Source organism: Mangifera indica, chromosome 9 (genome assembly GCF_011075055.1).
Source record: "Mangifera indica cultivar Alphonso chromosome 9, CATAS_Mindica_2.1, whole genome shotgun sequence".
NCBI lineage: Eukaryota > Viridiplantae > Streptophyta > Magnoliopsida > Sapindales > Anacardiaceae > Mangifera > Mangifera indica.
This window is the reverse complement of record NC_058145.1, coordinates 11360435-11421382: the sequence shown is the minus strand read 5'-3', so window position 1 is coordinate 11421382 and position 60948 is coordinate 11360435. Positions and strand designations below refer to the sequence as shown.

The following is a 60948-nucleotide window of genomic DNA, read 5'->3' as shown; positions in this document are numbered from 1 at the left end:
AGCATCATCTGAATGGACAAAGATGAAACGTCTTCGACTGCCCGAAGAGATGAAGATGAATCATCATTGTCTCTTTGTCACCGCCAACGATGTCTCCCGAGCAAGAAAAGAAGATGGGTGGGAAATGTTAGCTATCGGCCAAAACAAAGAAAAAGAAAAAAAACCCCAGGGGGAAAAATATAACTTTTCAAATTTAGGTTTAGAGTGAAATTATTAGTTTTTAAAATTAAGAAGTAAAAATGAGATAAAATTTTGTTTTTTTTAATATTATTGGTTAAACAACAATTATACCTTTAAATTTAATAGATTTTGTTAACTTTAATAGTTGATAAATCAGTGTTTAAGTTTTTAAAACTTAACGGGTGAGAGTTTGAGAATGAATTAAACCTTGGGTGAAAATAAGTCTTCCGGCCTTTATATAAGTCATCATTTAATTTTACAATCTAATTTTTAGTATTCAATGTTAGTTTATATTTTAGTACTGATGATAATTATTTTTCACTTACATCCACTGTAACGAATCCGTCAAAGTAGCATGAAAACTCACAATGGGGTACATTTCCATGTTTTAGAAACATTTTTGTTTCTAAAACTCTTCGAAACTTGTTTAAAATGTTTCGGGTCATTTTGAAATTTTTGAAAAATTTTGAAACGTGTTTTTTTTAAAAGAAAAATCGTGAAATCGATTAAATACACATTTTTTATATTTTCAGACTTGAAATATCTTTAAATCTCATATTGAATTCATCTTCTCTCCGACATATTATATAGATTGGTGTGTATTATTGTTTTTTTTTTTAAATATTTACATGTGTTTGTCTAAGAACAATTTACAATAGTATCTATGATTATATTTTATAGTATTCTTTCTCTTCATTTTTTTTTATTATATATTTTTATATTATATAAGTTTATGTATTTTTGTTATAAAAAATTTGGTATTTATAAAAAAAAACTCTTATATTTTTTATATTTATAAGTTTTCTCACGTTTCTATTTCCTATATTTTTTAAAAAATACGTTTCCACGTTTTTATGTTTTCACATTTTTCCGTTTCTATTTCTGTGCTACATAGAAATCCGTTGTAAAAAATTATTATTTACACATTATTTGCTGTAAATTCTTCGTTATAATCTTGTTAAAATAAGGCTCTTAAGACTTTCTCAATCATATCAAATCATGTGTGTGCTCTAATCTTGTTTGTTTATATTAGCCACAAGAACCCCAAAACAAGGTTGGGTTAAATCCAGTTTACTGCTGTTATTCAATGGAAGAACCAGTAAATTTTTTTGAAGGCCAAGTGTTAAGTTTATATGTCTCACATTAATTTGATTACAACTAGGGGTGTGAGAAAAACAGTCCAAACAGTAAAATCGCACTGAATCGTTCAAAATTTACGATTTGATTTGGTTCTATAATTTAGTTTAAAGCTTAAACCATCGAAAAAAATGGGTTACAGTTTAGTTTGCCGTTTGAATGAAAATAAAACTGCACCAAACTGTAACTTTTTTTTCTAATTTATTTAACAAAATGTCATCGTTTTGTTATTTTCGCAGACGTCTCTATTGCTCTTCTACAATCTAGAGGCTCAGAAATTAACTTCACTCCTTGACGACGATGATGTAGCCTTCATCGAAGTGCTGACGATGACGCAGGCAACTGGTGAACAAGCACTGGAATTGATGACAGAACGAAATAGAGGAATTTAACAGGTAATGAAACATATAGAGATTAAGAAAAAGATGGATGCAATTCTTCAAGAAATAAAGCAGAAGGAAGAAGAACAATAACAAACGGAAGAACTTGACCAAACTCTGTTTGTCAAGAAGCGGAAAACTAATGATGAATGCAAGCTTTTTCAAATGTTCAAGAAATAGCAATTTGTTATCCTATAAAAAGTTTTCAATCTTTTTATAGGATAATGGATCTATTATTGCATAGGGTAAAAAGCTTAGAATAATGTTAACTAATGCTTCAATTTTTGTTTCTCGGAGTACGAGGGAGGGGACAACTCGTGCTATCTTTGGTGTGAAGAGAATGAGAGAACTTGAAAGTAAAGTATTCCAGAGTGCAGCAAAGAGAAAATTTTCTCACGGGGAAGCGGATGAAAAAGCGATAGAACTAAGGTTGGATTCGAAGAAAAAACTAGAATCTGAGTTTGATATATACAAACTCAAATTCAAATTTAAACTAAAATATATTTAAAAATCAATTACGAGTTTGACATATAAAACCCGAGTTCGAGCTAAAATCTATTTAAAAAAATTTGTAAACTACACTGCATAAATCACAAGTGAATCATATTCGAACAAACGAGTTTAATGAATCTGAGTTAAGTTTAACTTGTCTATATGAATCTAAACAGAACAGAAACTCTTGATCTATAAAGCAAGTTAAACACGAGCCAAGCTGAACCACCTTCCTTGAAACAAATTTCACCTTACTTAAACTCACTTTGATTCGAATCCAATCCTATACAAAACTATGCTGTCTGTTGGACAAATATCTAAGGGATTCTAACTAGCACCCTCTTAAAATCATTGGGGTAAGGCGTGCTTTGTTAATTATTTTTAAGCCACCCAACTATTTTGATTCTATTTAAGAAGGAAAAAAGTGTATACAAAAACCATTGCTCAGCAATGAATTCACCTGATTCATTCTCCCTCATTACAAACTTTTTAACCCATTGAATTCACCTCTCATGTTACCAGATCCATCACGACTTTGCCCTCTTACCCTTAAATACTTAATCCATGCTTGGAAGTTTAACGTGAGAAAAAATGTAAGAAACCGACACACCATCGAGAGAATATGAAACTATAAATCAGTTGGAATGAAATAAATAAACCAAAATTGGAGCATTGGCATTTGTTTCCAATGTATAAATAAATCACACGACTAAAAAACCCAGTAGAATTAATATCTAACTAAACCAGAATCCTTATACCAGACTCGATAGAACGCAGTTCTACTTCTCCAACTTTCTTCCAAACACCCCCTATCATCAAATGGCCCTTGACACCTTCAAATGACGAAGCTTCTTCGTTGTTCATTTCACAATCTTCTACAGTTGCTTTCATCTTCTTGACACTTGAGTTATCTAACATCTGAATATTAATGCTAGATTCTCTCTTGCTGCTACATTGGCTCAGATCCCACCTCTCTTTCCTTTCTGATAGATCGGGTTCACTTTGTTTGTTATTGTAGCAGTCAAGACTAGGAAGATAACCGGACGAACCAAGATCCTGAGGCAACATACCAATTGGGCATGGGTTCCATGATTTTGCCACAGCCCATCTATTCAAAGTTTCTGCTTTACAATCACCTGTGTTAACAACTTTGCTCTGCATCCTGTGACGTTTAACCAACTCAAGCTTCTTAGCTGCTTGATGGATAAAGTCCTCATGCTGGAGAACAAGCTTCTTGGAACTTAAGTCAGAAGAGTTTTCTTCATTAAAACCTATATGTGGTGAATATATCGTGGAGAGCTTGTTGAGTTTATCTAGTAATTTGGTATTTCCAAGCAGCTTTGCAAGCTGCAGGGCTGAATCCATAAGCTTCTCGTTGCCAGGAGCCACTAGAAGACATTTTTGCAGGAGCTTCATTTGAACTCCGTTTGACATATTTTTCCCTAATGCAGAGACTTTGACTTCAGCTGCAGTATCTGTGCCCTGAAGAGGCTTTAGTCTCCTTAGAAGTCCAACCAGCCAAGCAAACAGATAAGAAAGGTGTTCTTCTCGATGAGTCTCTGTTCTATATTCTGATGATGTCTGATTTTGTTGCCCTACAAAAAAATTCACTAAGTACTAGAAAAATAAATATTTATATTACCTAAAACTTGGAAAGCAAATAAAAAAGAAAGCTCACACTAAAGGATAGTTGGGGATTACCAGACTCATATTTTTTGGCTCCTTCATTTCCAATCATATTGAGAACTGTATGAAGGAGGGTCAGAAGTAATTCTGGCTCCTTATGCAAGAATCTAATTAACACAGGCTTCCAATCATTGAAAGCCATGTGCATATTTTGGCCAGCATGGGAATTGTTTTGAAACTCCAAATTTAAGGAATCTAAAGCATTCAGCAATAACTCCAGCAACACAGATACCATTTCTGATGAGAACGAAGAGTATAACTGGACAAGAGTTTTCAAGCACCTGGTCACTTTCTTCTTATAACCTGAAATTATAAGTGCATAAATCAGAATATATATTCTTATGTTCGGAGATTGAAGTGTATAACTATTGCAAACTTGAAGATTCTAAACATTGTATTTCATTCAGAACTACATTATTCAAAAGAAATGGAGTAGTTCTTATAACAAAACAAAAATAAAAAAAGGACAATCTACTCAGAAACATTCAAATCAAACATTATATAGTCAAAATTGCTAGATGTATACGGGAAAGCCCATAATTATGAATTGGTGTCAAAGTTTTCTCCCTTGGCTTAGATTTTATCTCATTTTGATATTCATATTTTGATATTGATCAAATAAAGGTAATCAAAATAAACGGCTAACCTCCAGATTTGGATGAATGGAGCTTGCCAACCACAACTGAGACAAACTTATTACGGCCACAAAGCCGTTCAGAAAATTTGCCACCTATTAAAATTTTTAAAGACTATAAATTAAAAGAAACAAACATATGTAAATACATATACATTTAGGGGAGAGAGACTAAGAACATGCAATTGCCTAACACTCAGTAGAATTTTTAAAAGAAAATATTGCGATATAAAACCAAAGATGCAGAAAAAGCTTTTCTAAAAATAAGATCAATGCCACATCATTGGTTTGGTTAGAGAAAAAGCATTATCTTAGGTAGCAAAGAAACAAACCTATCACCAACACAATCTGAAAATCATCACTTTGCAAAAGAATAAATGTCCTAGGCAGTTAAGTCATTGTTATATAAAATAATAGTTCTATTAAGTTTTAGTCACTGCAGGTATTTGCTTAATTACTGTTTAACAGGAATGGCCTCACCTGAGACAGAGTTTAACAACTCAGTATGATTGGGCAAGGGAGAGTACCAATTATTGTCAACAATCAAATAGTAACAGTAGAACTGGGAGACAACCATGGTGAGCAAGGAAGGATATCTATTACATTGTTAACACATGAACATAGAAAATGTTCCAGTGCATAGGACAAAACAGTATTTTAAAATGAATGTATTGGCTCTAGCATTATGAATTCTTTAATGGAATCTAGTGGGTCCAAACAATTGAGTCAATAATTAATATTTTGGGTATCACAGAAAAACATATACTTCTGTAAAATTGTTAGACCAAAGATCAAATTTCTCTCAGGAATTTAATGGTAACCTTCCTGCCTTGTGAACCTAAAGGCAAAATATTAAAAGATTAGAACTTTTTTTCAGATTGGATGCATAACAAGCACAGCAGATATGGATATAAAATCAAAGCTATGTTAGACATATGCAATAATAGCAGAAAAAAGAATGCAATATTGCAAAATCTATGGGAAAAGAAGTTGACCAAAACATAAAAGAAATTTCAAAGAGGCAAGTTCTCTTTTGACTGGCAAAGAATTTATAAGGAAAGTTCATACATACGTTTTACTTTGACTAATGATGAACCAACTTGGCTGTTCTCCTTAGATTTTAAGCAGAAAGCCAATTCCTGGAATTTTGACTTAATATCTCTTCGCATGTCAGCAGTTGTATCTCTTTGAAATGGAATCTGCTTTTTTTGAGGCTCCCAGTAATATGCTTTCAACCAATCCAATGCCTGAAACATCAGATATGACTGTTTAACTTAACAAGCTTTTAATTAGCACCACATTATTAAAGATATACAGAGGAATAAAGGACTATTACCAAAGTTATGTATGCAATAACGTATGTTACATACAAACAAAATTATCATGAATTTAAAATTAAAATTTTCTACAACATTAATTAATTGAATCTTAAACAGTTTTGCCTGATATTTTGGTCACAAAACAGAGCATACTATTTTGATCTGAAAAAACAATATCAGGCCCAAGTCTTTATCCAAGCATAAATGATATAAAAGAGACATCCTCTAATCAAGCAAAGAAATTCCATACATCCAACTCGCACCATTTTCTCGAAGACAAATGTATTATACTTCATGTTTGTAGTGAAACCAAATTAAATTAGTAAGTGTAGCCTATCTCTTGAATAAAGGTTTTTGGAAAAGAAAAGGAAGAGACAAATATAAGGATAAACAAAATTCCATATCTGTTGCAAGCCCACATTCAATGGAACAAGTTTTGTTTAATACCAAGCAAACTTTAGCAAAGAAGAATAACCCAATACATGTCAACAAAGCGAGCATTATACTAGAAAGATAACTTATAAAAAACAAAGTATACCTTGTTTGAGCAATCCCGAACTACTTGCAGTGCAGGAAGATCACGATGAGAACCCTCTATATTAGCAGGCAAAGAGGAGAAATACAAATATTATGAAAAGAAAATCTCTTAAACCAATAAAATATAAGAACTAACAATAAAATTGACTGCATAACTACATAAAAGACAACCATAGTTTTGTGGCTGACAACTAGTACTATCACAATGCTTCCATATATGAGACTTTACAAGATATCAAACGATTAAATCCCATATTCAGCACATAAGCATGAGAAAAGGTGTAAAATTGCAACCTACTCCATGGTTTAGTCCAAAGCATTAGAAAATAAATTGTGAAAGAGACAACTAATGAGCAAATAAGAGAAACATTTTGTAATAAGTTGAAACCACTTACCATGACGAACATCAATTAGTTTACGAGGGATACCAATAGCAGCAGCAGCTTCAGCAATTGAAAACTCTGATTTTCTTCGTGTCTTCTCAACAACACAATTCACAAGCCTTCAGCAATTAAAAGTGTGTAAGTTTAATGTTCTCTGATGTGACACTAACAACAATACACTTAAAGGCAATCAGACCAAAGAAAAGAAAATCTTAAGCACTAATAAAGTGAACTTTGAATTGCCAATCAGAATCATGATAATAAAAGTTTAAGTCCAATGCATCACCTTATCCCAAAAAGAAAAAACCTCCTCCCCAGTGACATGAAAAAATTACTTAATTTCATTCCACCCATAACATCCTTAAAATTGTCCTGCTACCTCTATATTGAACCATTTCCTATAAATTACATTTAGGAGTAATGGTTAGTCAATGTGGTACTGGAGAGAATTGATCATGAGAGTTTTCAGACACTTCAATCAACATCAGTGTCACATATGTCCAGATCAATGTATACGAGAATTAACTTATTCTCAAAATTAGATGTGATCATAAGCATAAATGAACTTGTCAGAGTATAAATATTAATTTTAGATCCCTTTTATATAAATGTAAGCTTTTAGACCAATGAGCACTCAAATAATTTGTCACAAGAAAAAAATGGCTGATACATATCAGTTATGAATGTTGGAATACGAAAAACTCAAACAAACTAATTCCTGATATTGGAAGGACCAAAAATAATGAGAAAAATATGTACCACCATAAGAGCAACAAAACTACAGAACAGAAAAGGACTATGTTGATAATATATTACAAGGAATGAAAAAAATGAAGAAGGAATGAATAAAATGAAGCAATCTAACCTCAAGATTGACATGCAATATAGCATGGCCAGCAATTGCTCTGACTTCAAAACATCAGGTGATTGTTCCTCTTTATCTCTACGATCAAACAAAGATATATATAATTTAATAAAGCCTCAACTCATAGATTTTTTGTAATTTAATACAAATTTTATAATTTATTTATTAGGATATAAAAATGCATACTAGAGCTATCACGATTCCTACTATAGTTATATTTTCTTATTGTGAGACATTTTCTTTTGAATTACATCTATCTTTTACGTAAAGTTTGAGATGTTGCACAATTGATAAAGAAAATAAATGTTTCTTTTGACAAATCCAAACATAAACTCAAAAGAAATTGTCTTCATAAAAACAATGTAATAATAATTAATAAAATATACAAAATAATTTTGATTTATAAATCTTCATTTGCATAAAACAATACTACTAAGATCTTGGATTAAAGGGATTACCTGTAATAAGGATCTCTCTGTTGAATCTCAATGATTGAAGCTGTGACATCAATAACAACAGGTAGGCATCCTCTGCTTTTCCATGTAGATATCTAAAACCCATAAAGATTTAAATTCATTCATTATTCACTGGAAACAAACCAACAAAATTTTCCAAAAAGCATGGTTTAACTTACTCTATTGACAGCAGAGGCAACCTTATCTGCAGAAGACGAGAAGAGGGATTCTCTGATGAAATCCCACTCGTCCCAACTCAACCATGGCACCAACTTGTAGCTGTTTGATGACGATGATGATAAATTCTCATCATCAACAGTCATCATGTGTTCCTCGAAGCCCAGCATTGACTCCACAGAACGTCCAAACAGCCTAAACCAAAACCCTAGTTATGCTTCGCATTTCATACGTTTAAACTAGAATATTAACTTACTATTATTATAAAACATATTTCATTACAAGTCTAAAGGTAAACTGAAGAAAACTAAATATATTATAAATTTAAATCATATGAACAATTAATTTTTCATAATAAAAATAACATGCCAATGTTAACCGTTTGCCTATCAGTTCCACCAAGAAAACAAATTAGCAACCTTTTTCTTGAAATTTCTGAGCGCAAGCAAGACAGAGATATCGCGGTGATTCACCGCGGGGCAGAAAAAGGCGTGGATTGGACGGTGGCACAGCTGCGTGAAGTGTCTCCGGTTCGAGGCAGTGGCTTTGAAGCAAGTTTGGCGGCAGATAGGTTAATTTTTAACCTTTCGAGGTCACGCTACATTCCGCCCAACGTTACCTCTCTCCGTCAATCAGGATTTTAAATGATAAAATACCGATTTTACCCTTACAAATAAAAACCTGTAATAATCATTAAACTATTTCTGGGAATTGAAATCCTGAATGCAAATAATAATCACATCAAAAAAGGCCAATTTAAAAAAAAAAACACTATTTCCCACCCAAAACTTTGATGAAATGACAATTTTCTATCTTAAGTTTGCCCATCAATCATCTACTTCTGCAAATAAAAACTTATTCATTTCATTTAAAAATTGTCATTTTTAGTGAAATTATGAAGAGTAATATTATATATATATATATATTTTTTATATATATATATATATATACAAATAATATATATATATTTTGTATATATATATATATATACAAAAATTGTCATTTTGTATATATATATATACAAATAATATCTCATTAGATAAGGTAATATCTAATTACATGATAACATATTATTCGTATATTTAAATTATACATAAAATATATATATATATATATATATATATATATATATATATATATATAATTTTATTAAATTAAAAGACTATTCTAAACACTTAATTATCAATTTATCTTTTTTCGTTTAAGTTACGTAAATACTTTTTTTTTTTCTATTTTGACTGGGAAAACATGTGAAAGTCTATCAATTTATTACACTACAACAAAAAATTTTAAACCAACAGAGTGAAAAAACATCACGAACATTATAAGTTATCGTTGTAACATAGTTAATCAAAACAAAAACCCACGTTACAAAGTCTCTTATCATACTCTTATCTGTAAGTGTTTTTTCAATCCTTCATTTATCCGATAAGAAACATGATAACATTATGTGAATATTAAAACTTTTGTATAATGAATTTGCACAAGTCGAAATTTCAATGAATCTTGGTACATCTGTAATTATAATGAATGACCATTATAACTATAAAAGAAATAAATATAATATTACAAATTAGAGGTATAAATTATATATTACAAACTATTTTGTATATAATAATATTTTAAAAATATATGAAGGTTTGAAAAGATTTCAAGAATTAACTAAAAGTTAAATTATCATTTTAAAAATATTTGAATATTACCATAAGATAAATAGTTTTTATTTTTTTTCAAATTAATAGATGATATTATTTTATCTTTATTTTGTTAATTTTTTAATAGAATTTAATTTTAGATAAATTAGTATAATTTATACTGGTGAGGGATAAAAAGGTATTTTTAAACTTAAATATTAAATAAAAAAGTGTTATTTACTTTTATTTTAAATTAGAATAAAAACTTTTTAAAATCAAACTTAAAAGCTATTAGATTATTATACCTAATTTTTATATTATTTATTATATTATTACTATTTATAAAAATTATCACTTTTAATAAAAAATTACTAAGTTTCTTTACATAATCTAAACAAAGGCTCCTGAGGGGCATTATTGATAATTTTCAAATTGCACTACATCGAGCTTTAAAATATTCAATAGCAAATCAAGTCAAATCCTTCAACTCACAACTCAGAAGAAATAGAATGGCCACAATCAGTCTCCGCAAGGCCAACACCCGTCTCCCACCCGAAGTGAACCGCGTTCTCTACGTTCGTAATCTCCCCTTCAACATCTCCTCTGAAGAGATGTATGATATCTTTGGCAAATACGGCGCCATTCGGCAGATACGCATCGGCACCAACAAGGATACAAGGGGCACGGCATTCGTTGTCTACGAAGATATCTACGACGCCAAAACCGCCGTCGACCACTTGTCGGGCTTCAACGTCGCCAACAGGTACTTGATTGTTCTTTATTACCAACAGGCTAAGATGAGCAAGAAATTCGATCAGAAGAAGAAGGAGGACGAGATTGCTAAGATGCAGGAGAAGTATGGAGTTTCTACTAAAGATAAGTGATGGGCATTGGATGTTTATGCTAATTTTTTTAAAATTAGGTTATGGGTCTCAAAAGATGCATGGATATTGTTGTATGAGAACTAAAAATGGTTTTATGATAAACTTTTTTGTTAGATTTTGTGAATATGAAATTTTGTTCGTGTTAATTTTCGGATTGTTTTATGTGGGATGCTATGATAATTCAGTAAAGATTATCCTTTTTTTGTTTGGAAATTTGGGTTTGTGAAGGTTTGACACTGGGATTGGGGGAATGTTGTGTTTTTTTTTTTTGAATTTTTGTTGAGAACAATAGAATTGCCTTGGTTTTGGTGTCAACATGGCTCACAAAATTGAGTGGTTTTAGGATTTTTTATTGGTTATTGAATACCCAAAGTTGAAGATTTCTTGTGGTTCTTCTTCATGGTGCTGCAATGCAGAGTATTAACTTGGGGTGATATTCTTTTGGGTGATTTGGGTTGTTCTGTTATGCAATTTAGTTCTGCTGAAAATTTTACTGGGCAATGCAGCAGTAGTTGTCACCTTTTCTTAGGTGCCTTAGGCTTCAAGATGTGTAATTTTAGGGGTATTTGCCCTCGATGAAGTTTTGTGTTTTTTCTTTTACATCATTCTTTTCCCTGATTGATGCTAATAGACAAGTTACTAGAAATTTAGTGGCTAAGAATTACAAATGAGTGATAATGGTTGTTTGCAACGAATAAAATTCTTTGGAAAAAAATTTTTGGTTATCATTTGAAATTTGTTGTAGAATCCTGCTTTCTGATTTTCATGGAAAGACATTGTTAAAATTGCTTATCATACGGTGAATGTATGACATTGTTGATGAACATCAAATTCTTCACTAGATACCATCAAGTTTAGTCATAGCTGCTAAAGAGGCAGTGGCTCTTTGAAATTGATACTTTGATACTTGACCAATCTTTTTGGCTTATCTTCTTTTTCCTCAAATACTATATGATTAGATTTTTTTTCTAAGCTTTAATTTCTTATATTAGAGGTTACTTGATATGGTATAAGAGTGATATTGACTTCTTGCACTTGAGTTTTACCATTCTAGAAGGCAAATTTAACAGACAGTATTGGTTTTTGTGTGGATTCACACTTGTGTTTGTATGTGCATGAACCTAGTTGTCTTTTCCATTATTTGACCATATATGTGAGATTCATTTTAGATTGACTGAAAGGTATTGCGAATTGATCCTACCATTCTATTAGGTATATATAGTATAAGTGTTGGTTAAAACTTGCTTTTGTGTGTTATTGAATCTGTGTTAAGTAGTCCTGGCCACGGTTCATGAATCGGCGATTTTGGTTCGAAATCACCAGTTTACGGTTCAAAAAAATAAGAATCCTGAACCGAAACCGTAATAGGACGATTTGTAATCGATTTGGAACCGACGGTTTCGGTTCATAACCACGGTTCGAAACTGATGGTTCCGATTCATGACCCCAGTTCGAAACCGATATTGAACCGTCAATTCTAATACACGATCTTGATTTAATTTTTAAATTATTAATTACAATAATTAAAAATTAAAAGAAAGACTTGGACTTAATTTTTCAATTAAGTTTCCTATATATCTTCTTACGATTTAGAAGAATCAAAGCCTACGTAGTTTTCTTACTTTTACATATCCGATAGCCGATAGTATCCCTTTGCGTTATCATTCACTCTGCTATTTTGACTATTATTTTCCGATCGAACTATCCGTAGTTAAATCAATAAATTCTTCATTGAAGTCCACTTTTATATCTTGTTGGCGTAATTTGGCTCTTGTCTAATTGTCCACTCATACTTAGGTTTTAATAGATTCAGGAGCCTAACTCGATCGCCTCTTATCCAATATATTACTCTCTTGACTAAAAGTTTGTTTTACTGCGACAGTTGATATTGGTGTTGCCAGGACTTGTTTAGCAATAACTGCTAATATTGGAAAAGTTGATGCATGTCGACTTCACCATTCCAGAACTGGAAAGTCTTTATCTATATTGCTATCACCAAACTCAAAAATAGTAATTAAATAAATATCAAGCTCTGAGGTGGAGCTAAATGTTCTTTTTGGTCTTTTGCCCCTTTGTATTATAATACGATCACCATAACTCATATTTTGGATTGATGATGGGATAATAGGTGGTAGAGAGGAAAAAGAGCTACCTTGTTTACCATAAATTAATGAATATTCAACATAAATTTCTTTAATTAAATTTATAATATTAGTTATAGTTAATAAAATATTAATTTCATCCTCACACTCTAATTGTAAACATTCATAATATAATATTAAATAATTTGTAACACCATCTAATTTAAATCTAAGATCAAAAAAACAAACAACAAGAAAAATTTTTGGAATTGTTTTATAGTAAGTTAACCATTTTTTTTTTCTCATTAAAACAATAGCTTCTGCAAGAATAACATATTGTTTGGCTTCTTGTAAAGCCCCAAAATATTAACGGTTTCATTTAAAAACAAATGAGAAGTAGGATAATAAACCTCACTTAAAATATAAGTTGCATTATTAAAATTTCTTAATACATTTAAAATTGTTTTACAAATATCCTAATGTTAAAGATATAATGTAACTTGTGACACATATTGTGAAATAAATGAGCACAATAAATCCTTATAATCAAAAGACTCGTTGAGTAATTCATATGTTGAATTCCAACGAGTCAACACATCTTTAGAAAATTTTTTTTGTCTTCTATTATGTTGTTTACAAAATTTACCCCATTCTTTCATAGTTTAGAGATGTTTCCATAAAAATGAAATTGCTGTTTTTATTAGACTAATATAATTATTAATACAATTTAAATCATCCTGTACATATAAATTTAATACATGATATATATATCTAATATGAAAAAATATACTACCTAAATTAGGTTTACTAATTTTAATTAAATTAGTTATTAAGGTCGTATTTGAACGTGTATTATCAAATGAAATTGAAAAAATTTTATAAACTAATTTATATTATTCTAATATTCCTTTAATTATTCTATAAATATTATCGGTCGTATGTTGGTCATCAAACACCTTAAATAGTAAAATTCATTTTTGTATTTGAAAATTGTTATCTATCCAATGATAAGTTATACTCATATAAAAGTGAACTTGTCAATAGTCATTCCAAATATCATTACATATAGATACACGTCCATCAAAATTTGTAAAAAGTTGAATTAATTCTTTTTTTGTTTTTTATATACACTAAATAATGTTCTTTTTAATGTGTTTCTTGGAATAGTTTTATGTACAGGATTTAATACAGTTTTATAATAATTATTAAAAATTAAATTTTCACCAAAACTAAATGTTAAATGATCTATTGTTACCATTTTTGTAAATTCTTCCTTAATTTTATTATCATTATAAATAAATAAAGATTTATGTATTGAATCATACTCGGTTATTTGTGTTTTGTCTCGACTTTGTCCAATTTTTTCTTGATGTTTCAACTCCAAGTGTCTTTTGAACATCTCGTATCTACCTTTTTATTTGAATTTATAATTTTTCTTACAATAACTGTAAACAACTTCAAAATTACCATTTTTTTTGTATTTTCTTAAAATGAATCTTGAAAATATCGGAGGTAGAAATTTTTTGAGAGTGTTGTTCCATCTCCACCTATTAATGTTGTTGTTGCTGCTCCACCTCTACATAAAGATTTTCACTTTTTTGTGTTGAAAAATCATCTATAAATTGATTTTCATTCACATTTGATATATGTATATATTGACCAAATCTCCTATTATCAGAAGAATTTTTACTATTTGTCATTTTTTGATAATAAATAAATTTAATTATATAAATAAATTATATGATTAATTATGGAAGATAATAATAAATAATAAATAAAATTAATTATAAAAATAAATTCTATAATTAATTATGAATTGTATAATAAAAATATAAATTGGAATTAATAAAAAATAAAGAAAGAATTTAATTAAATTTAAGATGATTTGATTGAAAGATTGAGAGAACATTAAAAATTGAAAGAATGAGAATGAGAGTAAATGAGAGAGTTTGAAGGATTTAGTGGGAGAGTTGAAAAATTGAACGAATATATATAGGAAAAATTTAAGAGAAAAAATTTTTAAAAATGGGGGGTCAAAATGAAATTAAGAATTTTTGCAGGTTGGTCCCCTACAAAAATTTTGTCCCCTGTAAAAAATTTTGAAATATGCAGGGGACCAACGGTCCCTACAAAAGATTTTGAAATATGCATATTTGTAGGGAACCGTTGGTTCCTTCTTTTTTTAATTTAAAAAAATTCAAAAAAAATAAAATTATCAGTTTAGAAGATTTAAACCGTCGGTTTATAAATCAGATGTGAACTGACGGTTTTACGGTTTAAAATTAGATTAACTGAAACCGAATCGTCAAAATCTAGTTTCAGTTTCGATTCAATCCGGTTTCGATTTCGATTTTATCCGGATAAGTTTCGATCCGATTCATGGGTCAAACCGGCCTGCGGCCATGTCTAATAGGTGGAGATGAAACAACACTTCAAAAAAATTCCTATCTTCAATATATTCAAGATTCATTTCAAGAAAATACAAAAAGAATATGGTAATTTTGAAGTTGTTTGCAATTATTGCAAACAAATTTATAAATTCAAACAAGGAGATGGATACGAAACGTTTAAAAGACACTTGGAGTCGAAACATTCAGAAAAAATAGGGCAAAGTCGAGGCCAAACATAAATAATTTGGTATGGTTCTACACATAAATCTTTATTTATTTATAGTGATAATTAAAGTAAGGAAAAATTTGTAAAAATTGTAGTAATAGATCATTTAACATTTACTTTTGGTGAAAATTTAAGCTTTAATAATTATTGTAAAACTGCATTAAATTTTGCACATAAAACTATTTCAAAAAATACATTAAAAAGAACATTATTTAGTCTCTATAAAAAACAAAAAAGAGAATTAATTCAATTTTTTACAAATTTTGATGGATGTGTATTTATATGTAGTAATATTTGCAGTGACCATTGACAAGTTTACTCTTATATGGATATAACTTATCATTGGAAAGATGATATTTTTCAATTACAGAAAAGAATTTTAGCATTTACGGTATTTGGTGACCGACATACGACCGATAATATTTATAGAATAATTAAAGGAATATTAGAAGAATATAAATTAGTTTATAAAATTTTTTCAATTTCATTTGATAATACACGTTCAAATACTACCTCAATAACTGATTTAATTAAAATTTGTCAACCCAATATAGGTGGTAGATTTTTTTATATTAGATGTGCATGTCATGTATTAAATTTATGTGTACAGGATGGTTTAAATTGTCGTAATAATTATATTAGTCCAATAAAAATAGCAATTTCATTTTTATGGACACATCCCCAAACTATGAAAGGATGAGGTAAATTTTGTAAACAACATAATAAAAGACCAAAAAGATTTTCAAAAGATGTGTTGACTCGTTGGAATTCAATATATGAATTATTCAACGAGTCTTTTGATTATAGGGGTTTATTGTGTTCATTTATTTCATAATATGTGTCATAAATTACATTATATCCCCAATATTGGATATTTGTAAAACAATTTTAAATGTATTAAGAAATTTTAATAATGCAACTTATATTTTAAATGAGGTTTATTATCCTAGTTCTCATTTGTTTTTAAATGAAGTCGTCAATATTATTGGGTCTATATAGGAAACCGAATAAGATGTTATTCTTGAAGAAGTTATTATTTTAATGAAAAAAATGGTTAACTTACTTTAAAACAATTCCAGAAATTTTTCTTATTGCTTGTTTTTTTTATCCTAGGTTTAAATTAGATAGTGTTACGGATTATTTGACATTATATTATGAATGTTTGCAATTAGATTGTGAGGATGAAGTTAATATTCTATTAACTATAACTAACATTATGAATTTAATTAAAAAAATTTATGTTAAATATTCATTAATTTATGGTAACCAGGGTGGTTCTTTTTCCTTTTTATTACTTATTTCCCTATCATCAATCCAAAATATGAGTTATAGTGATCGTATTATGATGCAAATGAGCAAAAGACCAAGAAGAATATTTGACTCTACCTTGGAGCTTGATATTTATTTAACTAATATTTTTGAGTTTGGTGACAACAATATAGGTAAAAACTTTCCAGTTCTGGAATGGTAGAGTCGACATGCATAAACCTTTCCAACATTAGTAGCTATTGTTAAACAAGTTCTGACAGCATCAGTATCAATTGTCGCAATAGAACAAACTTTTAGTTAAGGGAGCAATATATTGGATGAGAGACGATAAAGTTTGACTCTCGAATTTATTGAAGCCCAAATATGCGTGGATGATTGGACAAGAGCTGAATTACGCCAACAAGATATAAAAGCAGACTTAAATAAAGAATCGCTTGATTTAATTACGGATTGTGCAATAACGGAAAATAATAGTCAAGATAACGGAGATGAATGATAAGGTAAAGGGATACTGTCGGCTATTAGATATGCACAGATAAGAGAACTACATAGACTTTGATTCTTCTAAACCCCAAGAAGATACGTAGAAAGCTTAATTGAAAAATTAAGTCCAAACGTTTCTTTTAATTTTTAATTATTGTAATTAATAATTTAAAAATTAAATCAAAATCGTGTATTAAAATTGACGGTTCAATATCGGTTATGAATAGGAATCGTCGATTTCAAACCGGTTACAAATTGTCCTATTATGGTTTCACTTTAGGGTTCTTATTTTTTTGAACCGTGAACTGGTGGTTTCAAACCGAAATCATCGATTCATGAACCGTGGCCAAGACTACCACCTGTTGTTGATGTTGTTGTTGCTGCTCGACCTCTACATAGTGATTTTCACTTTCTTGTGTTGAAAAATCATCTATAAATTGATTTTCATTCACATTTGATATATGTGAATATTGACTAAATCTCTTATTACTAGAAGAATTTTCACTACTTGTCATTTTTTGATAATAAATAAATTATATGATTAATTATGAAAAATAATAAATAAAATTAATTGTAGGAATAAATTCTATAATTAATTATGAATTGTATAATAAAAATATAAATTGAAATTAATAAAAAATAAAGAAAGAATTTAATTAAATTTGATTGAAAGAGTGAGAGAGTATTAAGAATTGAAAGAATGAAAGAGTGAAAGAGTTTGAAGGATTTAGTGGGAGAGTTGAGAGATTGAATAGATATATATAAAAAAAATTTAAAAGAAAAAATCTTAAAAAATGGGGGGTCAAAACGAAATTTAGAATTTTTGCAAGGGACCACGGTCACCTGCAAAATGTGATCCCCTGCAGAAAATTTTGAAATATGCAACCCCTGCACAAAATTTTGAATCCCTGCAAAAGATTTTGAAATATGTAGGGACCAGTTCCCTACATATTTGCAAGAAACCAACATTTCCCTGCATATTTGGTTCCCTGCACATTTGTAGGGGATCGTTGGTTTTTTTTTTTTAATTTAAAAAAATAAAAAAATTGAACAAAAATAAAATTATTGGTTTATAAATCAGATGTGAATCGACGGTTTTACGGTTTAAAATTAGATAAATTGGAATCGAATCATCAAAATTCGATTTCAATTTCGATTCCAATTCAATCTGATTTCGATTTTTTTGATTCCGATATCAGTTTTATCTGGGTTGGTTTCAATCTGATTCACAAGGCAAATCGCTGCGTGGCCATTATTCCACCATATATGTGAGGGAACATTTTAAGTTGAAGGACAATTTTATAATAATTTAAGCTTTTGGGTTAATGCCCATTCAACATATCATGATGGTATCAATAATTTTGGATTGTGAAGTTTGAACGTTGGATGTAGAGGTCTGTCTCCGATAGATTGATCACGGGTTAGAATCATCATAGTGTGCCTATCATTATCATGCATGGTTTACCATATTTTGCTTGTTTGAGGGTCATCCGTGGTATAGTGATATGGCTCTCTTTCCGAGATGATTTTCAGAGAGGTGTGCTTTTTCACACAACAGGACAAAAATCAATTATTTTTCTTCATGTAAGAATGTAAAGGCAGAAAAACATTAGAAGAAAGAGTTAAGAAAAAAAAAAAATAATAATAATAAATACAACCTAATTGCAACAACAGATAATCATCCGGCTATAATTAGAAGTAGTAAATACTAATAAAATATATTCCCAAGTTTTGTCAATCATTCTTCTTCTTGTTCCCGATCTGATAATTAATTCCAAAAAATTAAAAAAAACCCAAAAAAGAAAATATTAGTTATTCAAAAAATTTAAAGCATAAAGAAACTCATCGCTTTTGAAGCACCGATATGAAGGACCACATTTTTTAACTACTTCGTTGAAAACAAAACGGCTCATTTTCCTTTCCAAATTTCTCAATTAAACCACAACAAACCAAACAGTCAATCAAAAATAATTTTTGCCCAAGCCTCAGGTTAGGGCAAATTTATACGTATTTATAATATGTTTGATTAAAATAATATTTTATTATAAAAATAAAAAATATCATATAAAAATATATTTTAAAATATAAATTATTGTTATTATATTCGATAAAAATTTGTTAATATATATAATTATTATGATTAGTTGGAGATAATAAAAAAATATTATTTTATTTATATAAATTTAAAGTAAGAATATTTTAATCTTAAAAAAATTAATAAATAAGGTTACAATTGTAATAAAAATCAAGATTATTAAAGCTAATAATCAGATTAGTTTTTATATTATCTATTATATTATTATTGGTAATGTAAGATTATCGAAATCTTTTATTACTTAATAAACCAAATAAGATAATACAAATAATAAAAAATATATTATGAGAATAATCTTTGATTTCTATAAACTAAACCCCTCTTGAGGGTTGAAGATAATATATTCATCCATCTTTTTAATTAATGGTCTTATCTAAACATGTCAAGAGGGTTGGATCAGCTTGAAAGGGCCTAACACACATTGTAGTAGCTTGTGGGTTGACCCATGGGTTATACGAGCTGCGAAGTTCGGCTTGGCATGATACTGTACACAATTTTTTCAAAAATTTATTAATTATTTATTATTATATAGAGAATTGAATAATTTATATGAAAAAACAAAAAGTATTCATTAATGTTATGAAAAATTAAAAAGTAATAATAAATTTATTATTAATTTTATAGGAAAATCGAGACATAATATGAGAAATCTAAATTTGTTAATTATTTGTCATTACTCAGACGAGAAAAACTACAAAATTAGTATATGAAATCCAAAAAATATAATAAAAAATAATTAAAAAATAGAAAAAACATAATTAACAGACTAGCTTGCCAAAAGCCCACGTGCCTACCCATTAAAGGTAAGACCCGATACAATACAACTCGTTATAGCACTAGCCATGTAGTAAACCTATATATTTTTGTTGACTGATCTAACACAAAAACCCAACTCTATATAGGTCTTGAGTCCAATATAATATGAGAGAACAGTAGATTACTATAGTCGGTCCCATCTGACTAGACACGACATACTGTCAAGTCTAATCTATATCTTTTTTAATATTTAATTGGCCAAAAGACTTATTCTCACCCAAAATATGTAGTTTTCTCAAATTTCTCCTTATTAATTTTGAAAATCTCATTTATCCATCTATGGTTATTTAAATTTGTTAGTTTTAGGAATAAATTCATCATTTTATATTTAATATTAAAAATAAACTTAAATTTAATTTCATTTTTCCCATCTTAATACTAACAACTAACATTTTTCCCTTAATCCCAAGTTTTCAAAAACTATATTTTCTCCTTACGATTTTTAAACTTTCAAATCCAATTTTTTCAGCGATAACCGATGATCTCTAGGCACCATCTCTTTTCTCAGCGGTGATGCCTCACAGCGTCAAAGGAACGAGGGAGGAATGACTAGTCAAGCTAACTATCATTGCTGTCACCAATTCATTCAGTGAAAGAAGCAAGAGCGCACGTTCTACTTACCAGGTTGCTAAGACACATTGCACATCTCAAATGGCTCCGCCAACGCCTTTTCCATTTATATTAATCATTCATTTATGTTCCACTCCAGATACGACTCTTTCATATCTCATACTTCTTAGCAATGGCGTTCCTCTTAAGGGAAATCTTTGCGGCAACTCTTGTCTTCTTAATTAGCCGCTATTTGATTCGTTCTATCATCAAACGATCATCCCCTCCGCTCCCTCCAGGCCCGCCAGGATGGCCGTTGATCGGCGCTCTTCCTCTCCTGGGAGCCATGCCCCATGTCACCCTTGCCAAAATGGCCAAAAAATACGGACCTGTCATGTATCTCAAAATGGGAACACAAGACATGGTGGTGGCGTCGACTCCGGACGCCGCTCGCGCATTTCTGAAGACGCTAGACCTCAATTTCTCTAACCGTCCTCCTAATGCAGGCGCCACCAATTTGGCGTATGGTGCACAAGATTTGGTTTTTGCGGACTATGGAGCAAGGTGGAAGCTACTACGAAAGTTGAGTAATTTGCATATGCTTGGAGGAAAAGCTCTTGAGAATTGGGCGACCGTTCGCGACGCCGAGCTAGCTCACATGGTTTGTGCCATGTGCGAGACTAGCCGAAAAGGCCAGCCGGTGGTGGTGCCGGAAATGTTATCTTATGCCATGGCGAACATGATCGGCCAAGTTATACTCAGCCGTCGAGTTTTCGTGACAAAAGGCTCGGAGTCTAACGAGTTCAAGGACATGGTGGTGGAGCTGATGACATCTGCAGGATTTTTCAATATCGGTGATTTCATCCCCTCAATTGCTTGGATGGACTTACAAGGGATCGAGCGTGGAATGAAGAAATTACACAAAAAGTTCGATGTTTTAATAACAAAAATGATTGAGGAGCATATGGCGTCGAGCCATCAACGCAAAGGAAAACCGGATTTTCTCGATGTTCTGCTGGCGAGTCTTGAGAACTCTGATGACGATCAAAGGCTTACAATCACCAACATTAAAGCTCTACTCTTGGTATATATATTTCTCTTTTCTTTTTATAATTATTTTCACATATAACGGAGCTCAGAAATTGTTGTTATTTCTGCTAGAACTTATTTACTGCTGGCACCGACACTTCCTCAAGTATTATCGAATGGGCGATTGCAGAGATGTTGAAGAACCCTATCATTCTGAAGCGAGCACATGAGGAGATGGATCGAGTAATTGGAAGAAACCGAAGGCTTCAAGAATCAGACTTATCAAAACTCCCGTACTTACAAGCCATATGCAAAGAAACATTTCGAAAACACCCATCTACACCTCTCAACCTGCCGCTGGTCTCAACCGAAGGATGCGTTGTAAACGGCTACTACATTCCTGCAAACACCAGACTCAGTGTAAACATCTGGGCTATAGGCCGTGACCCCAACGTGTGGGAGAATCCATTAGACTTTACACCGGAGAGATTTTTCAGTGAGAAATATGCCAAGATTGAACCACGGGGAAATGATTTTGAGCTGATTCCATTTGGGGCAGGAAGAAGAATCTGCGCAGGAACTAGAATGGGGATTAATTTAGTTGAATATATTTTAGCAACTTTGGTGCATTCGTTTGAGTGGAGATTGCCAGATGGAGTGGAGCTAAACATGGAAGAAGCCTTTGGTCTTGCCCTGCAAAAGGCTGTGCCCCTTTCGGCTATTGTTTCACCGCGGCTTGCTCCCAATGGTTATACTTATGAGTAGTACGTTGAATCTTATCTAAAGACTTCGACATATCATATCACTCTTTAATATGTCTCAATAATGCCAGAAGAATGAATTGTTATCCGGGGAGAATGAATGTATGAATGGCAGCGTACGCAAAAATAAATTGAGTTAGTTATTGATTAGCTGATTTTGACGTTGAGTAATTTTAAAGCAACACAAAAAAAAGTAAAGGATCACCCGTATAGAAACAATATAAATAATTGGTGTATAAATGTAATAAATTAAAATTACTTAATTTTATACAATATAAATTTCAAATTTTATATTTATAAGTTTTATATTTTTGAATATGAGTCTAATAATCTAAAATGATTATAAATATCAAATGATAATGTATCCAATTAAATGACAAGTGTAACAACCTATAATGGTTGTATTTGATAAAGGGTGTTGGAAACTAAAAGACTCATACATCACATAAAAACAATATAAATGAGTTATATATAAGTTTATTATATTAAAACTTAACATAAATTAATTAGTTTTATATTAATAAGTTTCTATTATCATATTTATAAATCTAATATATTTCAACACATCACGATGAACAAATCAAATGATGATTTTAATTTTTAACTTGTCGTTCATCACATGAAATTTGGATAGTAAAACACCAGGCAAACAATGCGCACTTGCTCTTCTTGGTGGAGTGTTAGAAATGTTACTGTTGGTGGGGACTGTTTAGGTAAAAGTAACAGATTAGAGGCTCCTGCAGAGAGCTGAACTATGACTGGTTGGCCTTATGGTTGCTGTGTCGTTGTTCCCCACCATAATACATCACCTCAAGAAATGAACATTAGGTAGAAGTGATAGTCTGTGTTTCGTTTAACGAAGATATAACTCTCCATAAGAGAAGGCATTTCATCAATTGGCACCCACTCAATGTGATCGGTCCACAAGCAAAAGAAAGTAATAGCTTCCCATCTAATCAATCTCGATTGTGATCATATCATTTATGTAACTATTTAGGAGGCTAACGTTTGTAACCAAAAGCATTGTAATTATACAAGGGATCACCAACGGCAAAGGGAAAGGCACCAAAACATATGCAAATATATATACTAGACACTCTTCTTGTACTTAGGATTAGCTTTGTTTTGTTGTAAGTTCAATGGCAAGGGTCATTGTACTCAATAGTTTGTGTATCCAAATCTTTCTAGAGGTACTCCTTGGTGTTCGAATCCCCTTTGTGGTATTGTTTTATAATTTGTGTATCCAAATTGTCAAAATATTTTTTTCAAAAACATTAATATTTTAGTCATAGACATTAATTATTAAATAACAAACTAAACCACATTTAAAATATTTTGTGTCTAACTTTTTTTCGTTTGTTTGAATTTAACTACTTCCACTGTAAACAAATTTACAAATGACTCTGACAAAAATATCTTTAACAACATCTCGAGCTCCTGCAAATGCAACATTATGCAGTAGAACTGAAATATTCACCTTCTTTTCTTTAATATTAAATTTTTCATGTCATCTTATCCATCGACTAGAAACTCTGTAGCTATTAAGAATGCTGGTGCTTTTCAAAACGTACTGTTTTTGTATTGAATTCATTATATTAAACTAAGATAATATTTCCAGATTCATTGACATTTATTTATATAATAGATTATCTTCACAAGAACATTATTTTTAATGAAAATAAAAAATGTGGATGCCAACTTTGCATATAAAAAAAATATTTTTAGTGTACATTATCAAAATTTTCGAGTGATGGAAAACTACAATTGTACATCACACAAGAACTAGAATTTTAGTATGATATAAATCTAACCTATAATATTCATTCTATTGCCAAATTATGAAACTATTGGTTTGATTATATATACCTATTTTGAGTACAAAAATTAATTATATTTATGTATATCATCATGTGATTAAATAGTATTTTATTGTTATTTCAAAATTATCCAATCACATGATGACACATATTAAATATATATCTATTTGTGTATTCAAAATAAGTACGCATAATTTTATTGGTAAAATTAATGTTGATTTCATTTCTCAGTTTGTCATTTATTTCCATACATAGTGATCATGTGGTGGAAAGTCCCGTATGCATACTATATTTATACATTTTCTTTCTCGTGTGTGGAGAATGTAAACGCAAATTTTCATCATTAACTAGTATACACAATTTAAAAATATTATGTAAGATAAGTTACAATAACAACAATTATTGTTTGAGTAGACTCAAATAAATTTGTTACAAATATGGAAAAATAAACATGGAAATGAATGGAAACAAGGGAAAGAAAGAGATGTGCGGCCAAAGTTTTTATGTATTTAACCTGATGATTATAATGTCTATATTCACAATGTTTCACAGGTTTTTTTACATAGTACAAGGATAATACTCTTCTTCCTTTCCCTATTTTTTTTTTCTCCTCATTCTCTTTTCCCATTTCCCCTTCTTTTATATACAAATTTTATTGGAGGGACAAAGGTTATTCGAGTCCTCCTTTTTCTCTCGACAATGACCTATGATTTTGAATTTAAATGGATAGTGTTGTTTCTATATTGACGACATAACATTTATATGAAAGTTAATGCTTTTACTAGATAAACATTACAAAAATGTTGTTGCATGAAATCCGAATTAGGATAATCTTGAAGGCTTTAAGTTAAGGAGTTGATTAGTGAGTATTCATTGTCTGCTACATCCAATTATATTTAAAGGGTTATTTTTGTACTACTCATTTTTTACCGTATAAAATATGTTCCCCAGTTCTTGGAGTTTGTAAAGGACCTCAAGAACTATAAAAGATTTATTGCAAAAAAAAAAAAGATTGTTGCTATATGGAGACCTTACAATATCTTTCTTGATGTTGTAAGTTGACGTTATTATAATCTCTTATATGTTGAGTGGTGTATCAATCATTCTGCATCACTTGTTGAAGACAATTGGAAGTGCGTTGTTTGCATCATAAGATGCTCAACACATGTTTCATTATTATTTGAACAGTCACAATGGATGTTCTTTGACTATAAAAGGAGTTTTAGGTGTAGGTCTTTAATAAGTTTTTCATTTGGATACTTAATAAATTGTCTTAACTTATTTCTTCTTGAGTTTGATGAATAAGGAAAATTAAGAGTTTGATGCTTCTATTGAATAAGATAATGTAGCGAATGACTTTTTAGATGATATCCTAAATTGGGCATCTACCTTAAGAAGGTTGTTAACATACTTCACATTAGCTCTGTCAAACATTTGGAACAAGGACATCACACTCTCCACTGCCTTGTATGGATAGCAATGGGGAACAGTGGGATCAAATGCCCTATTTTTCATCCCTATCCTCGTCCCTGATCTATCTCTATTATAAGGATAACAAAGATTTCTCATCCTTTTATCCGTAATGAAAAATTTTCTCTCTGTACCTTTTAAACACAATATAAATATATTAAATAATAAAATTAACTAAAATTAAAACCAACTTATTTTAAATGTCACAAATAACATATATTAACCACCTTGATATACATGACAAAAAAATAAATAAATTTGAAAATATAAATGATCGAAAACTATAAAGATACGATAATATTTTAAGTAAAGATATAATATAAAACAATGGGGACAGAAATATAGGCGGGGCAAGTACACATGTATCCTTGACCCTGGCTCATCCTTGATTACAAGAATATTTTTCGTCTCCATTCTCATCTCCTCCCCCATTTCTATCAAGGAATCTCCTCCTTGTTAAGGTCAGTGACTTTAAATTTGGGTCAAAATTGTTATCTCTATTGCCTTGAGCCATTCTTCAACTGTATATGGATAACTTGTACCTAAAAACTTTAAAGGCTAGTGCATGCCTAGAAAATCATATATCCGATGTAGTTAGGTTTGGCCTACAACTGGAGTAATCTCTCACTCCCCTAATGTCCTCTCTAGTGCAACATGCACTAGTGGTGCCATTACTGGTACACTCATTCTACTTGGAGTGCAAACTATGTTTCTTATGTTGATGGCAATGAATCCTATATAAGAGGTCAAGGTAGTTGTCCCCTTGTTTTATACCTCCTATGGGTTAGCAGTTGAAAGATTTTTATTAGACCTCTTGGTTCTCCTCATAATGATCATATAAAACCCACATATATTATCTCATAAGCATAACTTAGTAGGTAATAACTTTAAACTTACAGCAATTGACTAGTGAGTGTGATCAACATAGCATAACGCGAGCTCGGCTCGGTTTATAGATAGCAGAGCTCGAGTTCAAGCTCAAGCTCGTCAAGCTTTTGGAAGCCAAGCTCGAACTCAACTTAACTTGTTTCGAGCTCGAGTTTTTAACTATTTTGTTATTAAAATGATATCGTTTTAATATATATTGGTTAAAATGACGTTGTTTTGTATTAAAATTTTTAATTAAAAATTTTGGTGAGTAGCTCGAGCTCGACTGAGCTTTTATAGGGCTGGCTTGTTTCGGTCTCGTTTGAACCGAGCTCAAACTAGAGCTCGAACGAGCTCGGTTCAAGTCCAACCCTAAGCATAAGGGACTTATCTTAATTTTGCTTGAGTTAACAATACACATTTGGACATTTTTTTGGGTACCAAAATCATGCTTTGATACTAACTTGTAACACTCATTTCCAAAAGTATTATCCTTTGAAGAGAAATGCTTCTACTCTTGTCTAATTAAGTATGATAAACTTAAACTATTTTAACATACATAAAACTTCACATATAAATTACCAAGAGTATCTTCAATTATAACTATCAACAAGAGGAGCATCAAAAGATATCTTTAATTGTCAACAACTAGTGTATAGTAATGAAAACATGATTCAATTGTCAACAACTCATAACATAAACATAAAACATATATAATCAAAATGACAATATTACCCTCAAGTTGTCTTATCTCCCTAACCGACCCTATCACAATCATCATCCGTACTTGTTACCTCCAAAACAAAAAAGGAATGAAGAGTGAGTGATAAGTCACTCAGTTAGTAGGAGAACTTGATCCTACATATTCATAATATATCTTTTTATATAAGTAGACTCTTATTTCATTTGTACTTGATCATTTAGAGTACACCTTAGGACTCAAAACTTTAATGACCTAAAATCCTTAACTTCACTTAATTATCAAGGGAACACCTTCAATCCCTAATAAGTGATGACACTTTATAGATAATGCATGTAAAATATTGGGGTGACCATTTCCTAATATTCAACAACAAACTAACGAAAGTATATTTACTCTTCTTTACGTTTCGACAACCATTATTATATCATTATTCATAATTATTGTATGTGTTTTCTGCAATATAAAAGGAGAAAAACTCTAGTTATTTTCTATAATTCTATTTACATCAATTGTGACATTGTAGATATATGTCATTATTTGTTTTATGTTGAACCACATAAAAATTAATGACTTATTACCAGCTGTTTTAATATTTCATATTTTTGCACCTAAATCTCATTAATTTGGAATAACTTTCGATGGTGCAATTTTCCGCATCAACATATGATTTGTTTTATTGGACAATCTCACCAGGTCAACTAAGTGAGGTTGTGAAACTACTCATGTAATTTGCTCTTAAAATCCAGGAGTGTTTAACATTTGGAGATGTAATTGATTCTGTATATACAACTGTAGCTTAGTAGTTTCTATGAATAACTCCATGGCCTAGGCTTCCATGCTAGCCAAAAAAATAGAAAGCTTTCATTAACACTAAGAGGAGTGTTTGGTTCTATGAGTGTTTTATTACTAAAACTAAAAAATTACCTTGAAGATAGATTACCTTAAAGATTATTGGGTATAAATTATTACTATATTTGATTAAAGGTAATAAAAGAATACTAGTATATTATTTTACTTAAATATCATTAGGTAATTATTATAAAAGAATTTTTATGTTATTTGTTATATTAATTGAAAATAAAATTATTTTTGCTCTAAAAAAATTAATAAATAAATTATATATTATAATAAAATCAAGATTATCTTGGTAATCTTTTAATACCTAAGACATGGTAGTAATCAGATTACCTTTTATATTACCTGTCATATTATCATTGGTAATAAAAGATTACCAGAATTTATTTTTACTTATAAATCAAATAAAATAATATAAATAATAAAAAAAAATATTAAAGTAATATTTAATCCCCCTCAACTAAACGCATCTTAAGAATTTAAGACAATCTCGTAGGTACGTCCATAGACACTTAGTATTCTGTCAGACTATGTGAATCTTAGAGTATCTTTGAATATTTCAAAACACTTGAAATTCCAGCTTGTGGGCTACCAATATGAGTTTTCATTTAACATGAAATTCATCGACCAACTAACTACTTGAAGAAAACATATAAATTGAGAATATATTTGACATAAATTAATATCTGGAGATATGTAGTGCTGTTTCTCAAGCTTAATGTTCGTCATGGGTATTTACATTCCTGTCCTAAGGAATGAAAAAGTATAAAAATCATCCCCACCAAATTATGCCATTAGAAAATTTGATTCCTTTTCCTCACACCTATGCAGCATTTTTTATTAATCAGAGTTTTTTCAGAGCTTCAATCGTGAGAACTGAGTATTTAAATCATGGCCATGCCAAGTACATAGTTTGGTTACATAATGCAGCCATCAGAATTGTGGTGGTTATGGGGGCTCGACATGTGGTCAGCTATAGTCAGATTTGAAGTTGGTAAAGAGACCCGGGAGGCAAGAAGGCTATGGAACAAATTGCATAAGCCAACCGACTAAAACAATTAAGAATCTGAATGAGATTACCAAATGAAAACTGACCCACATTGCCGGCGATGAAGAGGTTAGCTTATTCCTTGAACCAGTCTTTGACTGCAAAATATGAATAAAAAAAGGTGATGGATACTGGGATTAGACAATTGTTCGCTGTTGGTTTCAAGTGTGTTTAGGAGTAAATGAGTTTGAATGTGTTCGGAGTTGTATTGGATTATTGAGTTTTTAATTATATTTTGTTTAGATAGTTACAATGTTTAGAGAAAATAACCTTCAAGGAAATATTGATTAAGGCTTTATATAATATAATTTTCCAAAGAAAATATTATTTAAAATTAGTAAGAAAAGTCGGTAATTGTAATATTATTCTTGTTGTATTCTGATTCTTTCTCTCATAGTACAATCTGTTTGATATTGCCTTATTTTAAATAATAATCGAACCATACAATGGTACCCTTAAATGATTGACTTAATTTAAAATTTCTGCATATTTGAATAATACAATGGTTGAACATCATACCGTAAAATGAGCTTCCCTGCCATCCTCCATGAATTATTTAACTCAGCCTTGTTAATTAATATTAGAAAATATCATACGATAACAGTTACTGTTGAACAAGTTACTATTGAATAAATTACTATGTCTATCAAGATTTACACAATTGGATATACCAATGACTTGCACACGTAGCAGTGCTCTTGTTTGTTTGGTTCGGTGAGACTTGAAATACTTGCAATTCATTCAACATCTCAAATGAATTTCAAACCCTTATATATTCCAACCATCCACATTGATTCTGTCGCTCAACCGAGTGGAAGCCGCTCCTTTGAGAAGAAATGACACTACTCCAAGACTCCTTCCTGCTGGAGGAGGGCCTTGCCTTGGTTCTCCTCTTCTTCATAACACGCTTTTTCGTTCATTCTCTCTTCAGGAAATCAAGACCACCGCTCCCTCCAGAACCACAGGGGTTTCCCATCGTCGGCGCCCTCCCCCTCATAGGCAGCCAGCCCCATGTCGGCTTAGCCAAAATGGCCAAAAAGTACGGCCCAATCATGTATCTGAAATTCGGAAGCCAAGACATGGTGGTGGCCTCAAACCCGGAAGCCGCTAAAGCCTTCCTCAAAACCCAGGATCTCAATTTCTCAAACCGTCCAACCGATGCAGGCGTCCACCATATGGCCTATGACGGACAAGACATGGTTAACGCTGCATATGGACCCAGATGGACATTGCTGCACAAAGTGTGTAATACTCATATTTTTGGTAGTAAAGCCATGGAAAATTGGGCACATTTTCGGGTGTCCGAGGTCGGCCTCATGCTTCAGGATTTGCTTGAGGCTAACCGGAAAGGCGAGCCCGTATTGATGCCTACAATGTTATCGTATCTTACGGCGAATGTGATCGGACAGGTGGTTCTCAGCCGTCGTGTTTTTGCAACAAATAGTTCGGAATCGGATGAGTTTAAGGTTCTGGTTGTGGAGATGATGAAATATGCAGCGGTTTTATTGGTGGGGGATATCATTCCGGCCTTGGGTTTCTTGGACAGAGGCACCCAGCAGAAAATGAAGAAATTACACAAACAAGTCGATTCCATGATAACGAAGATGATTGAGGAACATATTGCCACCAGTCATGAGCGTGAAGAACACCCTGATGTGCTTGACACTATTTTGACTTACGGAGACAAGCCAGACGACGAAAGACTTAGTAACGATAACATCAACGGACTCCTCCTGGTATCTCTTAAACACTTCTTTTAGTTAGAGTTTTATTTGATTTGTAAATCAGCTCATGGACCGGAGGAGGAAGGGACAAGGAGGGGCAATTGCCCCCTTGGATCCATTAATATAAATTGATTTTTTTATATATGAATACATATTTGATATTTGATATGTATTACAATGTAACTAAATATTATTTTATTATAATTCAAATTAGATAATTATAATTTTACTATAATTTCTGACTAAGCGCGTGACTCAACTAGACTATTCAAACTTGTGCTAGAACTTATTTGTGGCCGGCACGGATACATCATCGAGCATCATCGAATGGGCCCTGACGGAGATGTTGATGAATCCAACCATTTTTAAGAAGGCACACGAGGAGATGGATAAAGTAATCGGAAGAGGCCGGAGGCTCGAAGAAGCTGACATTCTTGAAGCTCCCATACTTACAAGCCATATGCAAAGAAACCTTAAGAAAACACCCCCCAACACCACTCAATCTGCCTCGCCTCTCATCCGAAGATTGCATTGTAAACGGCTACTTCATCCCCAAAAACACTCGCCTCCAAGTAAACATTTGGGCAATCGGCCGCGACCCCGACGTGTGGGAGAACCCATTAGAGTTTGCACCAGAGCGGTTTTTGAGTGAAAAGAATAAGAAGATTGATCCTCGAGGAAACGACTTCGAGTTGATCCCATTTGGAGCTCGAAGAAGAATGTGTGCTGGAGTGAGAATGGGAATGGTTCAAGTTGAGTACGTTTTGGGAAGCTTAATTCATTCGTTTGACTGGAAATTACCAGAGGGAGTTAAAGAGTTAGACATGGAAGAAATTTTCGGCCTCACACTGCAAAAAGCTGTGCCTCTTTCGGCTATGGTTTCCCCAAGACTTGCCCCGGGTGCCTATGTTTAACAACAGATAATCAAGCTCCTAAATTTGCCAGAAATGTCTGGTCTTTTCATATTTGCCATAAAAGCTGCAACAATATATATATATTTTTTACAGAGTAATTTGTATTTGGTTGCAATCAGCGTTGTATTCCCAGCTAAAATAATGAGAGAGAGAAAAAATTGTATTCGTTTGCTTCTCAATTTTGTATTTAGTATAGCGCGTAGATAGAAAATACAAGAACAAGGAAAATTCGATATATGAATTATATAAGTATAATATCACGAATAATAAAAAATATGTTTATAAAAAAATATTTTTAAAATTTGCATTCGAAAAAAGTATGAAATGTATATATACGAGTTTAATATAATATATCATCAATAATATGTTTCTAAAAATACGATAGTATCATAATAGTTTTAATACTTTTCATAAATCTTCTATTGAAAATTAATATAATAACTTAAATATAAAGTATTTAATTAACTATTAAACCTAATTAACTTAATACATAATCAAAATTTTTTTGTATAACTTAATACATCCAACACGCATCTACCTGCACTAAAAGCGGATTCCGATGCTACAGTTGACACTGGAGGTATTAGTAGATCTTGGGCAATGGGTGTAAGCATAGGAAAAGTTTTTGTCTTGTCTTTCCACCATGCCAAAACGTCTAGTTTTTCAACATTATATCTTTAAACAATTTTTGGATAATAGTTAATTTTGATATAATTATAAAATTGACTATAATATGTACTTTGACTAGCAATTTGTTCACCTTTGTGCAACAGAGACCATATGCGTAACTTGTTTTTACCTGAACTATTAGAACTTACCTTCAATGCAGAACATACCTAAATACTATATATATTAGGTAATCTTGAACATATTCAACAGAATTAACATTGCTATTAATTGATAAATTTTCATTAATAACACCAAATAAATTTTGTAATCCATTAGTTTTTGCCCTAGGATCTAAAACAGTAGCTGCAGAATAAAGTAAAGGAATTTCGTTTCAATATTTTTAAAATTTTTGTTCCATTTGCATACATATATTCTGAAAAGCACGATGAGAGTGATGATACTTATGTTTTTTAAAAATATCACTTATTGTTACTATATTATATATTATAAAACAAATTGTTGGATTATACACACATGAGTAATGATTTGTGGCTTTCTTCCATAACTCTAATAAGTTTATTAAAGTCGTAGCTATTTTTTAATTTTGATCTGTCAAAAAAATAGGATCTATCGAATCTTTTGGTTGGGGATTAAAGTATTGTGTTATAGGAACTTCATATGCTTTCAACATGAGATATGTTGAATTTCATATCGTTTTAATATCTATTTTTAATTTTTTTCTTCTCAACCCCATTGATATACATAATTGATGATATATTTGTACCTGTGACAGGGAAAATAAAATGTATGTAATGACATATCTAATTACTTCTAAATGTTTTTTAACTAAGCTCAAGCTTTTTTGAGCAATTAAATTAATAATATGACATGCACATCTAACATGAAATAATTTTTCATTAAATGGAGGAGACAAATGATTATATATATATTCAATAACTTTATCATTATTTTTAGCATTATCAAAAGTAATTGAAAAAATAGAATTATTAATTTTATATTCCTCAAAAATATTTACTAATGCATGATAAATTGTAAGATTATCATGCGGATATTCTAAATTTCTAATTGTAATATTTTTTTTGCATAATTGTCAATCATAATTAATATAATGGGCAGTTGTACAAAGATACTCTATATATTGATTTGTAGCAGTCCATAAATCATAAGTTATTGAAATAACACCATTAAAATTACTTAATTCTCCAATAATTTTTATTTTCATTAATTCATAATTTCTCAATATATCTAACCTAAAAGTTGACTTAGGAATTCTTCCAAATGCTGGTTAAATACTATTTTGCATAATCTATTCTAAAATTTCATCTTCTACATAACTAAAAAGTTGATTAGAAACAACTACATACCTGGCCATGTAACATTGCATCTTTATTTGATCATATGTAAAAGTCAACATTTCTCCCATATGCTGGAACCACTCAGACCTCTTGCTGAAGTGTCACTTGGACCAACGGATCACAATCTGGTGAATGCAATTTGTTTTTGTCCTTTGAGCTTACATGAAATTTTTTTTACAGTAATCAGTAACATGTCAACGAAGATGTCCCGTCTCACTTATATTTACACATGTTAAACAAAAACCACAATGTTTACATACTGCAAGACGAATTAATTTTTCGTCAATTGTTTTCTCTATTCTATCGAAGTGCTCTCATACCATTGACATTTGTTTTTTTTTTCTCTGTCGAATAATGCAAACCTATACCTGTACCATTTTCACCCATTAGTGCTCCACCTATTCCACTTTGTGCATCATCAATAATATCATTAGCACCAGCATGATAATATTCAAATGAATTGAATTCATTTGACATTGGATCAATTTGTAATATTTTGTAACGATAAAATTAAAATAAAAATGAAATTATAAACATAAAGTATTGTGAATTCAGATATTTTTCAAAAGAGAGTTAATGAAAGAAAATAAAATTGAAAATATAATGAAATAATTGAAATTGAGAGATTGAGAAATTTGTAATTGTAAATGAAAGTAAAAATGAAAAATTGAATAGGTTTTTATAGAGAAAAAATAAATAAATTCAAAAATTTTAAAAAAAATTAAGCAACTGCTATTGGCCAGAGCCAACGACTTCTGCTACAAAAGGCAGAAGCCATTGCTTCTACTGCAAAAGTAGAACAACTTCTGCCATTTGCTAGAAGCATCTTTCGCCAAGTGGCAGAATCAGCTTCTGTCATTTTGCAGAAGTCTGCTTTTGCCGTAAGAAGAAAAAAATTATTTTTTATTTTATTTTGTAAATAATATCGGGTTAGCCCATGGGCCTAATACTAAAACCCTCAACCCGGCCCGATATGCCCATGGGCCTAGCCCGACACTCTATAGTGTCAGTCGGGTCTTATCACATTGGGTTTCTTTTTTCGTGTTTTGGGAGGCCCAACCCAATTAATGTGTCTATAGATGAGTGATAATGGTTGTTTGCAATGAATAAAATTCTTAGGAAAAAAATTTTTGGTTATTATTTGAAATTTGTTGTAGAATCCTGCTTTCTGACTTTCATGGAAAGACATTGTTAAAATTGCTTGTCAAACGGGGAATGTATAACATTGTTGATGAACATCAAATTCTTCACTAGATGCCATCAAGTTTAGTCATAGCTGCTAAAGAGGCAGTGGCTCTTTGAAATTGATACTTTGATACTTGACCAATATTTTTGGCTTATCTTCTTTTTCCTCAAATACTATATTATTAGATTTTTTTTCTAAGCTTTAATTTCCTATATTAGAGGTTACTTGATATGGTATAAGAGTGATATTGACTTCTTGCACTTGAATCCTAGCATTCTAGGGGGCAAATTTAACAGAAAGTATTGGTTTGTGTGTGGATTCACACTTGTGTTTGTATGTGCATGAAACTACTTGTCTTTTTCATTATTTGACCATACATGTGAGATTCATTTTAGATTGACTGAAAGGTATTGTAAATGGATCCTACCATTCTATTAGGTATATTTAGTATAAGTGTTGGTTATAAAACTTGTTTTTGTGTGTTATTGAATCTGTATCAAGTCCATTATTCCACCATATATGTGAGGGAACATTTTAAGTTTAAGGACAATTTTATAATAATTTAAGCTTTTGGGTTAACGGCCATTCAACATATCATGGTGGTTTCAATAATTTTGGATTGTGAAATTTGAAAGTTGGATGTGGAGGTCTGTCTCAGGTAGATTGATAACGGGTTAGAATGATCATAGTACGCCTATCATTGTCATCCGTGGTATAGTGACTGACTCTCTTGCCGAGATGATCTTCAGAGAGGTATGCTTATTCACACAACAGGACAAAAATCAATTATTTTTCTTCATGTAAGGATGTAAAGGCAGAAAAACCTTAGAAGAAAGAGTTAAGAAAAATAATAATTGCAACAACAGATAGTCATCCGGCTATAATTAAAAGTAATTATATTAATCGTTCATTTATGTTCCACTCAAGATAAGACTCTTTCATATCTCATACTTCTTTGCAATGGCGTTCCTCTTAAGGGAAATCTTCGCGGCAACTATTCTCTTCTTCATTACCCGCTATTTGATTCGTTCTATCATCAAAAGATCATCCCCTCCGCTCCCTCCAGGCCCGCCAGGATGGCCGTTGATCGGCGCTCTTCCTCTCCTGGGAGCCATGCCCCATGTCACCCTTGCCAAAATGGCCAAAAAATACGGACCTGTCATGTATCTCAAAATGGGAACACAAGACATGGTGGTGGCGTCGACTCCGGACGCCGCTCGCGCGTTTCTGAAGACTCTAGACCTCAATTTCTCTAACCGTCCTCCTAATGCAGGCGCCACCCATTTGGCGTATGGTGCACAAGATTTGGTTTTTGCGGACTATGGAGCAAGGTGGAAGCTACTACGAAAGTTGAGTAATTTGCATATGCTTGGAGGAAAAGCTCTTGAGAATTGGGCGACCGTTCGCGACGCCGAGCTAGCTCACATGGTTTGTGCCATGTGCGAGACTAGCCGAAAAGGCCAGCCGGTGGTGGTGCCGGAAATGTTATCTTATGCCATGGCGAACATGATCGGCCAAGTTATACTCAGCCGTCGAGTTTTCGTGACAAAAGGCTCGGAGTCTAACGAGTTCAAGGACATGGTGGTGGAGCTGATGACATCTGCAGGATTTTTCAATATCGGTGATTTCATCCCCTCAATTGCTTGGATGGACTTACAAGGGATCGAGCGTGGAATGAAGAAACTGCACAAAAAGTTCGATGTTTTAATAACAAAAATGATTGAGGAGCATATGGCGTCGAGTCATCAACGCAAAGGAAAACCAGATTTTCTCGATGTTCTGCTGGCGAGTCTTGAGAACTCTGATGACGATCAAAGGCTTACAATCACCAACATTAAAGCTCTACTCTTGGTATATATTTTTCTCTTTTCTTTTTATAATTATTTTCACATATGACGGAGCTCGGAAATTGTTGTTATTTCTGCTAGAACTTATTTACTGCTGGCACCGACACTTCCTCAAGTATTATCGAGTGGGCGATTGCAGAGATGTTGAAGAACCCTATCATTCTGAAGCGAGCACATGAGGAGATGGATCGAGTAATTGGAAGAAACCGAAGGCTTCAAGAATCAGACTTATCAAAACTCCCATACTTACAAGCCATATGCAAAGAAACATTTCGAAAACACCCATCTACACCTCTCAACCTGCCGCGGGTCTCAACCGAAGGATGCGTTGTAAACGGCTACTACATTCCTGCAAACACGAGACTCAGTGTAAACATCTGGGCTATAGGCCGTGACCCCAACGTGTGGGAGAATCCATTAGACTTTACACCGGAGAGATTTTTCAGTGAGAAGTATGCCAAGATTGAACCACGGGGAAATGATTTTGAGCTGATTCCATTTGGGGCAGGAAGAAGAATCTGCGCAGGAACTAGAATGGGGATTATTTTAGTTGAATATATTTTAGCAACTTTGGTGCATTCGTTTGAGTGGAGATTGCCAGATGGAGTGGAGCTAAACATGGAAGAAGCCTTTGGTCTTGCCCTGCAAAAGGCTGTGCCCCTTTCGGCTATTGTTTCACCGCGGCTTGCTCCCAATGGTTATACTTATGAGTAGTACGTTGAATCTCATCTAAAGACTTCGACATATCATATCACTCTTTAATATGTCTCAATAATGCCATAAGAATGAATTGTCATCGAGGAGAATGAATGTATGAATGGCCGTGTACGTTCAAATAAATTGAGATAATTTTAAAGCAAAACAAAAAAAAACGTAAAGGGTCACCCGTATAACAACAATGCAAATAATTGGTGTATAATGTAATAAATTTAAATTAATTAATTTTGTATAATATAAATTTCAAATTTTATATTTATGGGTTTTATATTTTTTAATATGATATCAAAATTCAAAAACAAAATAGATGAGTCTAATAGTTTAAAATGATTATAGATATCAAGTGATAACGTATTCAATTAAATGATAGGTCTAACAACCTATAATGATTGTAGTTGATAAAAGGTGTTGAAAACTAAAAGACTTATACATCAAATAAAAACAATATAAATGAGTGGTATATACGTTTAGGAGCACTGTTATATATACACATTTTTGGTACACAATTTATATACACAATGATATGTCATTATATAATTATGTGATTTTAAAACATGTGTCATCATATAATAAAGAAACATTCAATCACATGATAACACTTCATCTGTGTATACAAATTATGTACCAAAAATATATACATATAGTTTTATTGATAAGTTTAGTATATTAAAACTTAATACAAATTAATTAGTTTTATATTATATAAGTTTCGATTATCACATTTATAAATCTAATATATTTTAACACATCAATTTGAACAAATCAAATAATGATTTTAACTTTTAACTTGTCGTTCATCACATGAAATTTGGATAGTAAAACACCAGGCAAACAATGCGTACTTGCTCTTCTTCGTGGAGTGTTAGAAATGTTACTGTCGGTGGGGAGTGTTTAGGTAAAAGTAACAGAATTAGAGGCTCCTGCAGGCAAAAAGAGAGCTGAACTATGACTGGTTGGCCTTATGGTTGTTGTGTCGTAGTTCCCCACCATAATACATCACCTCAAGAAATGAACATTAGGCAGAAGTGATAGTCTGTGTTTCGTTTAACGAAGATATACCTCTCCATAAGAGAATGCATTTCATCAATTGGCACCCACTCAATGTGATCGGTCCACAAGCAAAAGAAAGTAATAGCTTCCCATCTAATCAATCTCGATTGTGACCATATCATTTATGTAACTATTTAGGAGGCTAACGTTTGTAACCAAAAGCATTGTAATTATACAAGGGATCACCAACGGCAAAGGGAAAGGCACCAAAACATATGCAAATATATATACTAGACACTCTTCTTGTACTTAGGATTAGCATTGTTTTGTTGTAAGCTCGATGGCAAGGGTCATTGTACTCAATAATCTTTCTAGAGATACTCCTTGGTGTTCAAATCCCCTTTGTGATATTCTTTTATAATTTGTGTATTCAAGTTATCGAAGTATTTTTTTCGAAAATGTTAATATTTTAATCATAGACATTAATTATTAAACAACAAACTAAACCACGTTTAAAATATTTTGTGTCTAACTTTTTTTCATTTGTTTGAATTTAACTACTTCCACTGTAACCAAATTTACAAATAACTGTGACAAAAATATCTTTAACAACATCTCGAGCTCCTGCAAATGCAACATTATGCAGTAGAACTGATATATTCACCTTCTTTTCTTTAATATTAAAATTTTCATGTCATCTTATCCATCGATTAGAAACTCTGTAACCATTCAGAATGCTGGTGCTTTTCTAAACGTACTGTTTTTGTGTTGAGCAGAGAGATGGGTACTTCATTGTCCACTTCTGCTCATTGTGACGATTGAACAGGACCAGAAAGAGACCTGCTTTCTTGACTATGGCCGTTCACCGAAATATTCATTATTTTAAACTTATTTGACTGTATCTCTACCCTCTGCAAATAAAGGACCAAGGAGTTTCGATGTAATTAATGATTTATCAATACCGCATTAATTATAGCCACATTAATTGAGAGTCATTTCCTTTTGATATAAATTCAGTTATCTAGATGAATTTATCTTGGATTGGATTCATTATATTAAACTAAGATAATATTTCCAGATTCATTGACATTTATTTATATAATAGATTATCTTCACTAGAACATTATTTTTAATGAAAATCCAAAATGTGGATGCCAACTTTGCATATAAAAAAAATATTTTTAGTGTACATTATCAAAATTTTCGAGTGATGGAAAACTACAATTGTACATCACACAAGAACTAGAATTTTTGTATAATATAAATCCAGCCTATAATATTCATTCTATTGCCAAATTATGAAACTATTGGTTTGATTATATATACCTATTTTGAGTACAAAAATGAATTACACATACGTGTATCATCACATGATTAAATAGTATTTTATTGTTATTTCAAAAATATTCAATCATATGATGACACATATTAAATATATACTTATTTGTGTACTCAAAATGAGTATACATAATTTTATTGGTAAAATTAATGTTGATTTCGTTTCTCAATTTGTCATTTATTTCCATACATAGTGATCATGCGGTGGAAAGTCCCGTATGTATACTATATTTATACATTTTCTTTCTCTTGTGTGTGGAGAGTGTAAACACAATTTTTCATCATTAACTAGTATATACAACTTAAAAATCTTATGTAAGATAAGTTACAATAACAACAATTATTGTTTGAGTAGACTCAAATAAATTTGTTACAGCTATGTAAAAATAAACATGGAAATGAATAGAAACAAGGGAAAGAAAGAGATGTGCCACCAAAGTTTTTATGTATTCAAACTGATGATCATAATGTCTATATTCATAATGTTTCGCTGATTTTTTTATGTAGTGCAAGAATGATACTCTTCTTCCTTTCTTATTTTTTTTTTTTTTCTCCTCATTCTCTTTTCCCATTTCCTCTTCTTTTATATACAAATTTTATTGGAGGGACAAAGGTTATTTAAGTCCTCCGTTTTCTCTCGACAATGACCTATGATTCTGAATTTAAATAAATAGTGTTGTTTCTATATTGACGACATAACATTTATATGAAAGTTAATGTTTTTACTAGATAAACATTACAAAAATGTTGTTGCATGAAATCCGAATTAGGATAATCTTGAAGGCTTCAAGTTGAGGAGTTGATTAGTGAGTACTCATTGTCCGCTACATCCAATTGTATTTTAGGGTTATTTTTGTACTACTCATTTTTTACCGTATAAAATTTGTTCCCCAGTTCTTGGAGTTTGTAAAGGATCTCAAGAACTATAAAAAATTTATTGCCAAAAAAAAAAAGATTGTTGCTATATGGAGATCTTACAATATCTTTCTTGATGATGTAAGTTGATGCTATTATAATCTCGTATGTGTTGAGTGGTGTATCAATCATTTTGCATCATTTGTTGAAGACGATTGGAAGTGTGTTGTTTGCATCATAAGATGCTCAACACATGTTTCATTATTATTTGAACAGTCACAATGGATGTTCTTTGACTATAAAAGGAGTTTTAGGTGTAGGTCTTTAATAAGTTTTTCATCTAGATACTTAATAAATTGTCTATAACTTATTTCTTCTTGAGTTTGATGAATAAGGAAAATTAAGAGTTTGATGCTTCTATAGAATAAGATAATAACGAATGACCTTTTAGATGATATCCTAAATTAGGCATCTACCTTAAGAAGGTAGTTAACATACTTCACATTAGCTCTGTCAAACATTTGAAACAAGGATATCAGACTCTCCACTACCTTGTACAAATAGCAATGGGGAGCAGTGAGGTCAAATACCCTATTCTTTATCCCTATCCTCAACCCTGATCCATCTCTATTATAAGGATAACAAAGATTTTCTATCTCTGTACTCACAACGAAAAATTTTCTCTTTGTACCTTTTAAACATAACATAAACATATTAACTAATAAAATTAATTAAAATTAAAACCAACCTATTTTAAATGTCACAAATAACATATATTAACCACTTTGATATACATAACAAAAAAATAAATAAATTTGAAAAACATAAATAATCAAAAACTATAAAGATACAATAGTATTTTAAGTAAAGATATAATATAAAATAATAGGGACAAAAATAGAGGCAGGCGAGTACATATGTATCCTTGACCCTAGCTCATCCTTGATTATGAGAATATTTTTTATCCCCATTCTCATCTCTTTCCTCATTTCTATCAAGGAATCTCCTCCCTGTTAAGATAGTGACTTTAAATTTGGGTCAAAATTGTCATCTCACTATTGCCTTGAGCCATTCTTCAACTGTATATGGATAACTTGTACCTAAAAACTTTAAAGGCTAGTGCATGCCTACAAAATCATATATCCAGTGGAGTTGGGTTTGGCCTACAATTGGAGTAATCTCTCTAGTGCAACATGCACTAGTGGTGCCATTACCGACACACTTATGCTACTTGGAGTGCGAACTATGTTTCTTATGCTGATGGTATTGAATCCTATATAAGAGGTCAAGGTAGTTGTCCCTTTGTTTTATGCCTGTTATGGGTTGGCAGCTGAAAGATTTTTATTAAACCTCTTGGTTCTCCTCATAATGATCATATAAAACCCACATATATTATCTTATAAGCATAACTTAGTAGGTAATAACTTTAAACTTACTTACAGCGATTGACTAGTGAGTGTGATCAGCATAGCAAAAGGGACTTATCTTAATTTTGCTTGAGTTAACTATACACATTTGGACATTTTTTAGGTACCAAAATCACGCTTTGATACTAACTTGTAACACTCATTTCCAAAAGTATTATCCTTTGAAGAGAAATGCTTCTACTCTTGTCTAATTAAGTATGATAAACTTAAACTATTTTAGCATACATAAAACTTCACATATAAATTACCAAGAATATCCTCAATTATAACTATCAACAAGAGGAACATCAAAAGATGTCTTTAATTACATAATAGCCAAATATAAATAACATCTAGTGTATAGTAATGAAAACATGATTCGATTGTCAACAACTCATAATATAAACATAAAATATATATATAATCAAAATGACAATATTACCCTCAAGTTGTCTTATCTCGCTAACCCACCCTATCACAATCATCATCCTCACTTGTTACCTCAAAACAAAAAAGGAATGAAGAGTGAGTGATAAGTCACTCAGTTAGTAGGAGAACTTGATCCTACACATTTATAACATATCCTTTTATATAATTAAACTCTTATTTCATCTGAACTTGATCATTTGAAGTACACCTTAGGACTCAAAACTTTAATGACCTAAAATCCTTTCCTCGACTTAATTATTAAGGGAACGCCTTCAATCCCTAATAAGTGATGACACTTTATAGATAATGCATGTAAGATATTGGGGTGACCATTTCCTAATATTCAACAACAAACTAACAAAAGTGTATTTAATTACGTTTTGACAACCATTATTATGTCATTATTCATAATTATTGTATGTGTTTTCTGCAATATAAAAGGAGAAAAACTCCATGGCCTAGGCTTCCATGCTAACCAAAAAATAGAAAGCTTTCATTAACACTAAGAGGGGCATTTGATTCTAGGAATGTTTTATTATTAAAACTAAAAGATTACCTTGAAGATAGATTACTTTAAAGATTATTGAGTATAAATTATTACTATGTTTAATTAAAAGTAATAAAAGAATACCAGTATATTTTTTTATTTAAATATCATTAGGTATAATTATTGTAAAATATTTTTTTATGTTAGTTGTTATATTAATTGAAAATAAAATTATTTTTGCTTTAAAAAAATTAATAAATAAATTATAGATTATAATAAAATCAAGATTATCTTTGTAATATTTTAATACCTAAGATAAGGATGGTAATCAAATTACCTCTTATATTACATGTCATATCATCATTGGTAATAAAAGATTACTATAATTTATTTTTACTTATAAACCAAACAAAATAATGTAAATAACAAAAGATAAATTATCAAAGTAATCTTTAATCCCCCTCAACCAAAGACATCCTAAGAATTTAAGACAATCCCATATGTACGTCCATAGATACTTAGTATTCTGTCAGACTATATGAATTTTAGAGTATCTTTGAACATTTCAAAACAGTGCAAATAAACTAAATAAAAGGTCTACCAATATGAGTTTTCATTTAACATGAAATTCATCGACCAACTAACTACTTGAAGAAAACATATAAATTGAGAATATATTTGACATAGATTAATATCTGGAGATATGTAGTGCTGTTTTCAAGCATAATGTTCATCATGGGTATTTACATTCCTGTCCTAAGGAATGAAAAAATATAAAAATCATCCCCACCAAATTATGCCATTAGAAAATTTGATTCCTTTCCTCCCACCTATGCAGCATTTTTTATTAATCAGGGTTTTTTCTGAGCTTCAATCGCGAGAACTGAGTATTTATTTCATGGCCATGCCAAGTACATAGTATGGTTACATAATGCAGCCATCAGAATTATGGTGGCTCGACATGTGCTCAGCTATAGTCAGATTTGAAGTTGGTAAAGAGACCCGGGAGGCAAGAAGGCTATGGAACAAATTGCATAAGCCAACCGACTAAAACAATTAAGAATCTGAATGAATTAACCAAATGAAAACTGACCCACATTGCCGGCAATGAAGAGGCTGGTTTATTCCTTGAACCAGTCTTTGACTGCAAAATATGAATAAAAAAAAGGTGATGGATACTGGGATTAGACAATTGTTCGCTGTTGGTTTCAAGTGTGTTTAGGAGTAGATGGGTTTGAATCTGTTAGATAGTTACAACGTTTAGAGAAAATAACCTTCAAGGAAATATTGATTAAGGCTTTATATAATATAATTTTCTAAGGATAGTTACATCTCAAATGAATTTCAAACCCTTATATATTCCAACCATCCACATTGATTCTGTCGCTCAACCGAGTGGAAGCCGCTCCTTTGAGAAGAAATGACACTACTCCAAGACTCCTTCCTGCTGGAGGAGGGCCTTGCCTTGGTTCTCCTCTTCTTCATAACACGCTTTTTCGTTCATTCTCTCTTCAGAAAATCAAGACCCCCGCTCCCTCCAGGACCACAGGGGTTTCCCATCGTCGGCGCCCTCCCCCTCATAGGCAGCCAGCCCCATGTCGGCTTCGCCAAAATGGCCAAAAAGTACGGCCCAATCATGTATCTGAAATTCGGAAGCCAAGACATGGTGGTGGCCTCAACCCCGGAAGCCGCTAAAGCCTTCCTCAAAACCCAGGATCTCAATTTCTCAAACCGTCCAATCGATGCAGGCGTCCACCATATGGCCTATGACGGACAAGACATGGTTAACGCTGAATATGGACCAAGATGGAGATTGCTGCGCAAAGTGTGTAATACTCATATGTTTGGCAGTAAAGCCATGGAAAATTGGGCACATTTTCGGGTGTCCGAGGTCGGCCTCATGCTTCAGGATTTGCTTGAGGCTAACCGGAAAGGCGAGCCCGTATTGATGCCTACAATGTTATCGTATCTTACGGCGAATGTGATCGGACAGGTGGTTCTCAGCCGTCGTGTTTTTGCAACAAACAGTTCGGAATCGGATGAGTTTAAGGTTCTGGTGGTGGAGATGATGAAATATGCAGCGGTTTTATTGGTGGGGGATATCATCCCGGCCTTGGGTTTCTTGGACAGAGGCACCCAGCAGAAGATGAAAAAATTACACAAACAAGTCGATTCCATGATAACGAAGATGATTGAGGAACATATTGCCACCAGTCATGAGCGTAAAGAACACCCTGATTTGCTTGACACTATTTTGACTTACGGAGACAAGCCAGACGACGAAAGACTTAGTAACGAAAACATCAAAGGACTCATCCTGGTATCTTAAACGCTTCTCTCTTCTTTTAGTTAGAGTTTTATTTGATTTGTAAATCAGCTCATGGACCGGAGGAGGAAGGGACAAGGAGGGGCAATTGCCCCCTTGGATCCATTAATATAAATTTGATTTTTTTTTATATATGAATACATATTTAATATATATTATAATATAATTAAGTATTATTTTATAAAAATTCAAAATAGATAAAGATAATTTTATTATAATTTCTGACTAAGCGCATGACTCAACTAGACTATTCAAACTTGTGCCAGAACTTATTTGTGGCCGGCACGGATACATCATCGAGCATCATCGAATGGGCCCTGACGGAGATGTTGAAGAATCCAACCATTTTCAAAAAGGCACACGAGGAGATGGATAAAGTAATCGGCATAGGCCGGAGGCTCGAAGAAGCTGACATCCCGAAGCTCCCATACTTACAAGCCATATGCAAAGAAACCTTAAGAAAACACCCCCCAACACCTCTCAATCTGCCTCGCCTCTCATCCGAAGATTGCATTGTAAACAGCTACTTCATCCCCAAAAACACTCGCCTCCAAGTAAACATTTGGGCAATCGGCCGCGACCCCGCCGTGTGGGAGAACCCATTAGAGTTTGCACCAGAGCGGTTTTTGAGTGAAAAGAACAAGAAGATTGATCCTCGAGGAAACGACTTCGAGTTGATCCCATTCGGAGCTGGAAGAAGAATGTGTGCTGGAGTGAGAATGGGAATGGTTCAAGTTGAGTACGTTTTGGGAAGCTTAATTCATTCGTTTGACTGGAAATTACCAGAGGGAGTTAAAGAGTTAGACATGGAAGAAATTTTCGGCCTCACACTGCAAAAAGCTGTGCCTCTTTCGGCTATGGTTTCCCCAAGACTTGCCCCGGGTGCCTATGTATAACAACAGATAATCAAGCTCCTAAATTTGCCAGAAATGGCTGGTCTTTTCATATTTGCCATAAAAGCTGCAACAATTTCTTTTTTTTTTTAACAGAGTAATTTGTATTTGGTTGTAATCAGCGTTGTATTCCCAGCTAAAATAATGAGAGAGATAAAAAATTGTATTCGTTTGCTTCTCAATTTTGTATTTAGTATAGCGCGTAGAAAGTAAATACAAGAACAAGGAAAAAACCATATATGAATTATATAAATATAATATCACGAATAATAAAAAATATGTTTATAAAAAAATATTTTTAAAATTTATATACGAAAAAAGTATGAAATATGTATATATGAGTTTAATATAATACACATTAATAATACGTTTTTAAAAATACGATAATATCATAAAAGTTTTAATAATTTTCACAAATCTTCTATTAAAAATCGATATAATAATTCAAATATAAAATATTTAATTAATTATTAAACCTAATATAACTTAATACATAATCAAAATTCTTTGTATAATAAATAACGTATCAATCAGTTGAAAAAATCAAACAAATTAATCAGTTTTAGATTTTAGACTTCAAAATCAAAATGAATCTTTGTACAAGTTATAGGGGAGAAAAAAACACAATTATGACTAAAAATTAAGAAAGAAATGTTGTTCAATTTTTTTTAAATGACAATGATATTTTTAAAAATAATTAAAAATAAAAAAGATAATTTTATATTTTAAGTTTAACCAAAAATTCAAAATACGCATTTAATACGTTTTGGGTTTAAAAATTCTTTTAAATATGTTTAATATACAAATAATACAGGAACGCGAATACTACGTATGTTTACTAACTAAGGACTAAGGTGGTATGGAGTATCAAACAATCAACAATAATACAAGTTATTCCTTATCTTACAAAAATACTTTCACACCCTTGACCCTACCTTTCATGTCACAAAGTTTAATTCTTATGTGCTTATTCAAATATTATAGTCATAAAATTTAAATGATTTGGAAACTAAAATTTAAATGAAAAACACAACTTTCTTCTTTATTAAATTCGATCGTGATTTTATCTCCAACATAATTTATTAGAAAGTTATTATTTGAATTTTAATTCTGAATAAGATTATAAGTTGTAACACTCTCTCTAATACTTATTCTAAGAAGACTTTTCAACATGATTCATATGTTTTATTTATTTTTATAAGTATACAAATTCAAGGATGATGAAGCTAATCGGAGAATATCAAGATTTGAATTAATGATGGGTGGGAGGTAATTAGTTTCCAACTCCGCATTTTAATTTTTATCTACTCAATTATGTGCTATTTAGATTATTTTTTTGCATAGATACATCATTTAGAATTCTCATGTGTCCCCTTTGGATATGATTAATCCTTGGCTTGCTCCAAATGCTTATGTTTCTTGAGTGAACCCTTAGCCTTTCAGGGCTGATCCATCCTTGCTTTGTAAATTTTAAGGTTAATAAAACTATATGTATATATTTTTTATATAATTTAAATATATAGATGATATATTATTATATTATTTTTTATTTAATTCATGTTTTAAATATATTATTTCAAAATTTTAAACTCAAAACATATTAAATACGTATTTTATATATTTCTTGTATTAAACATATATCTTTACGTTTTTATATTTTTTGTTTTTTATAAATTTATTGAAATATAAAAATATCTTTTATATTTTCAATTAATTACAATAATATCATAATTATATAAAACAAAAAATCTAATTTTTTGTCATCCAAATCTCTAACTTTTCTAGATAATTTTTAGTAATGAGTGAATTTTAATTACATATTATATTATATTATATTTAATAATTAATTAGATACTTTATATTTAAATTGTCAACTCAAAAAAAGTATTAAAATTATTATTGATATTGTTGTATTTTTAAAAACATATTATTGACGATGTGTCGTATTAAACTCATATATATACGTTCTATATCTTTTTCATATCAGAATTTTATGATTTTTTTTTTTATAAACATATTTTTCATCATTTATCATATTATATCCGTAAAATTCCCATACCATTTTTTTTCCTATTCTCATATTTACTAATTAGGTCAATAATTACTATTTAACCACCAACTTGACATTATTTTAATATTGGATTGTCTCATCGTATTAGTAGAAGTTAATAAGTAGAGCAACGTTATGTATATACATTTTTAGTACATAATTTAGGTATATAAATGATATCTCATCACGATATTACTTTATTATTAATTCAAAATCATTTAATCATATGATAATATCTTATATATGTATTCAAATTATATACTAAAAATATATATTATTATATAATATCATACCAATATGTGTATCAACGTAAAATTGCAGACTCATAATGTAAAATCCGTAATGTAATCTTACCATGATGAATAATAATTGAGCCGTATAAGCCCATAAATGTATGGGTGATTTATTATCTATATTACAGAATTAGTAAAACAAAAGATTAAACTCTTTACAATCATGATAAAATAAGAATAAATAAAAAAAAAAAAAAGAATATTATACCTAACCAGCAAACAACAACACCAATCATGCTTAATTTATAAATGAACCCTAAAAGACTGCCAATAATCTCAGTGTTTAGCCATCTCCCAATCCAGACCTTGGAAAATTTACATGAGCATCTATGCATACTACCGTTAAATATTTTCTAAAGTACTTTTTTCCCATCACACACCATTGTTACTCATTCATGTTAAACAAACAGAGACTCACGCCGTTTCTTTGGATTTATGTCATTTCCTTTTCTCATCATCGCTACAAATTCTTCGTAGTTGATCCGATCATCCTACAACATAAAGCATTTAAGTCAATTTTATTTTAATGAAAAAACTTTATTTGAGTTGTATCACTTTTTTATGATCCTTTGCCACTTAAATTATCTTTTACGAGGCATCAATTCGGTTCTTTTGAAACACTAAAACAATTAATTTGTGATGCTTACATTATCACTGTCAACTTCAGAAATGATTTCCTTGATGTCTCTTCCATCACTCATGCCATATTCTCGGAGAACTTGCTCTAGTTCTTCAGTGGTGATGTACCTATATGTGTATCATAATAACAATTATGATGGTAATTAAGGTAATTAAACTACAATTTGAAGTTATAAATTATGAAATTAGCTATATATATTCACCCGCTGTTGTCTTTGTCAAAATGTTGGAAGGCTGTATAAAGATGTTCTTCTCTATCCATTCGGTTGAGGTGCATTGTTGCAGTGATGAATTCTTCGTAGTCGATGGTACCGTTACCGTCTGCATCGGCCTATTATTTATTTTTCATGAAACAGAAAGGAAATTAAAGTAATTAATTGGGTTAATTATAATCACTAATTACTAGCTAATTCTCACAAAGTCACAATGGACTTACAGCTTCCATCAATTGTTGAACTTCATATTCAGAAAGCTTAGTTCCTTGCTTAGCAAGTCCATGTTTCAATTCTTCAAGTGTAATAGTCCCACTGTTATCAGTGTCTATGCCCTTGAACATCTCCTTCAGCCCCATGATCTCCTCTTCTGATAGACATCCCGCGATGATCTGCCAGTTAAATTCAGATGAATTTTATCAATCTCAACCAATCAAATGCATCCTAATTTAGGTGGAATGTTAGTTAATTGAGTACCCTGAGAGCAACTTTCTTGAACTTGTTCATTGCCTTGAACTGTTTGAGCCTACTCAAAACTGCATTGTCAAGAGGAACATCTGGTGCCTCTCCATCCTCCTTGATCCATGGATGACCTTGTAAAAATAATGCACAATTTCATCAGCATAATGTTCTTACTTTCTAGCTGTTAAATTTTGTTATTGATTGTTGTCGTCGCGAAATTACCTAGAACTTGAATGGCAGTCAACCTCTGCTTAGGATCAGAATTGAGCATCTTCTTAACAAGATCCTTTGCTTGAGGTGAAATTGAAGGCCATGGGTCACTTGTAAAATCTATATGCCCACGCAATATTGCATTGAATATCCCATTTTCCGATTCTGCCGAAGGAAAACACCAAGTCGCCTTCCAATGAAAATTAAAAACAAATAAATTGGTTATAAATCAAGAACTGAAACATGATTTACCTGCCCAGAAAGGAGGAACACCACAAAGAAGAATGTACAACATGACCCCAATACTCCAAATATCAGCTTCAGGTCCATATTTCCTCTTCAGAACTTCAGGTGCAATGTAATATGCACTGCCCACAATATCCTTGAATACTTCCCCTGTTAATGTATAAAAATAGCTGACGAGTCAGAATATTAATAAAATTACATACACAAATAAGAAAAATAAATGATAACATGTCACCAATTTCATTGTTTGTGTATACAGTATTACTCACCAGAATATATACAATTTATCGAATTCGGAGGTTATATACCTGGCTTGTAAAACACAGAGAGACCAAAATCGGTGGCCTTTAGAGGAGAATCTTCCTCCTTGTTGAGAAGGAGGAAATTTTCGGGTTTAAGATCTCGATGAATGACCCCCATGGAATGACAAGTATGTATAATTTGGACGATGGTCCTCAACAAGGAAGCAGCAGCACGTTCTGTGTAATGGCCCTTAGCAATAATCCTATCAAACAGCTCTCCTCCAGCACACAGCTCCATCACCAAATGAACTGATTGTTTGTCCTCGTAAGCCCCTCTGAGTTCCACAATATTCGGCTGGCCTGTTAAATGATGCATAATCTGAACTTCTCTTCTAACATCATCAATGTCTTCTTTATTAATAAGCTTCCTCTTCGCAATAGTTTTGCAAGCAAATTGTTCACCGGTTGCCTTATGCGTACACAAATGTGTAACGCCAAACTGCCCTCTCCCGAGCTCCTTTCCGATATTGTACGTAGATTTTATTTCTTCCATCGGCCGGCCTAAGACAGGTCCGAGAGGACCGCCACCTCCCCCGCCGCCAGTACCTTTATTGGGAGACTTGGAGGAAGAATTGGCGCCAGGATTTGTAGAATTCTGAGAAGTTTTGGGAGGAGCTGTGGAAATATCAGCATGGTGATTAGATAAGCCTTTGTCCTTTCCATCATCATCAGCCTTACTCTGAGAGCAACAATTGCCCATATTAATCGGTAAAGGATTAAAGATGAAAGGATTATATTAATTAAAAATGATGGTGATGGGATTGTTTCAGAGATGGACTAACATAATTTTTTTCTTGTTTTTTGTACAAATGTTTCTATTTTGTTTCCTTATGGAGGTTGACGAAAGTGTTCTAAAGAGAAAGAAAGACATGTATAGAGAGAGAAAAGAAAGAGGAGGATTAAGAAACAGGTTGGATTTTTGGTGTAGAAATTGGGATAATGAGGAATTTTAGGACAGAATTCTTGTTGAAAGGGTCAGGCAATCTGATGGGAATTAATTGATTTGTGTTTTGAGACATGGGTTGAGAGGATTTTCCGGGAAGATTTTAAACCTGTTTGCGATTTTTGTATTAACATAGTAAGATATAATTTTAGTTGTGCATTAGCTAGAACATAAAACTGTTTATTCACAACCGTCTAATTCTAATTTTACAAGTACTTGTTTATGAAAGTGAACCATCCAAGTTTGTATAAAATAAAGGTCTCAACACAAACAAGTTAAAATGCTTGCCATAATCATATCTTATAGTACTCCTACTAGGTTAAATTGTTTTAGAAAATTATAAAATTATGTATACATATTTTGAGTATATAAATAGATATACATTTAATCGGATATTACTTGAGTGATTCTGAATCAATAATAAAATAACATTCAATCACATGATGATATATTATGTGTGTATCTATTTATGTACACATAATATTGTGTTTTGGAAAATGAGTACATCAAATAAATTATTTTGAATAATACTACGTGCACAACTTTATACATAAATAACAATGTATCATCATATAATTAGATAATTAAAAATTAAAGATAAAATAAAATATAATCATATAATAATACATCATTACTTATACACAAAATTATATATAAAAATTATACACATAATTTTATTGAATTATTGATCTCACATATGAGTAATATTATATGTACACACTTTTTAAATATAGATAATATATTATTATATAATTAAATATTATTTTTTTCTTCTTTCAAAATCAATCAATCCTGTGAAAACATTCGCAATCATAGTTTTATTGAATTTCATATAATGTAACTTGCATCATAAGCCACACAATTGGGTTATGCGCTTCTGAAAGGCATGGCTCATTACTATCATACACTAAAACTAGCACACTTGCTGCATAAAAGAGACAATACAACAAACATGGTTGGATTTACCAAATTGTTCAATTACTGATAATCAACGTACCATCTCAGTCAATAATAATTCATCGGTCACTGTCTAAATCTCAATACAAAATAAAACGCATGGTTAACAAGGCTGATAAGTTTACAATATATTTCTTCATTCTCCCAACAATTAAATCTGAGCTTCTCCCCTTGTACTCATCTCTCAGTCTCATCCAATCCAATCTCTTTCAACCTCTATGAATCTGAGGTTAATCTTTCCTCACTCCATTTAATTCAATCCCAACAATTTCAATCTCTATCAACCTGTGAAGTTCAGAACACAGTTTACCATGTAGGAATGTTGCATAGAAAGAGGACCCGATCCGTTGCACATGGTTCTCAAGTAACAAGTATTGTAAGACATATCTATTGGGGGATCAGAAAAGTTGTAGTGTCAATACGTAGGGATTGATGGATCAGCCTGGGTAGCATATGCGTGTATTCCTCCTGATAAATTAAATACTCTCCTAAAACCCTGATAGTCATCAACAAATAACCAAGATAAAAGGTCAGAACTACATTGAAAACACTCAGAAAAAATTATATATAATGTCACAACAGTATAGCAATTCACTTTAATCTATGTACTATTTAACTGTTGGTTGGAAATGTTTCTAGCATGTCAACTATAAGTTAGAAAAAGAGTATGATGATAAGATGACAAATTACAAGAAGACAATTGTCGTTACAGAGATGTATACATGTGTGCAATGATATGTCATAAAACAACCAAGTAAAACTAGGAAGATATTAAGGCACAAGGGAGGATTGCAAAAATATAAATGATGCACTAAGGAGATATTGAATTTAACATTGAAATATGTAGTCATTTTTCCGAGATAGTATTTTCTATGTACACGCAAACAAGCATGTTTTATTTTTCCTGGAAATGAATCAATAAATGGAAAAGGCTTTACCTGTGTCTGCAACCATTTGGCAACCTGCAATGACCGCATGCCATGATGACACTGCACATAACATATATTTTAGCACTATAAAATAATGGCATTGTAGGGAAGGGGATAAAATTGAAAAGTGACTATTTTATCAATGAAAAGATAAAATCAAAAGAAAAAATTACAAATTGAGTAGCATTAAAACGTACAAGGCAGAAAATAATTAAGATAAATCATGAAGAAGATAAGACTTCAATACAACATAGGAGGATTTGGGGGCAAGGAGGACAAAATTTCTTAGCCATAAAAAACACCTAATGCAATTTTCAGAGAATTCTCTTGACACTGACAACAAATACAAAAGCAATAGAGGGAAAGAAAATGTTCAAAATCCTTTATCAAATTAATGACAATTCTTTCCAGTCAAATATGAAAGAGAAAATTGAGAACAACTTAGGCCCAAGATGAAAGAAAATATAAATTTATTACCCAACATTAAGCCATTCTCTTTGCTAATGACAAAACTGAAAATCTTTGAACACTGATAAAAATTTTACACACCATTACATATGTATCCTTCTGAGGGTCAAACTTGGTAGTTATATCTGGTCCCCAGGTCCCAAACTGGCGGAGAGGAAGAACTTTAAAGCCTGGCAAAGAAGCTCGAGCACTGTCATATGAGAAAGATCAAAAAGTGGTGAACACAAAAATACAGAAACAATCAAGAAGGAAAATGATTAGAAATTATGAAAAAAGTAGCGAACCATACAAACAAGCAAATTGTACAAAGCCATTATTCCCACAGAGAAATGTGTAAGCAAAGATATAGCCCCTTTTAGAGAAACATGTTAGTTACATCAAGTTGCCAATATGTAGCTTACTTCCAAAAAAAAGATTCACCTCTAGATGTGCGCATAAACTTCCAGACAAACAACTATTGATTATAACTGATGATCATTGTGGAATAAGATCATTCTTTTTGCAGACACAATCATCAATTGCATATTTCCTGGGTTACTCCCCTTTTTCTCACAGAAAATAATTTTCATTATGAACTAGGGAAATAGTTAATCTGAGTTAAAGTTCAGCAAACTAGGCTGGAGAATCAAAATGTAATAGAAAAAGCATACACTTCATCAGGTTCTCGAACATCAATCAACCGTGCCTCTTCAAGGAAATCCGGATCTTGCATTTTAACATGAAATTCATCAGGCTGAATGTCTTGAAGAGATGATTCTTCCCTGTCAGTAAAAATGAAAGATGCAAAAAGACATTAGCACAGACAAAGCAAGAGCTAGCATCTGCATCATTTCATTAAGCACTAATAAGTTATCTCTTGATGCAAACGCTTAAGATATCAAACATCAATAACAATATTCAACCAAGATTCTAAGGCATACCTCTCAGATAAAACTTGCAACAAGTGCCATCCAAATTGAGTTTTAACCCTTGCAACTTTGTTCAAAGGCGAACTAAACGCAACCTCCTCAAATTCAGGGACCTGGATGAATTTACAATGTAAGAACTGTCATGTGTCAACCATATTGAAAACTAAGATAACCCCTTGAAGTAGTAAGCAAGTATCTAGATGCTCAAATTAGTGCAATTCACATTTACAGTTGAAAATGAAAAGATTTGATGGGTGTCCATATGTTTCCTCTATGTAGATGTTCTTTGCAATCCAAAGATCTAGACCTAGAAGACAAAGGCAAACATCAGGAATGCTGTATCATTGAGGAAATATTGCTCAATTAATGCAGTTATCACATAGACCAGGATATGCAACATTCACCTATATCCTGCAATCCATAATTAGCAGAGTCCCACTCAAAGAAAAAGAATTTTTGTCTTCATATGGTACCGAAATCAACAAAATAATTACTATTTTTCTAGTACCACATCTTACACTAGCATACTCAGTCCTCCTTAGAGCATTTCAAACCGGCTAAATAGAGTTTGGCTGCTACTAGAACAAAAAAGCCTTTACTTGAAATTGAAGTGGTTTAGTACAGCTCACAACAGCAGTCAATCAAGAAACTTACTTGAGCTTCAATGCTCTATGCATGCTATATAATCTTAAAAACTTTCAGCAGTTCGTGCAATATAAGTGTGTGTGTTAATAATATTCCCCATGTGTTAAATGAAGAAAGAACATTGTACAATAATGTTCAAAATTATAAAAATGCAATTTAATCTTAAAAGCTATAGTAGATTGTGCAATAATAGGGAGTGTGTCACTACCACTTTCATTGCATGAATCATATCAAAATTCTCTCATTTACCATTTGCCCCTTTCTCACCCAACCAAGCATTCCCCCCTCTTGCTTAGATGGACAAACTGAGTATTCAACAGCAAGATCACTTAAATCCTCTCCTTCGTGAAATAAAAAGATAAACCAAAAAAAAAAAAAAAATCAGTATAGGAATAAACAAGAAAAAATCCAGAAACAAAACATCTGAAAATATATATATATATATATGTATTATCTCACTTTGCATTTGACTTATGCATCTGTGCACGTATTTTTATCACTTATACAACTGAACTTTCATTTTTTTTTTTTCCCTTATTATCTTAACTAAGTCATAAATTTTCATTTCGAGTCACTTAAAAGAACCGATTATCACCTTCAGCAATCCTCCGCTGAAGATCCAATAAAAGCTTGAGGTCATCTTCTTTAACAAGCAAGTGCTGCACCAAAATTTCTTTACCACCTTCAGAGCCACTACTTCCACCACTAAACGAAGCTGAAATGCGACAAAACCCACTGAACAAAAAATCAAAACCATAAATGGGTTTTGACAGAAGGGCAAAAGCATTACCTTTAGCGCATGGAAAACGACCTATCATAGGCTGGGGCCGTTTCACGCTCCGCAGTGAAGAGGGTTTGAGGGGTTTGGGGAGTAGGGTTCGGAAAGAAGACAGTGTGGAGAGTTGGTGATAATTGAGAAATGAAGAAGAGAGATTGAGAGAGGGAAACAACGATTGTTTGAGAACAAAAAGCACTGGTGATGCTACTGGCGAAATATGAGTAGTTCTTATCATTGTTGCGGATTTAGTTTCGAGAGAGCCAGAGTGAGCGAAACTGTTGAGAGTTGAGGTTGAAGGTTCATTCGACTCGGGCGACTCACGGCGGAGATAAGCAGGCTGTGCACAAGTAGCTATTAAACAGAGCAATCAACGATTCGCACAAATGATAACGTATTAAATATTACTTTATTTTTAATTTTTAATTATTTAACCACATAATTACATATAAAATTATACATCTACTATAATTCTAAATAAAGATTTTAAAAAATAATTAGCTTATAAAATTGACATTTATTATATGAACAAAATAATTAGAATGGTGATAAATAGATTTAGCCTTGAGCCACAATGAAACCAAAAACCTGACAAAGGTAGAGAAGTTTATGTTAAAATCACTATTTTTTAAATTAAAATTGTTTTAAATGAGTTTAAAGGTTGGCCAAAAGACTTGTTTTTTTTTTTTAACTTAAATATCTATATATAAATAAATTTTAATTAAAATTTGGGGTAAAATTATTATTTAATAAAAAAAAATTTAAAATTAAACTTTTGTCATATTTTCTTTCTTTAATTTAAAAATCTTATAATTTTTTTGTTGCCCCGATCTACCATGAGCATCCATCATATAGACATTTGATTTCCCACCAAGATCAAATTAACCTTATTATCTTGTATTGGGATATATTCTCTAAAGCATATTTGCTGGAAGCATCTTATAGCGCATCCTTATCATGAAATATATAATTAACTCAAAAACCCTTGTCTTCTCTTATAAAACCATCATCAATGGCCACAGTCTGAAAGTTTGGAAAAGGTTGTAGACAATGCACTGAGTCAAGATTTGTCACATACACATTAGCTAGAGTACCACTATGGCAAATAGCCTTTTCATGCTTATCACTCCACCCAGCTTGGTGTTGCACCATCCATTCAACCCCAGCATGTGATTGAATAATTTTCTGTGTCTATGGCCACCCAAGTCTAAACATCTTCCTCTGATTTCTAAGAACTTGACTACATGAATGGCTTAAATTTGTTTCTTCTTTTCTTCATTAACCATCAATCACAATAAAGATGGGATCATAAGAAAATCCTCAATCCAAAAATACTTTCACAGCTGTGGAGTTAAAAAAAAGGTAATTTTGCTCTTTCTTATCCACATACAAATCACTTGACAAATTTTCACATAATTCAAGTCCAGGCACAAAAATGTCAAGATTTGGAATTATTGTGATTGACTGAGTTTCAACAGATGTGGAGTTGATGCAATTGAGACATGCTCACAAGCCATGAGGTCTTTTAATCAAGACTTAATTTCATCCACCCTTAAAAGCTCTGTTTAAAAGTATCAAAAACCTGGATTGTATATTAGTTTCCATAAATCATTTTGTCTAAATCTTTCCATTGCCAGTAGTAATTTCATTAGTTTCCATGAACAAGTTTTATGGCGAATACTGTAAAAGTAATTATATGTTTAAAGCAATAAAAGGTTACAGTCTAATATAACCAATTTTTTTTTTTTTTTAATAATTTGCGAAACTAAACCTCTGTTGAACCCTACAATTTGTATTAAGTGATTAAGCAAATTTTTCGAGACAGCTTTTTTTATCTTCTTCTTAATATGATTTACTGCCTTACACATCGAGGATCGATGAAGAATGAAAACTAGCTATATTATTTAACAAAAATTACGATTATAATCTCTTACTTGGATTACCGAAGGAACTAGCTTGCACCAGTTTCTGAGCTTGAAAGTGGCGATGCTAATGATCTTGATTATTAAATGTAATTTGGTAGCAGGAGAGGATGAGGCACTAGAAGAATTTACTCTTTGTGTCCAGGCATAAATGAGCAAGCCTATTACAAGGATGATTGCTCCTGCAACAAAACCAGTAGGAAGAGATGATGCAACACCAAGGCATGGCAGTGGCAATGTGAAGATGTATACTGATGTTGGCACTGCCATGTTGAAACCAGTGTAGTACGAGGGACTCATTTCTATCCTAGTACACACAAATTCTACCTTAGACACTTGTGTTCCAAATCTTGTTTTGACACCAATTATAACACCCCATTGCAAAAGTTCTGCCCTCCAAAGTAAAGTGTTATCTAATCTCATCTTAAACATGAATTAAAATAATAAAAACATTTAACCACATAAAATTATTTAAATTCCCTTTATAAAATCATTACGAAAGTAACACATCAAGTGTCAAAACATCAAACCAAAGAGAAAGAGTTGGGTGATAAAACACTAAATAAATAAGAGTATCGATTATACATTAATAAAATTTTTATATATATATATATATAATCACTTCCAGATTCTATCTTGCATTCCACATCTCAAACTCTCTCGTCATCTAAGATTTGTCTATACCCTATCTCAAATGACTAGGAATGCTAATATGTACATAATATATATCTCGTCTATAGTGAAAGCAAATTTATCTCTCATTTTTCTAAATCATCATTCTATGTCAATTGGACTAAGTGAAGGCAAGGATTTGACACCCTAGTCGAGTGACTCATCTTAAAGGTTATCTATATCTTGGTTCGTCCTACTATGGTTTTCAATTGATAGATTCATAGTCCTAGCATATCATACCATAGACGCCAATCAACAAACTCTCTACTACCCGGCATGTCCTATACTAACCAAGAGATCCTCAATCATACCATACACAATAGTGGACACCAATCAATGAATTATCTCATCACCTTAACTACGAGTATAAAACCTGTCATAAATGTCTTCTCACAATATCTTTCTAAAAAATACCCTAAATTACATGTTTCTATGGGTAACATCTTAACTCATATTTTATGGGAACTCTCTATCCCTCATATGCACTCTTCGGGTATCTAAGCCCCACATGTGTTCTACAAGATCCCTATGTCCTTAATTGTTACCCAATCACCCAAAAATCATAATTTTCAACGTCTTATAATATATTTCATCTCAAAGATATGATTTCTAAGATTACTCTCTCAAGCTCATGAATCATTTTATATCAGGGCTCTATTTTTTAGTGTATATGCCTCTACCTTCATGCCCTATCTTATTCTCTCTCTAAGGCATATCTTGATACTTCAACATACCATCTATATCCCCTAAATCACTCAGGACAGGTCTATATATGATTGCCTAATTGATCTTGAACAAACATTCATCTTTCTTCTCATGCACAACTGTGAATTCGATTCTATATAGACATGCATTAGTTCTTATGTGAACATTCAAGACTATTCTTCCATGGTCATTCATGTGCGCTCTCATGTACAACTTTGTAGTCTAATGCATGATCGTGCACTTCATTGTCATAACTAGAACCTTTCTCTATTTCCACGACCATGCACACCCTAAGGATACTAATGTCCTTTCACACTCATGTGCAGTCATACACCCCTTTCTACACAAGTGTACCTCATGTGCCATTCTACATTTCATGGATAAGTGTACAAGTCCTTCATACATCGGTCTATTAATAATCATTGTACGATGTAGAGTTCCTTTTACATGGGCATACACCCCGTTTACATAACTATATTTCGTGTAGAAACATGGTAGTGTCTATCTATGGAATGATCGCACGTTGCATTCAAGATTTGAATTTCAAGGAATCAATGTAGCCCCTATATTGACCACACTTAGGTAATCTTTCTCTAGTCTTGGTTGTCTCATCACTCATTATCATTCAATGGAATCACGATCCTAGTTAAATTAATCGATGGACACCTATCAACAGACTTTTTATGTCCTAACAAGTCTTGAACCCCAAATCAATGAACTCTCTATATTCTGATATGTCTTAGCCAATTGACAAACCACAGTCCCGACAATGATATATCTATCAATCTAAAGACACCAATTGATAGACTTTACCTTATCTGTGGGTATGTCTAGGTCACGAGTAGTTTGTTATTAGCCTAATAATCACAATCTCTATATATCGTAGGTATCAACTACTAAATTGACACCCTTAGCTACACATGTCCCCATCGAGCGTATGCATAAAGCATCTTATAAGTATCATCATGCAACATCCCTCATGTTTTCACATTAGGTTCGTGCACTAGAGATCAGACAATAGTGGCATAGTATATTGATCTTAGAGCAAAGATCACATTATATTGACAACTCGTGCTAAAGATCACACAAGAATAGTATGAAATTTCAATCATATGCCAAATAAACCACACAGTATTGGCATTTATCCATATGCCACAGCTCACACAATAATGGCAATCATCTTCCTTCTCATGCCAAAGATCACACACTACTGGCACGCATTCAATTTGTTTGAGTCAAAGATCATATAACATTAACTTTTGTTTCATTACCTTATGTCGCAAATCACATA

The 60948-nt window shown here is 31.8% G+C and overlaps 7 protein-coding genes and 1 pseudogene across 10 annotated transcripts; 5 read left to right on the top strand and 3 right to left on the bottom strand.

The window, feature by feature from the left end:
• Nucleotides 1–2812: 2812 nt before the first annotated feature.
• LOC123225101 (protein LAS1-like) lies at nucleotides 2813–8849 on the bottom strand. 4 transcript variants are annotated; one of them, XM_044648962.1, is made up of 10 exons: nucleotides 8665–8849; nucleotides 8248–8440; nucleotides 8072–8163; nucleotides 7614–7691; nucleotides 6761–6867; nucleotides 6367–6422; nucleotides 5582–5756; nucleotides 4522–4605; nucleotides 3891–4178; nucleotides 2813–3799 (listed from the first exon to the last, which is right to left on the bottom strand). In XM_044648962.1, the coding sequence occupies exons 2-10, from the start codon at nucleotides 8413–8415 to the stop codon at nucleotides 2928–2930; spliced, it is 1920 nt and encodes a 639-aa protein (XP_044504897.1). In that variant the 5' UTR covers nucleotides 8416–8440; nucleotides 8665–8849; the 3' UTR covers nucleotides 2813–2927. The 4 variants fall into 4 exon arrangements, with proteins under 4 accessions (XP_044504897.1, XP_044504898.1, XP_044504899.1 ...); XM_044648963.1 differs by having other exon boundaries at nucleotides 2813–3784; XM_044648964.1 differs by lacking the exon at nucleotides 4522–4605.
• A 1494-nt stretch (nucleotides 8850–10343) lies between these two features.
• On the top strand, nucleotides 10344–10976 carry LOC123226076 (splicing factor 3B subunit 6-like protein). The gene has a single exon (XM_044650547.1). It carries the CDS (start codon nucleotides 10389–10391, stop codon nucleotides 10761–10763), a length of 375 nt encoding a protein of 124 aa, XP_044506482.1. The 5' UTR covers nucleotides 10344–10388; the 3' UTR covers nucleotides 10764–10976.
• Nucleotides 10977–20776: 9800 nt separating this feature from the next.
• Nucleotides 20777–22612, top strand: LOC123225242 (flavonoid 3',5'-hydroxylase 2-like). The gene is made up of 2 exons (XM_044649155.1): nucleotides 20777–21756; nucleotides 21834–22612. The coding sequence occupies exons 1-2, from the start codon at nucleotides 20866–20868 to the stop codon at nucleotides 22464–22466; spliced, it is 1524 nt and encodes a 507-aa protein (XP_044505090.1). The 5' UTR covers nucleotides 20777–20865; the 3' UTR covers nucleotides 22467–22612.
• Nucleotides 22613–30058: 7446 nt separating this feature from the next.
• On the top strand, nucleotides 30059–31920 carry LOC123226251 (annotated as a pseudogene).
• A 4036-nt stretch (nucleotides 31921–35956) lies between these two features.
• LOC123225291 (flavonoid 3',5'-hydroxylase 2-like) lies at nucleotides 35957–37692 on the top strand. The gene is made up of 2 exons (XM_044649223.1): nucleotides 35957–36882; nucleotides 36960–37692. Exons 1-2 carry the CDS (start codon nucleotides 35992–35994, stop codon nucleotides 37590–37592), a joined length of 1524 nt encoding a protein of 507 aa, XP_044505158.1. The 5' UTR covers nucleotides 35957–35991; the 3' UTR covers nucleotides 37593–37692.
• Nucleotides 37693–44520: 6828 nt separating this feature from the next.
• On the top strand, nucleotides 44521–46322 carry LOC123226250 (flavonoid 3',5'-hydroxylase 1-like). The gene is made up of 2 exons (XM_044650780.1): nucleotides 44521–45420; nucleotides 45693–46322. The coding sequence occupies exons 1-2, from the start codon at nucleotides 44521–44523 to the stop codon at nucleotides 46320–46322; spliced, it is 1530 nt and encodes a 509-aa protein (XP_044506715.1).
• A 2716-nt stretch (nucleotides 46323–49038) lies between these two features.
• On the bottom strand, nucleotides 49039–51433 carry LOC123225217 (calcium-dependent protein kinase 34-like). Its single transcript, XM_044649126.1, has 8 exons — nucleotides 50740–51433; nucleotides 50438–50581; nucleotides 50198–50350; nucleotides 49991–50106; nucleotides 49738–49905; nucleotides 49505–49632; nucleotides 49310–49409; nucleotides 49039–49153 (listed from the first exon to the last, which is right to left on the bottom strand). Exons 1-8 carry the CDS (start codon nucleotides 51431–51433, stop codon nucleotides 49061–49063), a joined length of 1596 nt encoding a protein of 531 aa, XP_044505061.1. The 3' UTR covers nucleotides 49039–49060.
• Nucleotides 51434–52613: 1180 nt separating this feature from the next.
• Nucleotides 52614–56704, bottom strand: LOC123225151 (rhodanese-like/PpiC domain-containing protein 12, chloroplastic). The gene is made up of 8 exons (XM_044649023.1): nucleotides 56374–56704; nucleotides 56179–56298; nucleotides 55833–55924; nucleotides 54951–55051; nucleotides 54681–54791; nucleotides 54112–54220; nucleotides 53572–53622; nucleotides 52614–53129 (listed from the first exon to the last, which is right to left on the bottom strand). Exons 1-8 carry the CDS (start codon nucleotides 56594–56596, stop codon nucleotides 53049–53051), a joined length of 888 nt encoding a protein of 295 aa, XP_044504958.1. The 5' UTR covers nucleotides 56597–56704; the 3' UTR covers nucleotides 52614–53048.
• Nucleotides 56705–60948: the final 4244 nt, after the last annotated feature.

Coding starts and splice junctions, on each gene's coding strand:
- LOC123225101 (XM_044648962.1), bottom strand. CDS start 8,415: ATGCTGGGCTTCGAGGAACACATGATGACTGTTGATGATGAGAATTTA. Junction 7,692..8,071: donor CAGAGAGATCCTTATTACAG/GTAATCCCTTTA, acceptor GTTTGATCGTAG/AGATAAAGAGGAACAATCAC. Junction 3,800..3,890: donor AGCCAAAAAATATGAGTCTG/GTAATCCCCAAC, acceptor TCTAGTACTTAG/TGAATTTTTTTGTAGGGCAA.
- LOC123226076 (XM_044650547.1), top strand. CDS start 10,389: ATGGCCACAATCAGTCTCCGCAAGGCCAACACCCGTCTCCCACCCGAA.
- LOC123225242 (XM_044649155.1), top strand. CDS start 20,866: ATGGCGTTCCTCTTAAGGGAAATCTTTGCGGCAACTCTTGTCTTCTTA. Junction 21,757..21,833: donor ACATTAAAGCTCTACTCTTG/GTATATATATTT, acceptor TATTTCTGCTAG/AACTTATTTACTGCTGGCAC.
- LOC123225291 (XM_044649223.1), top strand. CDS start 35,992: ATGGCGTTCCTCTTAAGGGAAATCTTCGCGGCAACTATTCTCTTCTTC. Junction 36,883..36,959: donor ACATTAAAGCTCTACTCTTG/GTATATATTTTT, acceptor TATTTCTGCTAG/AACTTATTTACTGCTGGCAC.
- LOC123226250 (XM_044650780.1), top strand. CDS start 44,521: ATGACACTACTCCAAGACTCCTTCCTGCTGGAGGAGGGCCTTGCCTTG. Junction 45,421..45,692: donor ACATCAAAGGACTCATCCTG/GTATCTTAAACG, acceptor AACTTGTGCCAG/AACTTATTTGTGGCCGGCAC.
- LOC123225217 (XM_044649126.1), bottom strand. CDS start 51,433: ATGGGCAATTGTTGCTCTCAGAGTAAGGCTGATGATGATGGAAAGGAC. Junction 50,582..50,739: donor CTCTGTGTTTTACAAGCCAG/GTATATAACCTC, acceptor ATACATTAACAG/GGGAAGTATTCAAGGATATT. Junction 50,107..50,197: donor GACTGCCATTCAAGTTCTAG/GTAATTTCGCGA, acceptor TATTTTTACAAG/GTCATCCATGGATCAAGGAG.
- LOC123225151 (XM_044649023.1), bottom strand. CDS start 56,596: ATGATAAGAACTACTCATATTTCGCCAGTAGCATCACCAGTGCTTTTT. Junction 55,052..55,832: donor GGGTGAGAAAGGGGCAAATG/GTAAATGAGAGA, acceptor AAATTCATCCAG/GTCCCTGAATTTGAGGAGGT. Junction 53,623..54,111: donor AGAAGGATACATATGTAATG/GTGTGTAAAATT, acceptor TGTTATGTGCAG/TGTCATCATGGCATGCGGTC.